This window comes from Canis lupus, chromosome 16 (genome assembly GCF_011100685.1).
Source record: "Canis lupus familiaris isolate Mischka breed German Shepherd chromosome 16, alternate assembly UU_Cfam_GSD_1.0, whole genome shotgun sequence".
Taxonomy (NCBI): domain Eukaryota; kingdom Metazoa; phylum Chordata; class Mammalia; order Carnivora; family Canidae; genus Canis; species Canis lupus.
This window is the reverse complement of record NC_049237.1, coordinates 59,583,428-59,655,516: the sequence shown is the minus strand read 5'-3', so window position 1 is coordinate 59,655,516 and position 72,089 is coordinate 59,583,428.

The following is a 72,089-nucleotide window of genomic DNA, read 5'->3' as shown; positions in this document are numbered from 1 at the left end:
ATAGTGAGGTAAATGGCAATGTAGCCATCACAGTCATAGAAAAATATCTAGAATCCATAAAGGTAAAAATTTATAAGATTACCATCCGGTCAAAGATGTCCAGGCACGTATAGGAGCAAGAAAATATTACTCATAATAAAGAGCAAAATTAATCCATCAAAATGGACCGAAATGACATGGATTTTGTAAACAGCAGAAAAATACACTGAGCCAGTTATTATAACTTTACCACATGTTTTAAAAAAGTAAAATCAAAACAAGGAATATATTGAAAAACCCTAAATTTCTACAGATAAAAAATATAAAGTGCATGAAAAAAATACACTGGATAAGATTAATGGCCATTTAGACAAAATAGAAGAAGATAACTGTGAACTTGAAGGCATAGGAATAGAAATTATCCAAAATGAAACATACAGATTTAAAATAATAATATTTAAATAAAAGATTGGAAAACCAGGGAAATGTAGAAAGACATCACACAGCCAAATTTACTTATGATATGAATCTCTTAGGAGGGCTTGGGGCAGAAAAATAATTGAGGGAGTGATTGCTGAAAATTTTCCAGGTTGAATGAAAACTATAAGCCTATAAGTTCAAGAAACTCCACAAGAAAATATTTAAAAAATATCAGGGCATATCTTAATAAAATTGCTCAAAATTGATAATAGAGAAATTCTTAGAAGTAGAGAAAAAAAGAAAGACATTCCAGACAGAGCAAAAAGCCAAGAATTGCCATAGATGTTTCTACTGAAACAGTGGCATAGTGCAGTCAGAAGACATTGCAGGAGCATCGTTAGCACGCTGAATGGAAGGCTGAATTCCTTCGTGTAAAAAGAAAATTACATTAGAGGAAAAGTAGACGTGCATAAAGGGATGAAAAGCTCTGGAAGTGAAAACGATGAGATTAAAATATAAGGTCATTTATATCATTTAAATCTATTTTAAAGATAATAGCTCAAATAAAATAATTATTGTGAGGATGATAACATATTCAAAATAAAATATATGAAAGAACAAAGATCAGAAGAAAAGAGATAGTCTAAGGGTCCTTTACTCACATGCAAAGTGATATAATAACACTTGAACATAGTGTTGAGTTAAAGACCTATACAATCGGGACTCCCGGGTGGCTCAGTGGTTGAGCGTCTGCCTTCAGCCCAGGTCGTGACCCCGGGGTTCCCAGATCGAGTCCGGCGTCGAGCTCTCCGCATGGAGCCTGCTTCTCCCTCTGCCTGTGTCTCTGACTCTCTCTGTGTGTCTCTGATGAATAAATAGATAAAATCTTAAAAAATAAAGATATATACAATCTACTCTAAAGAAACCACTAAAACGCTCAGCAGTGGGTTATACCTAATAGGCAAAAGGGACATAAAATATAATTGTAAAAAATAGTTTATAGACGACCAAAGAGCAGATGGGGACTATAAAATGTAGGTGGGATATAATAAGTAGAGCAAGATAAATATAACCTAACCATATCAGCAACTACACTAACTGTAAATAGTATACATTTTCCGATTCAAATACAGTTTCCAAAAATTAAGACCCAACTATCTGCTGCCTAAAATACACCCATTTTAGCATAAAGACAAAAATAAGTTAAAAGCAATTTACCAATAAGCAACTCCTTTTTACTGCTGAGTAGTGTTCTGTGATATCATGTACTCATGGTGTGCTCAACCATTCACTTATTGAAAGACGTCTGAATCGTCTCCATTTTGGGGCTGTTACAAATAAAGCTTCTATAAATGTCTGTGCACAGGTCCCCCTGTGGGAGCACAAGTTTTCACTGATACACACAACAAGTTGGATGAATCTCTGACGATCATGATCATACTGAGTGAGAGAAGTCCCTAGAATTTACATAGTCTCTGAGACTATTTATATAAAGTTACTGGAAAGACAAAGTTACAGAAATGGAAAACTCAGTGGTTGCCAGAGGTAAGTCATGAGGTGGAGGCGGAGGAGGCAGGTGAGCCTTAAAGAAACAGCATAAGAGATTCGTGGGATAAAGTAACAAACAGTAAGTTTTGAATTATTTTTTTCTAGATTCATAGAAAAACTCCAATATTTTATTTCTTTAAAGATTTTATTTATTTATTCATGAGAGACATAGAGAGAGAGAGGCAGAGGGAGAAGCTGGCTCCATGCAGGGAGCCCGATGTGGGACTCGATCCAGAGACCCCAGGACCATGTCCCAGGCCGAAGGGAGGCACTAAACCTCTGAGCCACCCAGGGATCCCCCTTTATTTTATTTTTTAAAGATTTTATTTATTTATTTATTTATTTATTTATTTATTTATTTATTTATTATTTTAAGAGAGAATGAGCAGGTGGAGAGACAGGGGGAGAGGGAGAAGCAGACTTCCTGCTCAGCAGGGACCCCATATGAGTCTCGGTCCAGAACCCTGGGATCATGACCTGAGCCAAAGGGAGATGCTTAATCCACTTAGCCACCCAGGTGCCCCAACTTCAATATTTTTATTTTTTTTTTATTTTTTTATTTTTTTTTATTTTTATTTTTTTTTTAACTTCAATATTTTTAAAGTGACATGTCCTGCTACCTAGTTTTAAAGTAAAATACACAAAATGATCTAATTATTAAAGACAAATTTAGAAACTCCATTTGGCATTTCTTTTCTTTGTCAAGGTTGAGATACATCTTCATGTTTCACTCAGTTTTTGAAACACAGAGACAAAGCTGTCATTCAATCCATACTGCTACTGTTTGGTCTTTTCATACAGTTATTCAACAATTCAATAGTTTTCAATTTCTTAACTGAAATTATGTAAAGGTTTACCTAGGGCATCACAGACCTCCATAATTTTGGTCTTTCAAGTCAATTTCCTGTTCCTTTTATCTACTAGCACCGGTTGTAGGAAAAGGCTAAATTCCATATTCTCACAATTCTTCCACTTTTTACCTTATCATCTACTTTATTATGCATGCTTTCTACCTTGCGTGCATTGCCCATCTTCATCTTAACAAACATGGCTTGTTTTTCCAGAAAGAGACTGAGAATAAACCTTCTCTAGAGGTTTGTCCCTTGATCTCAGTCAATAATGATCTCTCTGCATCATTCACACAGCATATGCTGTGTGTCTCAGTATTCGGCTTATTAGTGTACTTGCCTGGAAGTGTCCTGCATATATTAAGAAGTGTCCTGCATATAAAAATGCACCTGTTAAGCGAAAGGCTAAAAAACTGATAGAGGCAAAGAGTAAGAAATCTATTTAAAAAAAAAATATATATATATATATAAAGCTTCTTTTCTGTGAAATCCATGGCCTAAAAAATATATTTAGGCTCAGCAGGTTTGAAATAGAAACATTTCAAAGGATGACAACTTTGAACTAAAGTTTCTGTATATAAAAGTATTGAATTTCCAGATCTTTTTATTCTAGTGAGAAACTGAAAGTACAAAAAAAGATCAAACATGCCTTTTTATCTGAGTTAAAAAGCAAACAATAGGAAAATTGTGACTCTGAGTTTAAACTTTTAATAATGAGAAACACTGTGCTCCGTAATAAGAGCTGAGAATTAATATGTTCCTAACCTTAATAAGTCAAAGCTGTTTTCCAAACTTAGTTTTGATGTTGACATTTCAAAACTATCCTACTTATCAGAAGTAAACATTTATTTTTTATGAAGCAATGCTATATTAAATCAGAATGAATCAGCATCTCTTATAGTAAATATCATCTTCAGATGCATTAAAATTAGAAAAGCAAAAATTTTTGGCTGCTTTTCAAGAGACTGAGTTTAACACTATAAATTGGTTCTAAACTTCTAAGATTATAAGAGTGAGAGAAGTTTATTTAATAAACATTATATCATAAAAAAACATTTCTGGGAGTTCTTGGTCTAGAATAATATAATAGACTTGATAACTTAGATGAATATCTCTGAGAATTTTGCCTTAAAATCCCCCTACAGTATGAGACTGGTTAATCTGATTCTTTGAGGACCTAGGGATGCAAACAGAAGTGCCAACTTCTTGATGTTTCTGCTATAACTCGTTAGTATTTGTTATTTATTGGAAATACCATTTCTTTTCACAAACGAGTCTTCAGAGAGGTCCTCACGCTTATTCTCTAACACACTGCAAAACTCTAGGGCACAGGTACCCTGTTTAAGTCTAGTCGTCAATGGTTTGAACTACATGTGGGAGTCCTGGCACAAGTGTGGGCTTGGGGCAGGCGTTTGGAGATTCAGAGCCGCTCATTGTGGGGTTAGAGACAGAAGGTGCCTGCAAGTAGCACTTATGTGATCAACACTGACAGGTGTTCGGAAGGTTCAGAAGAGACATGAAATGATCCTATACCAGTAAATGCAGGTAAATACATGAGAACATGTGAGAATTTCTCATCCGAGTCCCAGTGCTCTTTCCTAGTGAATTATCTGCTCTTTCCTAGTGAATTATCTGAGGCATAATCAAAGGAAATATATTTACCTAGAATGATTTAAAAAGAGCCAAACTGTATTTCTGCCCTTGGAAATAACAAACCTCCTCCATAGGCAGTGAGTGTGAGCATTGCACGGCTGTTGATTCCTTAAAGACTTAGAAATTCACATATAGAGGCTCTAGAAGAATACGATGGAAGAGAAGCCATATTTAAATTGCATTTAAGAGTGAAGAACAACTTATGCACAGTTAAGTGATCACTCCATGGGCGTTCACATTCCTATTAAAATTCTCTTAGAGTGACCAGAAATGGTCATTATGGGATTGTAAATCATAAATTGGAAGGTATTCAGTTTTGATTCATTCCTAAAATTTGACGCTTTTTGAATGGCAATAACATAGCATTTTCTAAAATGTATTTTTTGTCAGAAGACATCTTTACTAAATACATACATTTGCATGAATCTCACTCTTCAGTAGCTAGAAATGAGGCTAAATAGTTTTATTAATTCTGCTTTCAGAACTTTGATAATGAAAAATACCCCAAACTTGATGGAATTCCACCAAAATTCCATTAGGATTTAGAAAAAAAAAAACTCTCAAAGAACTGAAGAAAGCCTCTGAGAAGGAAAACCAAAGAGGAGATGGTCCTGAACAGATCCGGTGATCTGAGAGGCATTGCAAGAATATTGCAACCTGGAATCATGGCTGTCACGTGCAGAAGCGTCAAGATCCTAAGCTCAGTAAGTAAGGTGCTGAAGGAAACTGGAGATTCTTAGTCTTAAGAAATCTTAAAAGATAAATAATAAGTAAAACAATGTGCTAGGAAAAAAAACAAACCTTTCGTATAAAAATGTTGCGAAGCCATATGTGGCTGTTTCTTTTACGTGGTGCACAACATGAACTACAAGATTTAGTCCTACCCTAAGAAAACGAATTCTCCCTGCAAGAAAATGCCCTCAATAGATAGGAAACAAGATATTCAGTCCCTGTCTGTCTCTGTCTCCCCCTGACTCTTTCTCTCTCTTTCCTTCTCTCTCTCTCTCTCTCACACACACATACACACACTTAATTAGAAAATAAATAAGGCCAAACGTCATCGTGAGCCAGGATCACCAGAAATAACGCTCAGGAGACTTCAACCCCCACCATGTCAGAATTTTCAGATGCAGAAAGTCAAGTAATATGTCTCAAACATGTGCATAAATGAAAGGAGAATTTAAGTGTGTGAACATAGAAAATGAATTTATTAAATAAGAAAAAATTAGAAAAAAATTAATATTATATAAAGACAGAGAAAGATGAATAAATAGTATGTCATAGCTTAAAAAGAATTAATGAGCTAAGAAAACAGATGAGAAGATACTTAAAAAATAAATAAATCTAAAAGGTGAAATATTAAGCTATACATAGTATACATAGTATTAAACCAAAGAAATTAATTTCTTTTTGAGAAATTAAGAAATTAGAATTTCAAAAAAAAATAAAAAAAGAAAGAAATTATAATTTCTAAATAAAAAAGACATTAGAATTTCTAATGTAATTGGTGTGATATATAAATGATAATTTTTGTTTATTGCACTTACATATTTTTTGTCCACCTGAAATGCTATAAAAATTGTCAATATGCCTAACTAAAAAAAAAAGATGCATCACTTATATTAGAGTAGAACTTAGCAGCCACATGAGAGTTCTTGAATCTTCATGAATTTGCCCAACCTAGTAGAACGATATACCATTCTTAGGAAATATCTACTTCTCTCTAGATGACTTGGGCTTTGCATGCAGGGATTTCTCCATGCAAAGAAAAATTTAGTTCAATATTTCACCTCTGTTTTTCACAATTTTGGTTTTTGTTTTTAGGTCCATGATACATTTTAAATTAATTCTTATAAAGGGTATAAGGTTTATGTCTAGATACCTTTTTAAAAAATTTCTTTTTAAGGGCAGCCCTGGTGGCTCAGCGGTTTAGCGCTGCCTTCAGTCCGGATGTGATCCTGGATCGAGTCCTGCGTTGGGCTCCTTGCATGGAGCCTGCTTCTCCCTCTGCCTCTCTCTCTCTGTATCTCTCATGAATGAATAAATAAATAAAATATTTTAAAGAATGTCTTTTTGCATGTGGACATCCAGTTGTTCTAGGACCATTTTTTGAGTAGATGATCTTTGCTCCATTGTGTTGCCTTTGCTCCCTTGTCAAAGATTAGTGACTATATGTATGTAGGTCTATTTTCAGGCTTTCTATTTTTATTCATTGATTTGCCCTTGGTTTCACTAATACCACACGCTCTTGATTACTATAAGTTTACTTGTTTGTTTGTTTGTTTGTTTATATATTGATAGAGAGAAAGGGTGCAAATGAGCAGGGGAAGGGGCAGAAGGAGAGGGAGAGAGAGAATCCCAAGCAGCCTCCATGCCCAGTGGGCAGCCCCAAGCAGGGGCTTGATCTCATGACCCTGAGATCCTGACCTGGGCTGAAATCAAGAGTCTCCCTCTTAATCCCCTGAGCCAGCCGGGCGCCTCAATTACTACAGTTGGTATGTAGATAGCAATCCTGCAACCTTGCTAAAAGGCCTTATTAATTCCAGATTAAGTTTTCTGGTCAATTCCTTCAGATTTGCTACATAGATGATCATGGCACCTGCCAAAGAGACAATTTTATGTCTTCCTCCCCATTCTTTATGCTTTTTATTCCATTTTCTTGCCTTGTTCATCATCAAGGGCTTCCAGTACGATATTGAAAAGGATAGAGATAGAGACTATCACTGCCTTGCTCCTGATCTTAATGGGGAAACTTTGAGTTTTTTGCTAATAAGCATAATGGTGGTTGTAATTTTTTGCTTTTGTTTTTGTAGATAGCCTTAATCAAGTTGAGACTGTTTCCTTCTTTTACTGGCTCACTGAGAGTTTTTATTTTTCAAATGCTTTTTCTGCAACTATTGATATAATCATGAGGTTTTTTCATTTTCAGTCTGTAAAGTGATGAATTACATTAATTAATTTTCAAATGTTGAACCAATCTTGCATAATTGGGATAAATCTCTTGTAGTTTTGGTGTTTCTTTCTTTTTATCCTTTTTTGGATTCATTTGGCTAATATTTTGTTGAAGAGTTTTGAATCTATGTTCATGAGAGATACTGATCTATCTCTATATTTTTTATTCTGGTCATGTCTTTGCCTAGACTTCTTCATAGGGCCTCATAGAATGAGGCCTCATAAAATGAGTTAGGATGTATTCCTTCTGCTTCTGTCTTTTGAAAAAGATTGTAGAGAATTGGTATAATTTGTTCCTTAAATGTTTGATAGAATTTCAAACGAACCAGAGAACACATCTGGGCTCAGTGTTTTTTCTTATAGAAAATCATTAATAAATCATTCAATTCCTTTAAGAGGAATAGGCTGGCTTGTGCAAGTTTTGTTGCTATCGTTGGTTTGTTTCTTTTTTTAAAAAATATTTTATTTGTTTATTAGAGAGAGAGTGTGTGTGGGAGAAAGAGAGAGAGCAGGAGCAGGGGGAGAGGCAGAGGGAGAGGGAGAAGTAGGCTCTCTGCTGAGCAGGGAGCCCCCCGTAGGACTTGGGTCCCAGGACCCTTGGATCATGACTTGAGCCAAAGGCATATACTTCACCGACTGAGCCAACCGGGCGTCCTGTTGGTTTGTTTCTATTTGTGTTTTGTGGTTTTCATGGAGAGAGCTCGTCATCTAGGTGGTTTGAAGTATTGTCCATGAGTTTTTATTCTTGCTACCTAGCTTTCACTTCTGATTTTCTATGGAGAGTCAAGATTAGAAAATTATTACCCTGTTGTCATTTTCTAAGCTTCTTCCTCTCAATAAGCATTTAACTGAGTAGTATTTAACTTTATAAGTCTTTACCGTTTTTATTTAATAATATATTTAATATATTTTAATAATATAAAAAAATTCTTGCTAGGATGTAAAGTTAACATGAATGATACCTTTGGTTTTTTCTCACTACTTCCCTAGCTAGGACTAGAATAGCATCTGACATATATTTTTGAATAAATAAATACATAAATTCTTAATGTCATTATTGCATAGGGTGATAAAATAAATTTTCAGTTTAAAATTAATTTTTTCCTGACGTTAAATTCACAACAGTAGCATTTCATCACAGGAAATGTAAAAATTTAAGATCTTTGTGCCAATAATTAAAGGAATGAACTGAAAGGAACAGAAGGTAACATATGTAAAAAGCTATTAAGCTATTATGGAATCATTCAGGTTGGATCGGTTGGTATTTTGTGCCTGGCAGATTTGGTCAGGTCATATTAAGCCCTAAAAATCAAGGCCCATGCTTGTACTGGGGATAGAGGGAAAATTGGGGGCATCATAGATTAGAGTAATCATAATTGTATGCATTTTATATTTATCTAATAATGCTGTGGAATAATAATAATAATAATAATAATAATAATAGTAAATGAGCTCAATGTCCTTGAATCCAATAGCCTACACTGCATTAGGTTGAAGAAAGCTTTCACTGAATTCAAAGTGGACCTACAGCATCCTTCTTTTTATCCAAATGAAAGACAGAAAATACTTAACTAACAAACAGGATATCAATAAAAAATATTTTATAAAATAAAAAATTAATGCCACTTTTTACATGGTTGGTACCATATTCCCTTGCTCAAAGTTTACTTTTATTGGTAACATAATGATAAAAAATTAAATTTCTTCGTCTTTACTGCTAGGGACATTTTTTTTTTTTTTGCTAGGGACATTTTAATGAAATTAACGTAGCTGCTTCAATTTTCTTTTGATTTGTATCAGTGTGGTATATCTTTCTCATTCCTTTACTTTTTTTTTTACCCAGTCACACTTATTAACTAATCTTTGTTATGTTTTATACGAAATAATACCTAATTTTCTTCTCAAGGGGATGTGCCTTAGCACATCATGTTAATAATAAAAAGCCAGGTAAGACATTCAGAAAGATACAAAATTGTTCTAAGATCTACATCTTCATCTCTATATAACATCATTATGAAGAATTTTTCAGAACGCAGTCTTAGGAGGTGCTTTGCCCAAAGCTACTATTCACTAGACTTAGCATGATCCACCTCCCCAGTCCCTTTTCTTATACCTTCATGTCTGGTGTGAAGTTGGAAAAATTCTCACTCACTGTTGTTTAAAATAGTTCTTGTTCCTTCCTCTTTCTTCTTCTCTTGGTATTTCCATTACACATGTGTCTACATTAGGTAACTGTCCCAGTCTTACACATTCTGTTCTACCATTTTTATTTTATTTTTGCACGTCAGTTTAGAAATTTTTACTGATATAAGTTCAAACTGATTGATTCTTCCCTTGGCCCACCAAAGGCATTCTTCATTTCTATCTTAGTTTTTTAAAAAAATTATTTATTTTTAAAATTTCTAGTGCTTCCTTTAGATTCCTTCTTAAGGTTTCTAGGTTTGTACTTATATTATCCATCTGTTTTTGCATGTCGTCTGCTTTTATCCTTAAAGCCCTTGGCATATTAACCACAGGTGTTCTACATCCCACACTGACAAATCCAACAAATTCATCATACGGGAGTCTGTTTCTGATGCTTGCTTTGTCTCTTTAAACTATGTTTTATTTTAGCGTGCCTTGTAATTTTTATTGCATGGTGTACCGGGTAAGGGAACAGAGTACGCAGACCTTTAACACAAGATCTTATGTTTTATGCAGGAGGTGCACTGTGCTTACTGTTGCTACAGCTGCTGGTGTCAGAGGCTAATGTTTCCTCTGCTGTCTCTGCTTTGTCTCCCCAGTTGTCTTTGGGTTTCCTCAAAGGACTTCTTTTAAATAAGAGCCGGAGTATGGAATTATGTCCTCTGTGTCTGGTTCCAGCCTCTGGGTTTCTGGTTCCTTGACGTAGGGCAATCTCTTTCGATCTGTCTCCGGTTGGGTGGTGGGCAGTGGTTTGCCCTCTGAAGAAGAGCTGTTGATTTTCACTTTGTTGTGCTTTTTTAGTGTGAGGTTGAGAGAGAAAACTTCAAAGCTCCTTCTATGCTGAGCTTGGGGCTGGAAGTTCAAGAATCATTTTCTGTGTCTTACTGAATAAGTTGAGGAGCAGGTAGAAATGAAGAACAGTGAGTCATGCAGGCATTAGGAGCACAGCTCCTTTGGAATCAAGAGTTTTAGAGAAAAAACAACAATACTAACGTTTCAGTTCATCTGCCCCAATTTCTTCATTGTAAGAATGATTAAGGTCTATGGAGATTAACTGACTGGTTCAAATAATTCAGCGTGTTTTCTGTGGCAGCATCAGGAGGTAACTTAAGTTACCCAATTCTTTGTTCTTGACTTTTCAACCTAATAGCATTTTTCAGCACAAGTGTAGGAAAGCTTTTTGCCTGTCCAGGAGAGGTGTAACAATAGTAATTACGTGGTCAGAAAGACAAGGGCAAAAAATGTGAGAAGTAACTTTAGAATACGAAAGTGAGTAATCCTGAAATCTAATTACCTTGAGTATGATTTGGGGAATTAGTTTTCTTTTTATTGTCACAAGCCTGATAAGTAGGTCTTTGAATTTAACTCTATCTCAGTTCCTAAGTAACATGAGGTAATTAGATCTCAAGCTAAAAATCACTAGTGAATAGATATAATCAACAGAGCAAACTCTCTTGACAACGCATGGCTTTGGCTACAGTTTGACACATAGAGCAATGTTATATTCTCAACGATAGTTGTGTTAATTAAAAATAAATAAACCAATTGTGTTCCATCAGTTGCCAACCAGTAGATTTCCACAGCATCAGTTTTTGCCAATGTGCAAATGTTCAAGCATTTAAAGTCATGATCAGATTGGCCAACGAGACTAGAAACCATTTGACTAATGCTCCCTAACATAACAAACACGTCAATTAGTCAGATCATAAGCAATTTTAAATTCATCTGAGAGCAAAGAAAACTCAGTCTGGGCTCTTCAATTGTAATAGAAACAGAGTCAACTTTGTTCTAGCAGCTTTATTTATTAGTTTTTTAAAAGATTTTATTTATTCATGAAATACACAGAGAGAGGCAGAGACCCAGGCAGAGGGAGAAGCAGGCTCCATGCAGGGAGCCTATTGGGTACTAGATCCTGGGACCCCGGGGTCACACCCGGCGCTCAACCACTGAGCCTCCCAGGCGTCCCAAGTTCTAACAGCTTTAGATTTATTTTTATAGTAGTGTCTTGTTATCATCCATATTCTAGAGCCTAACTTATGCTTTTCTACTATAATCTGTTTAATGTCTTTATCTAATACTGCAGTCCCCTATAATCATTTCATGCATTTACCTACTATGGTCTTAATTCTTTTTGGATCGGAGAAATTTGCCTGACTTGACTTTGTATCAATAATTTGTTAGTTTTTATGACCAGCGAGAAAAGTCATCTACTCTGGTGCTAGTCTTTATATAAACCTATCATGGCTCAGTTTGATGAGTAGGAAAAAAGAAACTTATTATTTGCATTATCTCAATTACCACAATTCTACAAAGAGCTTATTATTCCCAAAGCCTCAATGGAACGATTTTGATGCAAATAAACTGCTCAAGAAACAATATTTCCCAACATCCTCTATGAAGATATGACTTGTTTGACGGCAATCTGTTCGCTTTATGTGAAAACAAGGTCCTAATGCGGAATAGCCCTGCTCTATGATGGGTAGACGGACTGCAATCCACCACTGAGTCTCGGTGCGAATATGTGTGGCAGACCAGGAAGCTGAAAGTATGAAATCCCATTTTTGGAATGCCTTTGGGAACTAATATTCCAAAGAACACAGTTTGAAAAACATTTTTGTGGATCAAAGAACAAAAAGCTTTGAATTCAAATCCAGTGGCTGCTTTGCTCTATTGGAAACAGAGCCAATTATTTAACTCCTGCATAGATTGCTATCTTCATCAGAAAAAAAGGGGCACGATGCCATTTTTACTGAGTTGTGATGAGGAGCGATTATAATAAGACAGAAACAACAGATCACAGTGCCAGGCACTCTTTGTTTTATCAGCAAATCGATGGCCAGTGTCACCAGAATGAACCGTACAGCGACACTATTGTAACAAAGTCACAGGGTGACCACCTCCAGGTGCGCAGTGTGTAACGTATACAATTGTTCATAAAATTGCCGAGTCACTATGCCGCAAAGTTTACATTCTTTGCGGTTCCTCCCCACCCCAGACTTAGACCTAATAATGTGCTGTATGAATACGGACCGACATGCTCAATACGTTAATAAGTTTGCCCTCATCCTTTCCTGTGCTCAAATCCATATTTTATTGCAATAAAGGAACAACGAGTTGATGTTAGGGAAGAAATCAGAGCAACCACCTCTGGCTAACACAGACTGGGTCAGATATTGTGGGATTTTTTCCCCCTCTGTGATTCATGTTTTTTAAAAAATAAACACAGCCACTAATCCCCTGAAGACAGCAAATGTGGAAGATAGAGACCCCCTTGTGATTTCTGGCCCAGCTCGGGAGGTGGGCAGGGTTGACGCCACCTGCTCTGCGCCCCACCTGTTTCCCTGCTTTGCTTTTTGTACCAGGGACAGAGCTCAAGGGGGCCGCTGTGGAAGGCTGCCCGGGGCCAGGGGCTTCCCAAACACTAAGGAGGCACGAAGACGCGAGTGTCTTAGACGGGAGTTGGAGCACCTCCTAATACCTAGCTTTATTGTTTTAAATACAAGTAAAACATAGATGATCGGCTTTGACAATTTGCAGTCCTTGTTACCATGGCCCCTCAGAAGCCCGGGCCGAGCCTCCACCCTTGTCCTGGAAGTGGGGGGAGCAGCCAGGTGACTTCCAGGATTGGGACCCCTCGTAGCAAACGGGAGGACAGAGGTCACACCGGGAAAGCCCTCTCCCTTTACTCCGATGACGGTTCTGATTACAAGTCACTTCTCTGAACGGACTTGGGGTTATAACCCCGTGAACACAACCTTCCACACCCAACTCATGGCCTGTTAACACGAGCATCAGAAAGATGGACCCCGACGTCCTCGTCCCAGAGAAGGAATTTGGGAATGGGGACCTTCTCTGTGAGCGCATCAGAGAGCTTTTGCAAGCGCTTGGGAAACCTCTCCTCTCCTCCCAAGGACGCCATCAGTGTGGACCAAGGACTAATAATCCCCACCAAACACTGCCAGGGCCAGAGCCAGGCCAATCCCATTTTCCAACATAAGCAGCCTGTCAAGCCTGTATGTTTGGTGTAGATTCCATTTTACGGATGAAGATGTGCCATGTCTTGGGCATATAACTAAAAAAGTTGCACATTATAACTACTGTCCAATCATAAATTCGAGGAATGACTTAATGATCATGGTTGATTTAGAGTTTGCACTAGTATTTTCCTATATCTGTCCTAGATTCATACTGCTGCTAATCCCAGGAATTATTTTCAGGTCACTCATGGTGACGTGTGGAGGCCTGGCTAACATCTCTGATGGCAAGGGTGGCCCACTCCTCACACGACTGCGCCCCACTCCCGTGGAGATCCTGTCTCCTGAAGAGGTGCAAGGAATCGCGTTGAGAAGGAATGTCCCCGTGTCCAATACAGAAAGCTGTTTGCATATAATTGTGGCCTATAACTGCATTCTTGGGGTCTAACAACCAATAACTTTTTTTATGACTTTATATCTTTCATTGATACTCTGCTTGGTAATAAGCTAATCATTATTTCCACATTTTCAATATATTTTCATTATCATACAAGCTTAGTTCTTTGAAAGGGATATTTGTTCCCTCCAAGACACTAGCGCACAAAGGAAACATAGTAGGAGGGAACCCTGGGTGGCGCAGCGGTTTGGCGCCTGCTTTTGGCCCAGGGCGCGATCCTGGAGACCCGGGATCGAATCCCACATCGGGCTCCCGGTGCATGGAGCCTGCTTCTCCCTCTGCCTGTGTCTCTGCCTCTCTCTCTCTCTCTCTCTGTGACTATCATAAATAAAATAAAAAAAGAAAAAAGAAAAAAAAAAAAGGAAACATAGTAGGATTTTGGAAAATGCTTGATGAATGAAAGAATGAATGAATATATAAACTACATTTACTGTGTGTTCACAGAGCATTTTATCCTAGTTTCTATTACCTCTGTAATAAGGCTTTTAGAATTCAAATCGCACTTTGAGTAGCTACACAGTCTCATTTTACACCAAAGTATTTGTAGTGACATTATACACAGGTTTCTCTGTATTTAGGTATGATTTTTGAAATTATTTAAGAAATAATGGTTTAAATCCTAACCCAGGCAAATAGAAAAGTTTACCAGTTGCAGTTTTATTTTTTTTTTTTTTACTCTGTTATTTATATAACACTTCCCGATTCGTCAGTTTTCATTTATCCCAACTTGGAACATCCTGCAGATCTGACCATCCTACACAGCTAAGGGTGGACTCACCAGCGCCAAGCAGAGGGTTTTATAATCTGAGAGTTCACAGCCTCCCTGGACCAATGCAGAGCCTACCTGGGCTCAGAATTCAGTCTCAGCTGACTGGGAGCCCCACCTGTGGGAAAGCCCCACCTGTGGGAAAGCCCCATCTGTGGGAGATCCCTGCTGCTCGGGGTCTCAGAGCCCGTCACAGGTGGGCTTCACCTTTTCAGCTCCAGCGCTCACTCATCCACACAGCTCCGTGTTCCACACAGATGGCAGGACTGACTCTGCAGAAAAGGTGCCATTCTGTCCAAGCTGGTTTCTCTAATAGCGTTTTGACATGGTGCTGTGTGTTTGCATTTCCCTAAGGGACTGTGATTTTTCCACATTTGCATGGCTTTCCCATTGGCTTTCCCATATGTTTTCTGTTTTGTTTTTGTTTTTGTTTTTGTTTTTTTTTGTAATATGACTCTCCTTTTGCATCATGAAAGACAAAGCTGTCTCTGTGCCTTGTATCATTTGTACCCCGAAAAGCTATCGAAAAGCCACCATTAACATGAGGAGTGTGTAATAAGAGACTACAGAATTGCAAGTCACAAAACGAACCAAAATTGATTGGGGCTGTTGTACTTGATTATACTGCTTAAGAAGTTGTTGTTAAAAAACGAAGGAGTAATATGGTTTTAATTTGAGGCTTACAAACAATTTGTTAAAAATTACTGAAAGAGACAGATAAACCTGATTCTGAAACCAGAGTTGGCCTCTCGAATCATCTCCCTTCTAAGACTCTCCCTTTGGAGATGGAGATAAAAAACTGCAACATTTTTATACTTTTTTTCTACAGCCTATGTGAATATGTCTAACAGAAATAATTTAAGCATCTGGATTCTCAGCTATTCTATGTACTCATTCATTAAGTCATCAAATATTCTCTGAAAACATTCCAGTTGTGAGCTAGGGCCTTGTAGGAATAAAATCAGTTAAGAGAAATTCTTTATTCTTAAGGAACATACAGCTTAATGAAGAGGGTGGTTTTATAATTAGATAATTATAAACAAAATCTGATACCAAAAAATTCTGATATAAAGAAAACAAGTCTACTGGAAGAGGCTGCTCCTCTGGAGATGTGGTTGGGGAGAGACTTTTGAAAATAATTCAAAGGGCATCAGCAGTGATATTTCTTTCCTTTAAAATGATTTTCTTTCTCTTCTTTGCATGACAACAAAATCTAGTGTTGATTTTCTTTCTTTGACTTCCCCATAAATCATAAATCTTCAGATACGGATAAAGTACAGATGTTATTATGCTCCGGTTTGCCAATTTGTACACACATACAAATCTCTTAGCCTCTTACAAGACACCTAAGATTAATGTGTTGTCCTTTTATTTATGTGTCTTATGCCCAAAATATCAAGCATATAACTGAAAAATAGGAGTTTTTATATGTTGGGTTTCCATATAGAAAGACTAGAAAAGAAAGGAATGGAACCAAAAAATAAAAGATAAACCCACACATTTCTAGATTTAAAGCCAGATTTCATAAACAATGTTCCAATGTATTAGGGGAAAAGATCACAGTAAAATTTAATATGAATTTTTTCTTTAAAGGAAGATCAGAGATGAGACCATCTTAATGAAATTCTCGCAAGGCCTACTGCAGAAAATGAAATATTTTATTACCAGGCATTGCGTTTTGTTGTTGTTTCTTTCTTCTTTTGCAATGGAGTTTTAGAAAGCTTATAAAACCTTGAGTGAGCGATATTATGTAGCAAAAAACATCAAGGTTGAAGGTCACACTCTCCACGTTCAGCAGAGGTTGCCCCAGGTGTTCCCCACGTCAAAGACCGGGCGCAAGGGGGAGGTCTATGCCTGAGAAGTACAGTCTTGATATGATGCAAATGAGCACGCTGTGGTTAACCAGACAGCTTGAGGATTAAGTACCCTCTTGAGCTTCAATCATTTACTTGGATCATATTCACATAAATTAAGCAAGAGCTTTGTCAGTTTGCTGCTTCTTCAGCTCCAGAACACTAGGGTGTTTGTTGCTGTTGTTGCTGTTGTTGCTAATTAACAAACATGAGGACTTCACTGCAGCACTGACTGTCGTCCTCCATAAAATGAGATAAAACAAGGAAAGCGGAATTGGAATTTGAAGCCACACATAAACCCCAAGGCCCTGTTCCAAGTCATGGCTCTGCCTTTCAAGAGGGGTGTGCTGTGGGAAACACAGCCCGTCGAATATCAGTTTTATTATCTTCAACAATAACATACCTCAGTATGTGTGCAGGTAATACCTACATATCAGTTTCTCACAACGAACCATGCAGACAGAGAAAACACAACCAATTTCCAGTGATTTTGCTGATCATAAATGATCCTCTCTTTCTCCTCTTTTATAGATTTTTAGTTTGAATTTAATGAAACTTCCTTTAGGCCAATATGATAAATATTCAAGTTTATCTGTTCCACGACACATGAGGCACTTAAGGTTTCTTAAGAGATTGGTTGAATCAATCAATACATTTATGTTATTATGAATATCAATTTTGTTTTATTGCTTGTTAGGTTCCGTAAATAAATGACTCAACTAATCTACTAAAATTATCCATTGACACTTTCAATAGTCCTAACATTCTCTTCCTTCTCCTGCGTCTGCAACAAACTGAAGAAAATTACGTGATCCTCTTCTAAGATGGTTCTGATATTCAAGAGACAGTGCAGAAAGAGCCCAAGTTGGTGACAACTGATACACTATCAACTGGCAGAGGATGATTCTATATTTGGGATTAGGGAACTGAAAGTGTAAATTTATCTCACTGGTTGTCAAGAAGTGCGGCCGGTCTGAGATTCTTCGTCCCTTGCTAATAGTGGGCACTGTAGCTCCTTCGTGGAGGCTGGAGGCTGGCGGCCGGCAGAAGACACAAGACTCCCGGTTCAGAGACAGACTTGATATCATTGACGGCACACGGCAGTCAACAAGGCTTCATGTTTGCAGAGGTTCCTCTTGGTTCCCAAGTGCCATGGGGTGAAGTGAAGGTGGGCTCAGATGATGCTGTGTGCATAGTGGGTTATATCACAAAGGAAGGAGCCCACATTTAGGAAACTTTAATATTTTTTTAAAGATTTTATTTATTTATTCATGAGAGACACGGGGGGGGGGGTGGGCAGAGACACAGGCAGAGGGAGAAGAAGGCTCCATGCAGGGAGCCCAACGTGGTACTAGATTCTGGGTCTCCAGGATCACGCCCTGGGCTGAAGGTGGTGCTAAACCGCTGAGGCCCCCGGGTTGCCCAGAAACTTTAATATGTTAAGAGACTGCTAATATGTCTGCCTACCTGTTACAGACATTATCCTTATTATCTAGTCGGCAAATACCTCTGCCCTCTTCCTGGAATGCAGATGCTATTGCCTTCTCCCAGGGAGGTTTGCTGTACTATCACCCTTAAAACGATAGTCTGAAACAACACCTGTTATCCACAGAAAAGTGAAAATCCATGAAAAAGAACAGAAAATAATTAAAAAACCATGAATAAGTGTGTAAAGTAGTTAAATCTGCTTCCTTCAGAAGAACTTCCTTCACTAAGAGAATTAATGGAAGGCCATTCATTGCGCAGTGTTTTCTAAAATAACCTACCGAAAAACAAAAACAAAAACAAAAAAATAAATAAAATAAAATAAAATAAAATAATCTCCCGATGCAGAGCAACTCTGTTGTGATGCAAGAGAATGTAATTAAGAGCTGAAATTCTCCTTTGAGAAACTGAAAAGGACGAAAAGAAAAGGAGTAAGAGAGAAAGCCATGTTCATGTTACTAAGAAATCTGATACAAAGTACTAGTCCCACCTTACGCATTGCCCCACTGCTGTCAGTTGCAAGTGAACTAGTAAATGTGAAAAAACCCCAAACACCTGGCTTCACAGGGTTTCATGAAAGGGCGACGAAGTTAACGTTCATCTTTGATACAAGATCTATAAAAAGGAAAATATTTATGCATTGGGTTCCTACACGTGTTGAACATGAAGTGTCTTATTTGCTTGTGTTTCCCAAGGATGAACACGATTCAAAGTGATTCCAGGTACTTACCGGAATCTCAAGTTTAAATTGAGGGTAACAGCGATGCTGTGCCTTGTATTTCACTGAATATATATTTTATGTTTTCAATTTGATGAATAAGCTAACTAAGTGGGTGAGGATTAGATCCCTTTTTGTCAGTTCAAGGGCCTAATGACATCTAGATTTTTGCCAAGAAGATGCTAGTATATCAGCTGTGGTTCTCTCCATTAAGCAGATTAACTATCTAGTAGGAGACTTATGTAATGAAATGAGTTCTTTCTGAAACAATAAAATTTAACTTTCTTAGTGAAATCTGTGAACAACACTTGCTAACTTCCTGAACACCTTTTCCACCCTCATAAAATACATGCTCAACCTGCATTCTGGGTAAATGGTCAAGCCAATTGGTTTTGAAAATTCAAAAAAAAAATATATATATATATAACAACGGGGGGCTCAGTACAGTTTTTAAGCAAAGTATTACTATTGTTCCTCTTTCTTTTTCAAATTTTTTCAGTTATAATTTAAGCATTTAGCTGTTACTTTCTAGTATTCCAAAAATACACGAAAACTCCTTCTAATTAGGTGAATGCATGCATAATAGCTCTATCCTGGAGATGAGTTTTCCTTCTCCCTATGTCAATTACAAGTTCTTCCACAAAGATATTGTAGAGAATATCCTGCATACTTGAAATACAACTCCCCTCCTTTTACTCCCTCAGATACAAACACACAGGACATTTTTTCTGAAGTTTAATTTATTTATTGAAAATTATTTATTGAAAAACTTTATATCAAGTGAACAAAGCATCAAATAAGATGCAAGAAAAAAATCCTATTACTCTCCAGCAAATTCTAGGCCTTTGCTAAAATGAAAATAAGGACAAAAGCACCCACACTTTCTTGCATTACCTGGGTAATTAAGGAAAAGTCATATGTAACAATATGTAGTGACAATAGTCTTGTATCTTAATACTCATAGTTTAATTCAGCATATTACCCTTTAAAATATCTTTTTTGTCTATTTGCTATGATCTATCAATCCATCATTTATATCCATCAGATCTACCTATAGATCTATTTATACATCTATCATCTCTCTATATGTTTATAATCCATCTATTGTTTACCTCTAATCTATCATCTATCTATCATCTATCTATCTATCTATCATCTATCTATCTATCTATCTATCTATTATCTATCTATCTATCTATCTATTATCTATCTATCTATCTATCTATCTATCTATTATCTATCTATCTATCTATCTATCTATCATCTATCTACCATTTATCTATCCAAGACTTTTTTCTTAAAGCCTTAAAAGGCAGGAAAATGATTTTAAAGCCATTCATTGACCTACAAGAACAGATATAACAGATTTTTAAAAATTTTTATTTATTTATGACAGTCACAGAGAGAGAGAGAGAGGCAGAGACACAGGCAGAGGGAGAAGCAGGCTCCATGCACCGGGAGCCCGATGCGGGATTCGATCCCAGGTCTCCAGGATTGCACCCTGGGCCAAAGGCAGGCACTAAACCACTGCGCCACCCAGGATCCCAGATATAACAGATTTAAATGACATTTTCAGGAATTAATGACTGCCAGATTTGATAGTGTCCAGGCTAAATGAAACCTGTGGGGTTTTTTTTGTTATTCACTATCTCTAAAAGTTTCTTTTATGTGAATCTATATTTGCCTTCTATCTTTGTTGAAATTTTATTAATAAGAAAATATTCATATATATTCTGAGAACATTTGAAACTGTGTTGTCCAACGTCCACTCTTACTTATTTGATGGTGTGATTCGAATTACCCTAGTGCAATCTCCCTACCCCGCCCCCCGCCGACTCCCAGCCCTTGGGGTTTCTGTTGAGCTGAGAAGAAATACCCTAAGTCCTCTAGAGGACAGCACAAGGGCATGGCAACCAACTCTCCTCACATCCCCTGCTTATCACATAATCGTATGATCCATTCAGAACAGCTAGGACCAAGGATATTCAAATAATTTTCTCTCGGCCTTTGGAGCTGCTCACACAGCCTTCTTCCTACTTGTAGCTCTTGCTACAATCTAGACCAATCATAGCTTCTAAGGCTGCACCCAGCCATCACCCAAACCACCCATGACATTGGAATTTTTTTTTTAAGAAGCATAAATCTTCATTTTAAAAATAAATACTAGTAGATGCCTGGAAAGTTAGGTCGTAAAACACTTATCATAGATGTTTACACATATATGAACTCAAGCTCAAACATTACCAATAAATCTAAAGGTCCCCTCAAGTACCAAATTCACAATAAATTAGTTACAACAAACTGTGTGGTGTATTTTGAAAAAGATTTTTTCCAGTATTCTTAGAACACATTTCAGCATTAACACCTTTATGAGGAATTGTCTTAAACACTGATCATACGGCAATTACTCCCAATCTTTGTAAAAGTGTTATCCTTTTTTGACATGTTCACTCTTCTCCTAAAAAATGTCATCACTTACAGTGTTAATTGGTAGATATTTTACAGTTACTATGAAGATTTTCATTTTGGTCTTCTAGATATTTCAATGCGGGGTACATCAAAATGACATACTAATTCTCAACATCTAAATACGTCTATTCATGAGAGTTAGACATTGTGGGACGCCATTATGTCTTGCATTCCACGTCACTGTCACTGGGCAACACCCAGTTTACACATTACTAGGTACAGCCCAGTCCTTGGTGCACATAGTCACTTAGGAAACACTGCTCTGATATTTTCTAGGTGCCAAATACTGGCCCATGCACTTTGCGATCTGAATTCATTTTTAAAAAATTAAGTAGAGGGGTGTCTGTCTGGCTGGCTCAGTCGGTACAGCATGCAACTGTTAATCTCAGGGTTGTGAGTTCAAGCTGCACACTGAGCACAGAGTTTACTTTCAAAAATTAGACAGGTATAAATATGTGCATATAATACAAAATACGGATTCATTAAAATCATCGTGCATCCATCGTGCTTTGGGTTCCTGGTAGGCTGTGATGATCTCAAATGACATTCTTCAAAGGACTGGTTTAAATCTGTCTGTTTAGCCAGCCAGCAACCATTCTTTCTTCTCTATCAGCCACTTTAATAAGGACTGGTATCATCATTCCATACAACCACCTTCTCGTCTGTGAAGCATCCAATTTCTGTACTCAGTGATCATCCAAACATATCTTTCTCAATTCAGCTCCGCATAGTAAAGCTCAATAGACAAAACAACAGCTTTTAATCCCCTAATATAAGAACACGGATTAACATCAATATTTGAAACTCTTATTACTGTTCAAATCATAAATAATCTTAGAAATAGAACACTAGTTCTCCCAAATGCTTTGGGTGAAGCTTAGATTTAGAACACCCATGAAATTCCATGTATTTATGGAATAAAGGAGTAGAGCTAAGGGTAGGTTATGCTATGACATGGGATCTATCTTCATTACTATATTATTGAATATAGTGGAAGTATATAGGAGTGACACAAAAATCATTTCTTTAGATTAACTCTTCCTGAATATTTGTGTGTATACTTTTATTTTCCTACTTAGATACTCAGAGAATTATGACAAAACCCGTGTGTATGCTAAAATCAACTACAACTTTAATCCATAGTTTACTTTCCTCATGGGCAAATCTCAACTAACTTTAAGATGCTTATGAAATATAAAGTCACAGTAGGCAAGCCGGAAGACAATGAAGGTCTATGTCTTTCCCTCGTATAGGGAGGGTAAACGTGAGGATAGACTGGGCATCAAAACCATTGATATAGATGGATGATCGTCAGCTTTGGGGCTGAAACAAAGAGAATGTGTCTCCTTTGTCAAAAATATGAAGACACTTCCACAGCATAGTGATGGCAGGACCAGATTACTTTCAGCACCAACTACTTTCTCTGAGTTCTTGCTCTGGGAAAGCACCCAGAGTAAGCTAACGGTCATACTCTGCAAGTCCCCCTGCTAGCGGGTAGTCACAGAAAATCACAAAGAGGCACTGGGTGCCTTAAGGGCGAGAACCTTAGCCGGGACTTCTGTGTCTCTCGGAGATGCCAACATCACTCTCTGTGCGTGAGTTTTGTTTGTATGTTTACCACTTGCTTACATTGCAGCACAGTGAGAAACCCTGGGCTCATCTTGCATATTTTCTGCCACTGTCCTAGAATCGACTTTTTCTCCAGAAATCCTTGGTCCCTCTTTCTAGAGAAGAGTGTTAGACACCAAGATATGGGTATTAGTGCTACGGTGCTCCCTACACTGGTATTTCATTGCTTGTGAGACCTCTCAGCCGACAGAGCAAACTGTGTGTGCTCTGTATTTGCACGTAGCTGTGAATCCTCTGTAGCCCTATTAAGTTAAACATAAATATCTACTGAGGATCCCAACTCTAATCCATGACCACATGGATCATTGACATTGCTCCCTGGGCTTATCATGAACTCCCACTCCAAAAGTGATGAACTCGGCTCTCTGCACCCACAAACCATGTACATAATTATTCATTTCCAGATACACATTTACCCCCAAGTGTACACATGTTTCCAGTATACATATACCCAGCATATTGGCTCTACAATCGTTCATCTGTAACCCCGTGAGATGCGACTTTATCAAGTAGAGGACAGTCACGATTCCCGGACTTTTGAAATTACTTTTTTTTTAATCCTTTCACATACATCAAGGCTAGTCTTCTCCCTTAAAGTTGTGTGTTATATAAGTTCTGATAAATGCTTAATATTTTAGATCATAATTACACTATCACACAGAAAATTCCACCATCACAAAATATTTCCCTGTGTCTCACCTAAGCCACCCTGCTTGCTTCATCAAACCAAGAGTAAGCATCGAGGCTTTCCATCTCTATGGCTGCGTGTTCTCTGGAGTGTTCTACAAGCTTATAGTATATATCATCACACAGTTTGTGTAACCATAGAGTAAATGATGTGTAATCATACAGCAAACACTTTTTGACCAGTTTCTTTCACCTACTATGCATTCAAGATTCATCAAGGTCTTTTCATGGATTGTTAATTCATTTATTTTCATTGCAGTGTAATATCCTGGTATAAATATATGACAGTTATTTATCCATAAACCTATTGAAGGACAGCTCACTTGCTTCGACTTTGGGGCAAATATGAATAAAGCTAATATGCACATCTTTGTGTAGGTTTTTTATGGACAAGGCTTAAATCAGTTGATTAACTATCTAAAGCCATGATTGTTGGATTGTATAAGACAGTGTTTAGGTTTTGTTTGTTTGGTTGGTGTTTTGTTTTTAGATTTATTTATTATTTTGAGAGAAGAGAGAGAAAGAGAGGGAGAGAGAGAGAGAGAATGCACAAGTGGGGAGTGGGCAGAGGGAGAGAATCCTCAAGCAGACTCCCAGCTGAGCACAGAGCCCAAAGCAGGGCTTGATCCCACAGCCCATGAGATTGTGCCCTGAGCCGAAACCAACAGTTGGACGACACTTAAACTGATGAGCCATCCAGGCTCCTCAAGACAGTCTTTAGTTTTGAAAAAAATTGCCCAACTGGCTTTCAAATTGTTTTTATCAATTGGTCTTCCCACTAGGTGAGGCATGAGAATTGCTGCTGTTCCATGTCCTTGTTAGTATTAAAAAAGGAAAATAAGGACCCTGGTGGCTCAGCAATCGAGCATCTGCCTTTGGTTCAGGTTGTGATCCTGCAGTCCTGGGATCGAGTCCCTCGTCAGGGAGCCTGCTTCTCCTTCTGCCTCTCTCTGTGTCTCTCATGAATAAATAAATAGATAGATAGATAGATAAATAAACAAATAAATAAATAAGAAAATCTTTTAAAAAAGAAAATTGCCATTCTAGTGGGTACATAATTATATATAATCATTGTTTTAATTAGCAATTCTATAATAACAAATGATATTGAGCATCTTTTCAGATATATCTGTATGTATATCTTTTTTGGCGAATGGTTTCCTTAGATCTTTTGCCCATTTTGTAAACTGGGTTTTTTATTTTCTTGTTCTTGAGATTAAGAGCTCATGAAATTTTAGACATGATTCTTTTTTAAGATACATATTTTTAAAATAAATTCTTGTCTGTGGCTTATCTTTTGATTCTCATCAACATTTTTTGCAGAGCAGATGTTCTTAATTTTAATGAAGCACAAATTATCAATATTTTATTTGTGGATTTTGTTTATGGTATTTTTTTTGACATCTCATCACCAAAACCAAGGTCATGTAGGTTTTTTCCTAGGCTTTCTTCAAATTCTATAGCATTGCATGACATTGAGATCTATGTTCCATCCTGAATTAATATTTTTGCAGAGTGACGGATCAGCGTCTAGGTCAATGTTTTGCTCGTATACATCCAATTGTTCTAGTGCCATTTGTAGCAAACACCATCCTTTCTCCTTTGCTCCTTAGACTATATTTGTATGATTCATTTCTTTCTCCGTTCTGTTCTGTTGTTGATCTTCACGTGGATTCTTTAACCAGTGCCCTGCTGTCTTGATCATGGTAGCTTTCTACTAAATCTTAAAGTGGGGATATTGCCAGCCTTCCAATTTTCTTCTTCGGCATTGAACAGGCTATTCTGGATCCTTCTCTTTCCGTATAAACTTTAGAATCAGTTTGTTGATATTCACAACATAGCTTGCTGGGGTTTTGATCAGGAATGCTTTGAGCCTATAGATCAAATTGGGGAGAAATATTATCTTAACAATACTGATTCTTCCAAGACATGAACACAAAATAATCTCTCCATTTATTTAGATCTTCTTGATTTCTTTCTTCAGAGTTTTGCATTTTTTTGCATATATATTACTGACCACATTTGGATTAACATATACCTAAGTATTTATTTGTTATGCTAATGTAAACGTCATTGTATTTTAATTTCAATTGACTGTAAATCAATTGACTTTTATACGTTAATCTGGTATTTTATCTGCTCCATTGCTTTAATTTCTTCCTATTTCCAGGATTTCGTTGTTTGTTACTGTTTCTTTGGGATTTTCCACAAACACAGTATCATGTCACCTGCAAAGAAAATTTGATTTTTTTCTTCACAATCTATATCTTACATTTGACTTTCTTGTCTCATTGCACTAGCTAGTTCTTCCTGTACAGTGTTGAAAAGGAAGAGCTAGAAACAGTAACATTGCTCTTGATCTTAGGTGGATAATATCCAGGCTCTTACCATCAAGTATATGCTAGCTGTCAGGTTCTTTTAAGACTATTTTCTTTTTTTAGACAACTTTCAGGTTCACAACAAATTGAGGTAAAGGTATAGAGATTTCTCATATATTCCAGCCCCCCTCAAACAGTTTCTCCCACTATCAACATCCCTGCCAGATGGTGCACTTGCTACGAGTGATGAACCTACATGGATTCAAACATCATGTCCATAGTTTCCACTACAAGTCATTCTTGATGCTGTAAATTCTATGGCTTGGAGGAATGGGTAACGCCACGTGGCCATCTTCATGGTATCATACACAATATTTTTGGTTGTCAAAATCCTTAGTGCTCCACCTATTCATTACTTCCTCCCCCCACAGCCCTTGGCAACCACTGATTTTTTACTATCTTCATGGCTTTGACTTTTCCAGAATATTATATAGTTAAAAAATCATTCAGCCTGTTAACTTTTTCAAATTGGTTGCTTTCATTTAGCAATATTCATTTCAAGTTCCTCCATGTCTTTTCATGACTTGGTAGCTCATTTACTTTTAATGTTGAGTAATATTCCATTGTCTGGATAGACTCCAGTTTATTAATCCATTCACCTACTCAAATATACCTTAATTACTCCCAAGTTTGGGCAATTATGAATAAAGTTGCCATAAAAACACATGTATAGGTTTTGTTTGGCCATAAATTTTCAATTCCTTTGGGTGAAATCCAAAGGACGGGACTGCTGGACTATATATTAAGGGTGTGTTTAGTTTTGTAGAAAACTGACAAACTGTCCTCCAAGGTGCCTGCGCCATTTTGCATTCCTACCAGCAATAGTAGGATTTCCTGTCGCTCTACATCCTCACTAGCATTCGGTGCTGTCAGTGTTCTGGATTTTGGCCACTCTGATACGTGTGTAATGATATATGATTGTTGTTTTAATTTGCATTTCTCTGATGACGTACGATGTGAAGCACCTTTTCACAGGCTTGTTTGCCATCTGTGTATCTTCCTTGGTGTGGTGTCTTTTCAGGTCTTTGGCCTGGGTTGTTTGTTTTCTTATTGTTGAGTTTTAAAAGCTCTTTTCTATTTTGGAAAACAATCCTTCATCAGATGGTTTTCTGCAAATGTTTTCTCCTAGTCTGTGGCTTGCCTTCTCATTCTCTTGACAATTTTTTTTTTCACAGTTTAGAAGTTTTTAATTTTAATGAAGTCCACCTTATCAATTATTTCTTTCAAGATTATGTTTTTGCCTTTGCATCTAAAATATCATGACTAAACCAGAGGTCATCGAGGTTTTCTCCTGTGCTGTTTCCTAAGAGTTTTATACTTTTGTTTTTGGAGTTAAATCTATGATCCACTTTAAGTACACTTTTGTGAAGGGTTTGAGGTCTATGTTTAGATTTATTTTATTTTGTTTTTCCATGTGGATACATGCCAGCACCAATTATTTGAAAGATTACCTTTGTTTCTTGGTCAAAGATGAATTAACAATATTTATGTGGGTCTATTTCTAGGCTCTCTATTCTGTTCCATTGATCTATTTGTTTTTTTCTTTTCCCATACCATTCTGTCTTATTTACTGTAGTTTTATATTAAGTTATATGTATATTGTTTAGGATTTATATCTACCTACATATTTCAATTTTGGTTGTGGTAATATAAATGGCATTATGTTTTTAATTAAAAAAAAATTTGAGTTCTACTTGTTTGTTGCTGGTATGTAAGGAAACAATTGACCTCTATATATTAACTTTGTGCCTTGAAACTTTGCTATAATCACTTATTAGTTCTAAGAGGATGTGGGTGTTTTTGTAGATGTGTTTTATTAAATTGAGGATCTAGTCCTAATTTGCTGAGGTTTAATAGCTCTATCTTTTAAGAATACCTTACAGACAGTTTTTTAAAAGATAGTGTCTGATTTCCATGTATATATCTTATTTTAAAAACCACTTTAGTAACACTAGTAACAATATTATAGCACAATCTAAACATTTATTGAGTGTTAGCCCAAATATTGTGCTATTTTTGCAAGGAAAATCTGTTAATTCCTAAAACAGCCCCATGAGACAGAAGATATAATAAAGGTATCACATGGAAATAGTTTTTCAGATTAAACAGGAAATGAATGATATTCACAGAAGTGCCTGGGACATATGTAATACCCAGTAAATATTAGCTGTGATTCATAATGAATTGGATGGCTGTGTGGCTAGTTTTGCTTTAGGTGACTGACATGTTAACAGTCAGATTTAGAGTTCCGGTGTGATTGTGGGAACGGAGGTTAAGGTGCTCTTTCAACTATAAGTACAAAGACAGCAGCGTTCAGTGGGTTATACACTTCTGCCACTTTCACCTTGACCACTAATAAAATGTGGGATCTCAAGTGCAGTAACAGCACTTCCTAGTGTGCAAAAGGGCTCAAATCTTATCTGCCCGACTGGCATCAATGCCACTGGACATAAAGTGGTTTTACTCTAACAATTCTGAGTTCTCCATTGCTGAACTGTCGGTATGTGTTATGGTTTTGTAGAGACCGTGAATGTATTTTCTCTGTCTTAACCCAGAGACTTTTCCAAATGCTGAGCCCCACAGGAATGACCAGAAGAGTTTTAGGAGGTTGAGAAGACAGGAAGTTGCAAGGATCCACAGATTCAGAGAGCATTTCCCATCAGGAAGAAAGACAGTGTTTCCATAGAAATGAATTACCTAGTGTCTCCTAAACTATTTACGGAAGGCATAGCAGGGACTGGAATCAGGACCCTGAACCTGAAAACATAGGTTTGCACAGGCCCGATGAAATGAGAAGGGCGTGGTGATGCACACCATAGAAAGCCCTACCGGGATCACGATAGCGTGCCCTCCTCCAGTGAGGCTGAAGCATCCTTCATCCTTCAGTGATGCTGACAAAGAGACAAGGCCTGGTCCGTGAAGAAGGAAATCTGGAAATAGCTACTTTTGTCCTACTACAGGGATTAGATAGACTACACTCTTTTGTTGTTTTGCACACATTCAAGGAGAATAAACCATATATGATCCTAATTACACAAAAGATGTAAGTTCAATCTTTTCCAACAGCCTCTTTTCCCTGCATGACTCCCAGATCCCCACAGTCAGGTGCCAGGTGCCCGTGCAAGGCAGAAAGCTCCGCTAAATCCCACTTCCACCGCACTCAAGCTCCTGGGTAGCAAAACTAGCTTAAAATGAAAGGCTGAAGGGCACTTCCTTTATTCTCCTTATTGTGCATCCAAACAATGTCTTGGGAGAACTCTGACACTCAAAATCTGTGCCCTGCCTGTTGCAAATCCCAAGCTAGTGCCATCCTACTCGTAGAGACACACAATTCCCACGGGGGCGCATCGGTGTGGCCACTGTGACGAGCCCCTTCGACGCCGCTTAACTTCCAGGACGGTGGCAGAAGGCAATCTCAGAAGTTGCCCCAGACCGTGAGTTCCCATTAGGAAAGATAATGTGCAGCATTTTCACATAAATAGGAGAAGAATTTGCTTCCAGAGCCAGAGATGGAGGGAAAGCACTGCCTGCTCTGGCTGTGCCGGCCCCGCAGACAGAAGCGAAGGCCCCGGGAGTGGGGACCCTGGGGACCTGCCTCCACCTGGGGGGGATGGCTGGAGGCCCAGCGCCGTCTCTGCTGTGCCGAGGACTCCGGCAGCCGCCTCCTGCGGCCCAAGGCCATGGGCTCGTTCGCGGGGTCACCTCCCCGGGGGACAGCACGTCCAGCCTTAGTCTCCCTCTCTGGGATTCATCTCTGTGCTTTTATTAGAGGCATAAGGTAGGAACGAGTGAGGTCAGGAGCAAAGGTGGGGGAGACGCAGGTGCTCAGAGTGTGGCGGTGAAGGAAGCTTCGAGGGAGCCTCCGACGTCACACTGTCCAGAACAGCCCAGGCTGGCCCGTTGTCGCCGTGGCCCCCCAGAGGCGTCTGTGGGCCAGCAGTGCTCGAGCCGCCGTCCCCGTAAGGGCTGCGCGGCTGCCACACACGCGAGCAGACACAGCCCGGCTCCTTGGACGGCGGGGGGCCCAGAACGAGGGAGTCCGTGGTCCACGATCCATCCCGTGTGCATGACTTGCGTGGACTGTCCCAGCAGCGTCCGGCGGCGGTGCGGCCCCATGTCCTGCAGCAGCGCGTCTCCTACGATGGAAGACTCCGTGCGGACAGTTTTCAGTTTTTGACAAATACAAACGTTTTTTCATGGGCTGTGTTTGCCTTGGGATACATTATTTAAATTATGCCGCATTAGCATTTTATCCCGAATTACAAGCAGCGCCGTGAATATATCACTGGTCTTAAATTAAAGCCATCTCGGGCTGGGCTTCCGTTTGCTCATCGGCTAATAAAAAGCAAAGACATGTAGCCGATGTCTTTATAAGGTCATCGTAGCTAGAAACAGGCCTAGAGCTGTGGGAGCTTTTCCAACCTGCATTAGCAGAAAGTCCTGTGCAGCCCAGGGGGCCGGCACCCAACTCACTCTTGCCGCCGTGTTAGGGAGTCGCTGGGTGCAGCAGGCCTGAGGCCTCCCGCGCTAACGGGCCGCAGCTCGGGCAGCCGGGGCAGCCGGGGCCCTGCGCACCTGTAGCCTCGGGTACAGAAGTGCTGCTCCCAGCCTATTCCTTGCTATTTATGTAATTATCTCACAGAAAATCAAATATAAATATTTATGTGTGTCATGTTGGATAATGTCTAACAACACCCGCGTGATCGCATTATTATTCGGTAGTTTTTAGCTGTCATCGAGCAAGACGCATGAGATGAAATCGTAAAGCAGCTTTATTTTTCTTTCTTACTGTCTCCCTAAGATGGTTCTGGGAAATTTGATTCTGTGATGGTTCTGATCATTTCCGGGTAGTTAGTCAATATCTGCTCAGGTCTCTAATGTGCCCGGGGCAGCGTGAGGATGGAGAATCAGTGCTGGGCAGCGGGCCCGCTGGTACCCATCCCGCCCTCGGGGCTGCGGGGACAGGTGAGGCAGCGGGGCTGGTGGCCCCACTGGGGTCTCTGCGGTCTCCCTTCCCGGGCAGCCTTCTCTCCGCAGACGCGGTGCAAGGCTCACACTGTCCCTCCGGCTCTCCTTCCTGCCCCACCAGGCCCTGGGCCATCAGGGGGCTCCCAGGTAGCAGAGCATCTTCAGGGCCTCATCGGAGCGCCCAGCCCACACCCCTCAGCGGCCTGGCTGTCGCCGACTGGCCCCCGCGGGGGGTCGCTCTCCGAGACAGGTGAGGCCGCTCCTCTCCGGGAGGGGACATGAGACCGTCATTTTGCATCAGTGCTAATTCATGGTCTCATCCCCCCGATGCTGCGGGGCCTTCAACACGGGCGAGAGGGGAGGCCGGAGAGCAGTTCACATCCCCACAGACAGTGCATGGGGGTCTCGGCACATCGAAGCTAAAACACTCACCTCTAACATCCTGTTATATATAATGAAGGCGAGTGATTTTTGAGCATAGAGGGACAAAGTAGCTCAGTTCCCTGAATTACGATAAAGATCTCTTAACTATAGATAGTTGAGTTGGGAAGAAAAAAGACAAGACTTATGGTCCATTGAGCTGTTTCTGAGAGATGTTTAATAACTAAATGCAAGAAATAAAATTAATATTTACCCACACTGCCTTGTTATGATGGAATAGAACTCAGAATCACTGATTCTTTCTCTAAAATATCAACTGTCAAAAAAAAATAAAATAAAATCTCAATTGTCAAGTTTTTAAATCTCCTAATACTGAAGTAAGCTTGAGAGATACAGAAATTTATCTATATATCTGGATGTAAATACGTGTGTAGGGATCCCTGGGTGGCGCAGCGGTTTGGCGCCTGCCTTTGGCCCAGGGCTCGATCCTGGAGACCCGGGATCGAATCCCACATCGGGCTCCCGGTGCATGGAGCCTGCTTCTCCCTCTGCCTATGTCTCTGCCTCTCTCTCTCTCTCTCTCTGTGACTATCATAAATAAATTAAAAAAATTTAAAAAAAATACGTGTGTATATGCCTACTAGATCTGCAAAAAATATGTATCTGTATATATATGTCTGTATTATGTATATCTCAGTACACATAACTCCATTTCTGTCTGCACGCATTTATATGTACATATATCAGGTATCTATTTATCTACACAGCTATCTCTCAGGTATCTATGATGGATAGGTTGCTAAGCTATAGGTTGAGAACCACAGACAAATCAAAATATCAGTTGAGAAGGGAGGTACGTGTTCACGTAGAGGAACCTACGACATGCCCGTGGACGTGTCGGCATGAGACACCTGGAGAAAATCTTGCTACCGTGGTCTTGGCACCTGATCATGTCTGCAGCCCCTTGAACTCTGAGCTGCCATCCAGATGGAGGTGACAGGAAGTAGACAGTTCTCCACCTACATTTAAAAACAGAGCTACTGCCATCCTTGAGCAAAAATGTATAATTGTATTTCCAGTAGGTCACACTGACGTCGGCAATATGGTGGAAACGCATTCTTATGAATTAGTACAAGTCACAAATAGGCCAATAGGAACAGAGGCAAACAAAACCAACGGGAAACACCGTAAAGAGAAGCCCAAGTGACAAATGAGTAAACACACGCTTGAGGCAAAATTAGGGAAAGAGCCTATCGAGGTGGAAAAATGGTGTCTGAAAGGTTCAAGTTTTGAAAAAGAATGAAAGCACCCAGAAGAAATATTATATATTGCAGTAGGAGAATAAATAAATATAATTGCATTTGTGATTTTGGTGTGACTCAGGAATTCTATGCTTTTGTGCCAAGGAGTATTAAATGTGTAATAAAACATATTTTTCAGGCATAAACACACATTGTAATTATCATATAAAAACATGCATGAGGTTGATAAATACCAAATCCAGAAAACAATTAGCTTTGAGAAAGGGTGATATATAAGTAATAAAAGAATCACAAAGAGCTGCAATAGTTTTCTAGATTCCGGATCTTCCTTCTTCATTGCTTAAGGAGTAGACATGAGGCAGAAAGGAAGGCCAGGAAGGGAAGGAAGGACGGAGGAGAGGAGACCAGGAGGGTTTGTGGGGAGTGTGAGGGGGTCTTGAGGTGTCGTTCTGTAGTTCTTTCTTTCTTTCTTTCTTTCTTTCTTTCTTTATTTCTTCTTTCTTGTCTTTCTTTCTTTTTGTGGGTTTTCTTTCTGTTCTTTTCTTTTTTCTTTTTTTTCTTCTTTTTTCTAGTCTTTCTTCTTTCTTTTTCTTTCTTTTTTTTTTTAGATTTTATTTATTTATTCACGAGGGACATAGAGAGAGAGAGAGGGAGAGAGAGAGGCAGAGACCCAGGCAGAGGGAGAAACAGGTTCCATGCAGGGAGCCCTATGAAGGACTCAATCCCAGGACCCCGGGATCACACCCTGGGCAGAAGACAGATGCTCAACCCCTGAGCCCCCCAGGTGCCCCTGGATCCTTTCTAAATGAAAAGGACGCAGAAGAAGGACGTGGAGGAAGTCTCAGCGGAGCAAGAGACAGAGAACAAAGGCATTACAGGATATTTCGTTAGAATATATCCCATATTAAATTATTTTAAATTACATGTGATAAAGACATACGGCAATACATATGTGTTCATTGTAATTTCTGGGGATTTTATTTTTTTATTTTTTATATTTTTAGATGTATTTATTTATTTATGAGAGAGAGAGAGAGAGAGAGAGAGAGAGGCAGAGACACACGGAGAGGGAGAAGCAGACTCTTTGCCGGGAGCCCGACATGGGACTCGATCCCGGGACTCCAGGATCGTGCCCTGGGCCAAAGGCAGGTGCTAAACTGCTGAGCCACCCAGGGATCCCCTATTTCTGGGGATTTTAAATTTTAAAATTCCACAATATTTTTTTTAAAAGCTTTAATTTGTGTTGGATAGATTTATGGTTACACGCGTAAATAAGACCCTCTGCCTTTGGCTTCAAACTACAGATATTGCACACGTCCAATATGTTAATCCTGCAAAGAGAAGGTGGTCTTTTGCCGTTACTGGTCAACCTCAAGGACACTGGCTTCACTAATTCTTTGTCATGCATCTTATACTCCCTTTTTTGTTAATAAAATATAAAAGGGAATTCCCTTTCCATAAATACCTGTCTCTAATTTTTCTAACATATAACCTGCTCTAAATCAAGAGTGTATGCCTGTTTTCTGTGGTCTGGAATTACGTACAAAGAGAACAATCACCCTGCTCCTTACCCATTCTTCTATCAATGGGCATTTACGTTGCTTCCATTTGAAATAATGCTGCAGTAACCTAGGACTGTGGACATCTTTTTGAAATAGTTTTTTCATTTTCTTTTAAAAAAAGTTTCCATTTTAATTCCAGTGAGCACATAGCGTTACATTAGTTCCAGGTGTACGATGTCGTTCTTCAACAAGTGTTTTCATTTTCTTTGGGTGTTTTCATTTTCTTTGGGTAATTGCCCAATGGTGGGATTACTAGATTTAAGGTCATCCTTTTTTTAACTTCTTGAGGAAACTCCACACTGTTCTCCACACCAACCTGCATTCCCACCAACAGTGCACGAGGGCAACCCTTCCTCCAAATCCTTGCCAATACCTGCTATTTCTTGTCTTTTTGATGATGGCCATTCTGACAGGTGTAACGTGATCTTTCATTGTGTTTTGATTTGCATTTCCCTGAAGATGAGTGATTTTGAATATCTTTTCATGTGTCTGTTGGCCATCTATAATCTCCTTTGAAGAAATACCTACTTCAAATCTTTAACCAAAAAACCCTCAAAATGAGCAGCACAACATAAAATCATAACTGAACTGAAAGAAAGGTTGACATGAACAAAGTAAGAATGTAAGATCTATGAGGATTTAACTCCTCTGTAGAAAAAAAGAAGCTAATTTGTCCCCTTAGGTACCTTTGAACTTTGTGGTTTTACTATATAACTGATGGCGTGAGGCCCCCAAATAAATAAGTACAACGCCGTTCCTCGCCCACCTGTTCTTCCTCCCAACTGCACAGTTTCTGTAAGTCGCAGTCTGACCACCCTCCTAACCACCTGTAACTTCCTTCGGCCCCCACTCCACCCACGGACACCACATCATGCAGCCAAGCCAGTCTTCCCTCCCCCTCCTGTGACTACAGCCCAGATCGAGGCCACTGAAGACCCAGAAGAGCTCAGTAATCTTCGAATGGCTTTTCTCCAGGCTCTGAGGACTCAACTATGTCAGCCTATTTCACCTCAATTTTCCTAAAACACATTATTATAACTGTCTGTCCTGTGACACATTATAGCCGCAAATCCATGAATGGTTCTCTATAAGCTCTACCATAAGAATGCCCTGCGCGGTATTGTCCAATTCTTTTTTTTTTTTTTATTAAATTTTAATTTCAGTACAGTTAACATGCAGAGTAGTGTTAGTTTCAGGTGTACAGTTTAGTGACTCAACACTTCCATACACGATCCTCTGCTCATCACAACAAGTGCGCTCCTTCATCCCCATCATCTATTTCCCCCATCCGCTCACTCTCCTCCCCTCTGGTGAGCATCAGTGTGTCCTCTATAGTAGAGTCTGTTTCTTCTTTTGCTGTTCTCTCTCTCTCTCTTTTTTCTTTGGTCGGTTCTTTTATTTCTTAAATTCTACATGAATGAAATCATATGGTATCTGTCTTTCTCGTATCGTATTATTTCACTTAGCATAGCACTCTCTAGCTCCATCCACATCCTTGCAAATGGGAAAATTTCATTCTTTATTGTGGCCTAATATTTCGTTGTGTGTGTGTCTGTGTGTGTGTGTATCACATCTTCTTTGTCCACTTATCCATTCATCAATAGATGGACTCTTGGGATCCTTCCATATTTTGGCTATTGTAAATAATGCTGCTATAAGCATAATGGTGCATGTATCTCTTTGAACCAGTGTTTTTGTATTTCGAGGATAAATACCTAGTAACGCAATTGCTGGATCATAGGGTAGTTCCCTTTTCTTTTCTTTCTTTCTTTCTTTTTTTTTTTTTTTTTGGTAGTTCCCTTTTCAACCTTTTGAGAAACCTCCATACTGTTTTCCAGAGTGGTTGCACCAGTTTGCATTCCCACCAACAGTGCAACAGAGTTTCTATGTCTCCACATCCCCAGAAATACTTGTCTTTTGAGTTGATTTTAGCCATTCTGACAGATGTGAGGGGATATCTCACTGTAGTTTTGATTTGCTTTCTCCTGATGATGAATGGTGTTGAGCGTCTTCTCATGTGTCTATTGGCCAGCTGTATGACTTCTTTGGAAAAACATCTATTTATGTCTTCCACCCATTTTTAAATTGGATTATTTGTTTTCTGAGTGTTGAGCTTTATTAATTCTTTATATATTGTGGCCACTAAGCCTATATTAGATATGTCATTTGCAAATATCTTCTCCCATCCAGTAGATTCCCTTTTAGTGTCGCTGATTGTTTTCTTTGTTCTCCAGGAGGTTTTACCTTGATGTAGTTCCAGTCTTCCTCCAATTCCTGTTTCCAAGTTATCTTTCTCTTCCTCAGCAGATCACTCGCATCAAGACAAAGCATATGCTGTTTGCCTTCTCCCCAATATCATCTTGATTTAGCCAATCAGGACACACACACATACACACAAAATAATTGACTGTGCCTTTGGCCTGTAATTCCCCCACATGAGAAATATCTGGGGGTGATTTCTATCTGTATTCAAAACCTACTGAATCCATCTGCAAGGTCAGAATTCAAATATTGTCTCTTCGTGAAGCATTCATTGATCCACACATTTCTTAGTCAGAATTAACTATTCAGTCATGTGTGGTCCCATGAGGATGTTCTTGCTATCTTGTTCAAACTTGGTAGTAAGTAATTTGTGTATCTGTTTTCTTGTTTACTAGATAAAGTATTGAGCAATAGCTCCTAGGTAAATATTATTGGATCAAATGACCTATTTATATGTAATAAAAGCTATTGTCCCAAGTACAAAAGCACATTTTGTGATATATTTGTAATTGTTTTGAAAAAAAAAACACAAAAAACAAAATAAAGCAGCTTTCTTTAATAATCTGCTTCTAGAGGAAGCTGGCTTTATACCCCCAAACCTACTGATTTCTGATTTTAATCAAATAGTAAAAAGAGATTTTTTTTCAAATATTTAATACCTCGAAATGAGATAAAATTATAACTTGTATTCATTTAGTAGTGGCTGAATTTCTCAGCCTGCGGGCTTCTTTTCCAAACGCACCTTCTGTTTTGCCTAATTCATATTGTATAAGCACACAGTGATGAATATGCATTGTTTTTTAATGAGCACAGGATGGTCCCACAGAGTAACACTCATTCTTGCACTCCAAATGCTGGCATGCTTTTAAGACAGAGCACTTAATACATTCCAAACTTTGGTTCTACTCTCTTCCAAAAATAGCTTTAAAAATACCTTTGCTGAAAGCATATCACATTGTCTATACGGGAGCATAAAAGCTGAGCGCCAGTGGTACGCTGCCACATTGTTAGTGGAATGTTGGAGAACATTCATGGTGAGGGGATGCTTGCATCTGGGCTCTTTGCCTTGGCTACTGGGTAAACGATCTTTGCAATAAATCAATCTATGACCAGAAGATATGAATGCACGTTTTTTCCTCACTTCAAGAAGCAACATCCACTGATGGTCTGCAGCATCAGTGGGGACATTGGAGGACAGAAAATTCAGAGAAGGCAAGCCTGAAGCCCAGAGAAATAGCTACCAGAGGGGGCAGTTTAGACAAGAGAGTTCTCTCCCTTGTGAAGTAAGGATGTGCTTTGTCTTGCAGGCAAAGTCCCCTGGCGAAAAGGATTTTGTAGGGGAGTAGTGCTGTCATCAGATTTCCAGACCCTACATGGGGAATGGTAATTTTGCGGCAAATTCTCCTACAGGTTTTTGCTTCTGGTGTTGTTTTTTAGGTGGGTTTTCCATGGGTTTCAGGCTCCTTCCATCCTGGTGAAGGGATGGCAACTTGTTTTGGGAGCATTTCAAGTTAGAATTTAAACATGTCGGACTATTTCTTCAGGAGTCTGGGTTCACTATGGCTCCTACACTCTCTGTAGGTTGCATGCAGCATGAGTAAAGACTGATTTTTAGGTTCACAAACTGTGTTCAGCTGATGTATTTCCAAGGAACTTCTTTCAAAATAAAACACTTCTCAGGGTTAAAAATACATTTTTGCACAGCAGCGAAGAATAAGCAACAGATCTTCCTAAATTTCATTGCTGCTGCTGGCTTTAAAATTTGGACACATTTTTCTTTAGTTTATCATTCTGTCTTTTGAATATGACAATATTTTGGTCTTCAAGGTTTTCCTTTTTTGCTACTTGGGAAGTATGTAAAGTGCTGCCATAAGTTTTTTTTTTTTTTTTTAAGTATCTTTAAAATGTTAAATGCAGTTTTTACCTAAGGATCTTACACTGTGGGCCTTATCAAAAAATAACTAAAGCATAATTCAATATTCTTTTCATGGTTGGCTGATATTTCAATTAGTTAGAGTTGATGTCTTCCTTCGTACAAGGCTTTTTGGTTTTTTGTTTGTTTTTGTTTTGCAGTTGTCAGTTGTAACATTAAGAATGAGCATACAAATGTGGAAGATAACCTTTTCCTAAGTTTAGTCTGAGCACCCAAGTCCCAGTTGTGGCTGTTTGTACTGTGTGCCCTTATCAGTCTCCAGGCCTGACACTGGAGATACTGATACTCTAATGATGGAATTTAAAAAATGGGATGTTTGGTATTGATGAGATGTTCAATATTAACACAACTAAAAGCAGCGAAGACAAATAAGTCACACACAGTTACAGGGTACAACGTGATGATGTGATATAGGTATATATTGTGACGTGATTACCACCATGAAGCTAATTAGCACGTGCCCATCACCTCACATCCTTAAGATGTTTTATGTGTGATGAGAATATTAACAATCGACTCTCTTAGCAAGTGTCAAGTGTGCAACGCAATACTGTTGGCTAGAGCTTCCGCGCTGTGTATTAGGTCTGATTAGACAGACAGATGTGTCAGCATCAGCCCACGCAGGCCACAGAACACGGGGTATTAACAGAGATGAGGAGAACACAGTCCACGATGAAGAGGTAAATGCATCAAGAAGACATAACAAGCCATCCTTTCTTTGAATATTTTTCAACCCCACCCTCTTTCTCCTCTCCTCCTGAGATGCTGATGAGAGATTTTGTTAAAATCCCACAGGTGCCAGGTCCCTGTTTATTTGTTGTTGTTTTTTCATCCTCTTTTCTATTCCTCACTACGGGCAATTTCTATTATTCTATCTCAAGCTCTTGGCATGAACCTCTCAAGGCTGCTGTGGCTTCTGTTCTGTGGAGTTTCGATTATTATAATTCGCCTTTTAGGAATTTCGTTTGTTTTTCCTTTGTATCGTCTTGTTCGTGGCTGAGGCTTTCTACTTTTTCACTGAGGCTTTCTGGTGTTTTGTTCCCACATCCTTGTCGTGAGTGTTCAGGGAAGAAATGTCATGACGGCGGACTTGAAATCCTTGTCAAGCACTTCTAACACCTGTCTTCCCAGTGTCAGCATCTGTTGCTTGGTTTTAGATTCTACGACTTGCGTCTGATACCAGGCCATTATGGGCACTGTGTTATGGGACTTTGAATCTTGTCTGTACGTTCTGCTTTGGCTGATCTACTCTGATGCTGCCTCGTTCCGGCGAGGTGGGTGTCAGGTCCAGGTTCCACTCAGCCTCCAGGTACACCCAGGGTGAAGGCAGCGCTCACTATTGCAAAGCATAGGTGGATTTCAAGAAATGGAGAGCTTTCTGACAACTTTTCTTTTTAATGATATAATTTATAGTTAAAAACTCTCTCACCAAAAAAATTTTAAAAACTCTGCAGTAACATGTGATTTTATTAATGCCTAGTCAATTATGAAGTAATACCAATTTAAAAAAACTAGAAGGAGAAGCTAATAAAAACTCTTTGTAAAACTAGGATTTCACTGCTAAACATCCAGATAAAGTATTAGATGAAAACACTGCAATAGACCAATATTCTCATGAAAGTGGATTTGCCCATCTTTAAGAAAATATCAGTAAATTGGATCCTTAAATATAGGACAATGATAATGCATCATGTTTACCCCAATAATATAAGCTTTGACATTTCAGTAATGACATTTACCACTCACCGGTAGATTCTACAAACTTATTGAAGTAAAATATTATACTAGTTCTCTGCAAATGGTTCCAAACAATAGAAACACAAGGAATAATTCCAAATTCATTCTATGAGGTCAGTATTACTCAAATACAGAAAGCAGACAAGGATGTTACAAGAAAAGAAAAGACAAATATATCACATGAACATAGATATAAAAAAATCTCAAGAAGATATTAACAAATTGAATTAAATGAAGAAGAATAATAATTATAGATTAAAAAATATTCATCAAACCCAAGTGGGATTTATCCAAAATATGTAAGGTTGGTACAATATTTGAAAATCAACTTATGCAATCTATCACATCAACAGGCTAAAGAAAAAAAAAATCATATGATTATATTAATAAATACAGAAAAAGCCTTTGAAAAAAATCCAGCACCCATTCATTATACCAAATACCTCTCAGCAACTCAGAATGAGAGAGACTTCCTTATTTGATAAAGAACACCTACATAAAACCTGAAACTAGCCTCACACTTAATGGTGAGAAATTCGATTCTTTCCTGCTAAGGCCAGGAACAAGGCAAGATACCTGTCATTGCAATTCTTATTCCACATCTTACTGTGAAGCTTAGCTAATGCAAAGAGACAAAAAAAAAAAAAAAAAAAAAGAAAGAAAAAGGAAGTAAATATACATGCATAAGAAGAAATAAAGGAAGTAAATATACATGCATAAGAAGAAATAAAAGTGCTTTTGTTTACGTATAATAAGATTGTCTATGTAGAAAGTTCCAAAGAATCAACAACAACAGCAACACCTGAAATTGGTAAGAAATTAAAGCAAGGTTAAAAGACAAAGGTAATAGACAAAGTCATTTGATTTCTTACATGAGAGCAATGAAAAATTGGAATATGAAACAAACATAACACAGTTTACATTGGCACCAAAAAATGAGACAGGTAGGTATAAATCTAATAAAAAATATGTACAATCTGAGGAAAACACTAAAAAATACTGATAAGAAGAAATCAAAGAAGATCTAACTAAATGGAGACATATTCCATGCATGTGGATAGAAGACTAACCATGACCAAGATGTCAATTATTCCTAAATTCATCTACAGATTTGGTGCAATTCCAATGAAAATCTGAGCAAATTATTTTGTGAATATTGACATACTGATTCTAAAACTTATAGGGAGAGCAAAAGACAAAGGATAGCTAATACGATATTGCATTGTAGAAGAGTAAAGTCAGAAGACTGACATTACCCGGCTTCAAGAACTCCTATAAAGCTGCAGTATCACGACTGTGTGAAGTTGAAGAGTCGACCAGTAGATCAGTGGAACAGGATAGAGAGCCCATAAGGAGACCCACACGATATAGTTAACTGATCTGATCTTGGACAAATGGCAAAGGCAGTTCAATGGAGGACAATTGTTCAAGGAAAGCTGATTAGAAACTGGGCATTCACAGACCCCCCTCCTCCCGCCCAAAAAAAAGGATCTAGTCTAACTTTCAAAAAACTACATCAAGATGAATCATAGGCTTATATGTAAAACATGAAACTATAAAATTCCAGGGAGAAACCATAGAAAAAAAATCTAGGTGATGTTGGGGTTTGGTGACGACTTTTCAGATAGAACACCAACAGCCACAATCCATGAGTGAAAAGTTGATGAGCTCGACTTCTTTGAAAGTAAAATTTTCTGCTCTGTGGATGATACTGGTAGGAAAAGAAGGAGACAAGCAATCTGTTTGGAGAAAATCTTTGCAAAATGCATGTTTGATAATTAACTGATATTCAAAACATCCAGAGAACTTTCGAAATTCACGTAAAAGAGAACAAATATCCAACCCCCACAAGTAGGGAAGATATCTGAACATGTACCTCACCCAAGAAGATACACAGATAGCAAATAAGTCTATGAAAAGATGCTCAACATCGTAAGTCATTAGGGAATTGCAAATTAAAGCAAAAAGGAGACACCACTTCATACCCATTAAAATGGCTAAAATGCAAGGCGCTCACAGCACCAAATGCTTGGTGGGACTGTCCAAAAAGAACAAAAAATTTTATTTTGTTGCTGATGGGAATGCAAAAATGGTCCAGCTACTTTGAAAGGATGACGGTGTCTTACAGAACTAAACATATTCTTAATATATGATCCAGCGATCACTCTCCTCAGTGTCACCCAAATGAGAAAAAAATCTTTATGTTCACAGAAAATCCTGCACATGAATATTTATAGCAGCTTTTTCATGATTACCAAAACTTGAAAGTGAGAGGACGTTTTTCTATAGTTGAATGGATATGCAAACTGTGGTCCATCCAGACCATGGAATATTATTCCATAATAAAGAGAAATGAACTATAAAGAGACACACAAGACACTTAAAATGCGTATCAGTGAGTGAAAGAAACCAATCGGAAAAGGCTACAATCTGTTTTATTCCGATTCTCTGACATTCTGGGAAAGGGAGGACTATGGGGACAGTATAAAGATCAGCGGTTGCCGGGGCTTGGTGGGAGGGGACTGATCGCTAGGCAGAGCGGATACAATTTTTAGGTTAAAACTATACTGTCTGTTACTGTCATGGTGGATACGTGAGTTTTTAAATTTGTCAAAACCTATAGAATGTGCAACACAGACAGCGAGCTCTCATGCAAGTAATGGTCTTGAGTTAATGATAAGGTATCACTATCAGCTGATATTTGACAGGTGTACCGCACTAGTGGAGGAGGCTGGGAATAGGGGCAGTGGAGGCAGAGCTTTCAGAAGGCACGTGGGACGCTGGACTGTGTGCCCAGCTGCTTTGTAAATCTAAAACTGCTCAACAATAGCCTATTAATTATTTAAAAATTCCAGACAGCTAGAAGGGCCACGCGCCACGTTACTGTAAGGAAGGGCATCAACGTAGAGGCACAATCATTCGTAATAGTGAAGACCCGGTTCCTCCACTTACATCGCGAATGAGGCAGGGAGACGTGACCAACCCACCTCAACCGTATTTCACCTCCTAACCACCGTAGTAATGAGGGATGAAAAATAAGTAAAAGACATACACTTTGCAAAGAAGGAGAAAAGTCTCTCTTTGCAGAAGACATGATCGTGTGTGGAGGAAATCCCCAAAGATCCATGAATATGGAATTGGGGAAGAAGTTTGATAATTTGGTACCTACAGTGTAACATACAAAAACTAAGTGTATTTATTTTATTTGGTTGTGACAGTTGAGAGGAGACAGACACCAGGAAAGTGAAAGCGCATCTAAGACAGGGCGAAGAAACACTTGGGGAGAACAGAAAAATGCCTCAAGGTGGAAATAGGTACGTGTGTCTCAAGAAAGTAGAGGTGAGTCCCTTGGGGGGGTGTGTGCGTCCGTGTGAGACAGACACAGAGAGGGAGGCGGGCGAGGGGAGGAATAGCAGGGGTAGAAGCTGGAGGTTTGGGGACAGGAAGGGTGGCACTGTGCCACAGGAGCAAGGAAAAGTCACCTGTAACATCTTTTTAAAATATGCAGTGGGAAACCACTTGGAAATTTTAAGCAGAGGAGTGAAATCTTAACTGTTGTGAACGCGTCACTGGGTAGTTGTGTTTCTCCATCATATGTCGGGGTAGCTGGCGACACCGTATCCCACCAAAATCGACGGTAAAGTCAGGCAGACAGCCGCCGCAGCCGTCGGGGGACACTTGAGGGCGACCCGCCAGCCTCGCCATCTCCAGGAGGGGAGGAAGCGCGGGCAGGAGCTCTGCGTCGCCCTCCGGCGTTGCCTCACACGGGCTTCAACCCTCAGTGCAGGGAAGTTGGTCCCAAACAGAACCTGTACATCTTGCAGTGGGGAAGCGACGAGATACTGCGCTCGGAGCCTGCCAAACCCCCGGCCCGGTGGGCGACAGGGACCGAGACGGTGCGAGATCGCGGGGAGAGGGCCCGCGGCCCGGACAGCAATTGCCTGCTTCCACGTGTCCTACCAACCCGGGATGTGCAGAAGGCCGTGCCCCCCGGAGGGTGAGAACTGAACAGGAACCTTCCAGAACACACGATTCTGGGCCACTGGACCACCAGGGTGGAGGCATTGGTGGATAGGATGCGCCCTCAGCCAACTTCCCAGAAAGACCGTATTTGAGGATTAGGAACCACAAGCTTAGATTAAGATGAAAGCTTAAGTCGCCCCATCCTGAAAAAAAGCCTCAAACCAATTCTTAAAAGAATCCAGATGATTTTCTATTTATTTAATTCCCTTCCGTAAGAAAACGTACCTCTCCTTCCAAAGATATAATGTGATCTAGGGTGTCTACGACGTACCACAGTTTCTGATGTAGAAGAAGACAACAGATATTTAGAGAAGCAGGTCATAATAATAGGTCAGCGTATCAGTAAGAGTAACACTCATAAATAATCCAGATTCTAATCCCGGGCTTTGAAATAATTACAACTAGTAGGGTAAAACACGCGTAAGAAAATATAGATGAAATAGCCAAAAAATGAAAATTTTCAAGAGAATAGATCTGTGAATATAAATAATCAAATAAATCTAAATATTAAGACATGATATTTCGAAATTGGAAGTACTTCAACTGAAAAGATGCCTAAATGTTAAAGAAAAACATCGAAAACACAACTAAAGCACTTCAAGGCCATACAGCCCGCTGTGCCTTTCAGACCGAGCACGTATATTTTTAAGCCACGTAGCAGAGTATGCGACACTTCAACTCCGTCCGTCTACAGCTATTTATGCTTTTTTTTTCTACAGGACTTATTTCTGCCCGATTAGTGGACGCTGTTTAGTCAATAAGATAAACATATGTTACCAGTTTTCGGCACATCACTTTCAATACCCACAAATCTTTGCACCTGTCCACAGCATCATCCTACAGTCAACGTTAGGCCTTGTGTCTCTGCGGCAGACGTCCCAGGAGGCCTGCATCCAGTCTCAATGGCCCTTGGGCACGGCATCCTCCTTCCAGCTCCTCGCCTGCCTCCCAAGAGAGGGCCCTGACCCCACCTGCTGCACCTCCCGTCCCTAAGCAGGTGTGGGGAGGGCCCGGAGCCCACCTGCTGCCCCTCCCGCCCCTCAGCAGGTGAGGGGAGCATCGTAGGCTCTTTCCCAAGACATCCCCTGAGGCTCCTGCCCTGTCAGGGCCATGGCATTTCTGAGCTTCATATTTCCTGGGCACGTCCTGGGAAAGAGTCTCTTCTGCTCTTGGTTCCCTCTGAGATCCCCAATATCCCAGGAGGGTTTGGCGCTTCTGACCTGGTGGCGATGCCCCCCTCTGTCTAGCTCACCTGAAGACAGTGCCTGGTCCATGGCAAGTCCTCAGGGTGCGGCCTTTTGACATTCAAAACACAGGACCCGGGAAGATTCAAAGCCCTGTTCAAGTCCATCGTCCTACCTACAAGTTTTAAGAGTCTATATTTCAGCTCAAAAGACAAGAGAGTGCTGTTTTCTGCAGTGAACTCAGTTTATAATATCTTCTTCAAAGCATTTTTATAAAGATTAGATAATTTATGCTCAGCACTTAGCATATAGTTCTTGGCACATAATAAACTAAAACTATCATTACAATTAGTAATGTTCAGTTGCCATTGGTATTAGATTTTTCATTTATAAGAATAAAGGAAGACTAGGGACACCGTTTTGTTTCTTTAGGTAGAAAATAATAGCAGAAATGTATCAGATCTCTTAAAATACAGTTTTAGGAAAAAAACCAAAATATTAGTTTTTAAAATTTCTGATTAACAAAGCAACATAAAGTGATGACATATTGCTCGAATTCAAGCAAAAGCATATACTTTATGTGTATTTCCTATAGTTGTTCAGAAAAGTGCAAGAGAATAAACAGTGAATATAGCTTTAAAGCAGAAATTTGACTAAAAAATAGCACTTTAGACAAAAGTCTAAATGAAAAGTAATACCTTTTTCTTTCTACTTCAGGCAAGCTGTTTTAGCTGTTATAGCTCAATCGTTTTGAAGTGTTTTATGGATCACAGCCTTAAAATTCTGTCATTATTTATAGTCCACTATTATTCCATTGTCTTCTGTCTTGGAATTCTTAGAACCATTCTTTTAAGAGAATATGTTTCCTGAAAAATAGCGAAGAGCAATGTATAATATACTGTGTGTCATTGCTCATTGCATTGCAGAAGGAATAATAGGATTACACGAACAATTCCTTGGAGAGACAATGCATGGAACTTAAACGAGACCAGTTTCGCAGTGTTAATAAAAGCAACATGCAGGTTATTTGCTACATATTTTTAATAATCCGCACTTCAATGATTTTGGCCAGATTGCAGATGCATATATACGCCTCTGTTTTATGTATTTGTGTGTGCATGTGCACTTAACACTGGCAAGCCGCTGAATATTTAAGTGGCTCATCTGTGATTTTCTGTTATCAATATGAAAACTTAAAATCTCTACATGGTGGCCAAAATAGTCATTCGTTCTTCTCAAAAAATGTGCAAATTATTTCCTAACATAAATTGCCCTGATTACTAATTTACAGAGACATAGAATTTATTTAAGATCCCAAAGTAGCATTGCCCACCTTGCCCCTCACTCTGCACGCATCTATCATGAAAAACAGGTTGGGAGGACGGCCACGTAGAGCACAACCGGGAGTTCCCAGAATCCAGGCACACTGCTGCGGGGTGATTTGTGTCCCATAAAAACAGGTGGAAGCTCTAAACACAGGTAACTGTGGATGTGACCTCATCTGGAAACGGGGTCTTGGCAGAGGAGGTCATCCTGGAGGAGAGGAACCTTGAATCCCATCCCTGGTGTTCCAAGAAAAGAAGAAGCCACAGGGGCACACGGGGAAAACAGGCTGTCCTGGTGCAGAGCGGGGGGATGCATCGACAGGCCAGGAGCGCCAAGATGCTCAGCAAGGACCAGGATGGTGATTTAGGACTTCGTGCCTCCAGATCCGTGACATAGTAAATCTTTGCTTTAAGCCACCCGGCTTACGTACTTTAGAGAAGCAAAAAGTTGTCGATACACACCTAGAATCTGAAGGTCAGAGTTCCCAGAGATTTGCTGGCCAAAGAGAACGGTAGCAGTGCTGGCTTCAGAAGCAGCCAGAGACCTGTGATGGGCTTCCGGCCTTGTGTGCGTCACTGAGGCTAAACTCAACAGAGGTTTCATTCACAAGACGAGAAAAGGGCCGACGGCAATTGCCACCAGCTGAGCAAAACCAGAGGAACAGCATTGTCCCTGACAACTTTGGCAGGATGCGTCCAGGGAGAACGTGGAACGAGGTCTCGGTCACTCCATTCATCACCGCAGCTGCAGACAGGAGTGGGGATCTGCCTCACAAAGTTCTTGATGCTGAAAATGGCCAAGCACGTCTATGAAAACCAGTGGTGGTGAAGAAAGGAGGCACCTTTCAAAACTGTAATTTGGCATCAGGTCATGGGGTCATTTCAATGGCACTCAACAACCGCACCAAATTTTTCCACACACTTGAACACACATTATCATGTTTGCTTCTCCTGACAGCTTGATGAAAGAGACAAATTATTATCCTCCCTATTTCACGATGAAGTTAAGTCATAGGAAGATGCCCATATGGTGCACACAGCTAATGCAGTGGCCATTAGGACTTTTAATGTCTAGTTCAATTTAACTCATGCAACAGCTTGCTGAATATAAAAATTGAGCATTTTCCCAAAACCTGCTGTAACCTTTAAACATTTAACCAACTTACCTGAATTATTCTCTCATATAAAATTCATGTGTGTGTGTGCACGCACCTGCAGTTCTGAAGGAACTGTGTAGAGCGTACTCAGTTTGGTTATCATCTGTATTTATTTTAACTCTCAGCTTCAAAGCAAAGTCTAGCTGGATATGCTATTGCTGACATTGTTCCCTACTGTCATGTCTCTGGGGACTACACACCATTTCCCCTTGGATGCTATTTATATACCTGACATGTAGTAATGCGTTCATGTATTCAAGCATCTGACCGGCAATTTCATTTTCATCCTTACTTTGCTGGTATTGGAGATTAACAGTCTCCTTTGGCACCTGGTCTAGGAAGGAGCACACGCTGAAGTCTGGAACGTTTTCAGCACGGAGTGACTTCCTCCGGTAGGTCTGCTCAGCATCCTTCATTTGTTTTGAATTTACAGCTGGCAGTTGGCTGATATCTTATTCATGCTGCCTTGATCACTGCTCCAGACCTACTGTTCGTGGTCGGCGCGGCTCAGTACTCACCGTAGGACTTTAGGTTACTTTCAAATAATTGCAGATGCCTTTCAGATAGTATGTTTCCAGAAAGTTTTCTTTTAATCCCACACATTTCCATCTTCAATTATTAATGATTTGCTTACAACCAAGTCTGGATGATGCTAGATGCTTGATGTTACATTTGGTAAATTATTTATAAAGGACTCTTAGAAATTTAAGTAGGATATCCAAAGTTTCTGAAAATATCAGAAAAATATATTGGTATTTTTTGTATATACAAATATATATGACATACATATAAATATATATAAATTCTACCATATATATAAAAAAGAATTAATGTTAATCTTTCTCCAACTATTCCAAAAATATGGAATAGGAAAGAGCTATTTTATAAGGCCAGAATTACCGTGATGCCAAAGCCAGACAAAGACACTACAAAAGAACTACAGGCCAATATCCTTGATGAACATAGATGAAAAAATTCTCAACAAAATCTTAGCAATCCAAATTCAATAGCACAATCAAAAGGATCGTACCCCATGACCAAGTGGATCAGCCCTGGGTTGCAAGGATGTTTCTATCTAATGAAAATCAATTAATGTAATACATTAACAGGATGGGAGATAAAAGCCTGAGACCATCTCAATAGATGCAGAAAAGCATTTGATAAAATTCAACACCCTTTCATGATAAAAACACCCAGAAAAGTAGGAATAGGAGGTAATGACCTCAACATAATAAAGGCCTTGCATGAAAAGCCTACAGCTAATATCATATTCCACAATAAAGAGTGGAAAGCTTTCTACTAAGATCAGGAAAAAGACAAAGATGCCTACTCTCGTTATTTCTATTGAACATAGCACAGGAAGTTCTAGCCGGAGTAATTAGGGAAGCAAGAGAAATAAAAAGCATTCAAATGAGAAAGGGAGAAGTCATTGTTTGCAGATGACATGACATTATATATAGAAAACCCAAAAGACTCACCAAAAAAACTTTTAGGACTAATAAACTAATTCAGTAAAGTTACAGGATACAAAATCATTGTGCAAAAATGACTTCCATTTCTATGTCCTAATAGCAAAATGTCTGAAAAGAAAATAGGGAAAACATTCCATTTACAATAGCACCAAAAAGAATAAAATACTTGGACATTAAAAAAAAATTTTAAAAATACTTAGACACAAACTTAACTAAGAAAGTAGATTTGTACACTGTAAACTACAAAGAGTGATGAAAAAATTAAAGACACAATCAAAAGGAAAGACATCCTTTGGTTCATGGCTTGGAAGACTTAGTATTATTAATATGTCCATGCCCTAAGTGATCAACAGATTCAATGTGATCCCTATCAAAATCCTGGCAGCGTTTCTTATTGTAATACAAAAAAAAAAAAAAAAAGATAGAAAATTCACATGGAATCACAAAAGGCCCTTAATAGCCAAAACAATGTTGAGAAAGAAAAATGAAGCTGGAGGCATCATCCCTGTTGTTTTCAAAATGTATCACAAAGCTGAAGTAATTAAAACGGTGTCACGCATAAAGACAGACACACAGACCAGTGGGGCACAACAGAGGGCACAGAAATACACCCCCACATATGTGCTCAATGAAGAAGATCAAGAACACACAATGGGAAAAGGGCAGATGTTCAATAAATGGTGTTGGGAAAATCGGACGTCCATGTGTGAAAGAATGAACGTGGACCATACACAAAAATCAACACATAATGGCTTAACCATTCAAACATAAGACATGTAGAAGAAGCTGTAAAACTTCTAGAATAAAAGTTCTTGCGACGTGGGTCTTGGCAATGACTTCATGGATAGGACCAACAGAAGCAACCACAGCAAATTTAAACGGGAAGACAGCAACCTAAAAGGCTTCAGAACAGTGAGGAAAAAAAAATCAACATTGTAAAATGGAATGGAAAAAAAAGGCAAGTCGTGTATCTAATAAGTGGCTTATTTCCAAAATACGGAAGGCACTTTTGAGACTCTCTCGCAAAAAATTTATAACCCAACTAAAAAGGGTTTAAGGACTTGAATGATTTTTTTTCCAAATAATACACACAAATGACTAACAAGCTACATGAAATGTGCTCAATGTCAGTAATTATCAGGGAAGTGTGTATCAAAACCACAAAGAAGAGCACCTCTCACCTATTGGGATGCCCAGTATAAAAAATAAAATGCAGGCAATAAATGTTGGCAAAGATGTAGAATACAGATGCCTCTTGAACAACGTGGGGATTGGGGCACTGACCACCCCACCCCCTGCAGTCAAACATCTGCATATAACCTTTGATTCCCTTAAAACCTAATTACTAATAGCCTACTGGTCAACAGAAGCCTTATCAATAACATAGCCAATTAACACATATTTTGTACATTATATGGATTGTGTACCGTATCTCACTATAAAGTAAGCCAGAGAAAGCACAATGTTAAGAAAATCATTAAGAAAGAGAATGCATTTACCATACTATGCTGTATTTATCAACAAGAATCCACGTATAAGTGGACCTACAAAGTTTGAACCCACGTTGTGGAGTCAGTTGTAATTGAAATCATTGTATGCTGTTAAAGGGAATATGCAAAATGGTGCAGACCCTATGGAAGTCACTGTGGAGTTTCCTCAACAAATTAAGAGTAAAGCCACCATATGATGCAGCAATCCCACTTCTGGGTACTTATTCAGAGGAAATTACAATCAAGATCTTAAAGAGAAATTAGCTCTCCCATGTTCATGGCGGCAATATTTACAATAGCCAAGGTATGGTAACCACCTAAGTGCTTCTTGGCCAATAAATGGATGAGAAAGGGTGATAGACACATACCACGGAACGCCGTTCAGTCTTGGGCCTTGAAGAAGAAGGGAATCGTGGAATGTGCAGCAACATGGATGGAGCTGGAGAACGTGACCCGGAGTGAAATGCGTCCATCCCAGGAGACCGGATCCTGTAGGACTCCATCTGTAGGAAGGATCTAAAACAGTCAACTCGGGTGAAGCTGGGAACAGAGTGGTGGTAGCCAGGGGCCGGGAAGGAGATATGGGAGTTGCTAATCCAGGGCGTACATATTTACTTATGCAGGACGGAGGAGTCCAGAGGGCTCTGGACAACGTGTGTCTATAGATAACAAAGCTGAACTGTACATTTAAAAATCTACTAAGACGGGCACCTGGGGGGCTCAGAGGATGAGGGTCTACCTTGGACTCAGGGCAGGACCCCGGGGTCCCGGGATCAAGTCTCGCATTGGGCCTCCCACAGGGAGCCTGCATCTCCCTCTGCTTCTCTCTCTGGGTCTCTCATGAATAAATAAAGAAAATCTTAAAAAAAAAAAGATCTACTATGAAAGCAGACCTCATGCTAAGTATTCTTACCACAATAAAAACATTTTCAAATATAAGAAATTATAACATTTTATTTTCCGTCATTATTGCTTTCCAGAAAACACTTTTACTGCTTATCAAAATAGAACAAGGAAAGGAAAAGACTTTGAAGTGGCACTCTTCCGAGATATTTTTTCCCCTTTGTGTGGACTATCAGTGGAAATTGATGACAGGATGTCAAAAACTCGACCAAGCTTCAAGGATATTTTTTAATTCACCAGAGCAATAAAGCATTTATGGCTCCGGTGTTAAAGAGCACGAGTCTGAACAATGGAAAATTTAGAAATGGCCGGATTTGATACTTGGCATCAGTGTCACGGTACAGACTTTACAAGAGGAACGGTAGGTTGAAAGTCTAAGCCATAAATACACAGCCAGATTCCCAAAAAGCAAAACAAGGGGAAAAAAGAAAAAGAAAAAAAAAAAAAAGACAGAAAAAATTGTACACATCCATTTCCCCAGCTACCAAAAAATAAAAGTAAAAAAAAGAACTCAAGCTACGTGAAACCCCAGTGTAGATAAAAGCAGAGCTGCTCGCAGTAACAGCATAGTTTTACTTGAAAGGTCAATGCCAGGGTCCCAAGGAGATCATCTCATTTTAGAGCGGACATAAAGCTTCGGTCACCTGTTGGCATTATTTTACTGTGTGCCGTGCGAGAAGTCTATTCAGAGACCCTCGCGTCCTGTTTACCAGCGTCTGGTTCCGAGTCCTGGGTTCCCAGGGTCAGCGCCGCGGTCCTGGGTGCTCTGCAGCCTCTGGGTGGGAGGCCCCCTGGCTTGGGCCAGCTGCCCTCCGGGGGCCTGGGGCCCCTTGCAGTCCTGCCCGCCGGCATTTGTGCTCTTCCTTAGGCTCACAGAAGTATTGCTCCTCAACATGCCACCGCCCTCCGTAGACGCCCTTGGTCTCACACTGCACCTGCTGTCAGCCGCTCCCCTCCCCAGGCACTTGCTCCTCAAGGACAGGAGTGGGGACAGAGCCCGCGGCCTGAGGCCCGTATGAACACAGAAGCGCACAGAACTCCCTTACTGACCGTGGCTTAGCCACTTCTGTCAGAGGGATGGCCGAGCCAACGCCGAGCAGCAAAGCCTGCAAATCTCTCACCACGTAGAGCACCTCTGGGTCATGACAAGCTGCCCCCAAAGGCCTGCAGCTCTCCGTGTGCGACAGCTCGGGGCCATGGACGAGAACATTCGCTTTCTGGGGACGAGTCTGTTCCCGATGGAGGGAGGAGGAAGCTGAGCTGCACCTGCCCAGCGATTCCTACCAAAAGCACCCATCACTTATCTCCACATTGGGAGGACAGAAAGGGGCCAACGTGTGCTTTAGGGACACACACACGTGCACAAACACGCATGCTGTTCTATGTTGGCTTATGAACCACTGCCCCAAGGTGACACCCAGCACCCACACCCCGCCTCTACGCTCAGGCTGTGTTTGCTGTTAAGTGTGAGCAGAAAGGCGGGCAGGGGTGAGGGTGGGGGGGTCACAGCTGAACTAATTTCAGAACAAGGGACCCTGTACAAAGCCGGTGTTACGCCCTCCATCTGCATCTCAAATCCATACATCTGGTAATGAAGGTCATCGGTCTGTCGTTTCCTTGGACCGTCTCTTTTCACATTTTAGTACAGATTAGGTGAAGGTCTTTAGGTGTGGTTAGAAGTGCTTCCTTCTCTTCTCTTTTCCTGAAGAATCTCTGGAGAATCGGTATTCTTATTCCATTCTTAAAATGTTAGATATAATTTAATATCGTAGCTACGCTCTGGTACTGTTTCTCTGGGAAGGTGTTTAGCTTCATAATCCGTGTCGTCAATAGACAAAGAGTGATTCAGGTCATCTTTGTTTTTCTTGCTCGATTTGGGTATGTTTGCAAGATTATTCTTCTATTTTATCTAAACTAAACATTTGTTTAATATATTTTTCAAGATCTGTAGAATTATTAGTGATAGAGTAGAGTTCATTTGGGTTATTGGTGATGTGTCTTCTCTCTTTTACTCTGATTAGAAGTTTATCATTTTTATTGATCTTTTCAGAAAATTAGATTTTGGTGTTATTGATCTTCTCTAGTGACCTTGTTTTCATTTTCATCAGTTTCTGATATTATCTTTATCCTTTACCCTCTCGGGCTAGGTTTTGATTCAGTGTGCCGTTCTCTCTCCAGTTTCTCCTAGAGGATGCCTAGCTCACTGATGTGAGGACTACTTTCTGATAAAAGAAAATTAAAGCTATCCATTTCCTTCTCAACACTGCCTTAAAAGTATCCTGCAAATTTTGCTATGTAGCTATTCATTTCTGTTCAATTCAGAATATATTTTAATTCCTCTTGTGATTTCTTTTGACCCAGGTATTGTGTGGCCCAAAATATGTTCTACCTTTAGCGAATCTTCCAGGTGCACTTGGAAAATATGTTCTCTGTTGGTTGGAGCGTTCCACGGTATAAGACCTACTTCCCTTCACAAAGCAACATCTAGATAGGAAAGTGACATGTCAGAAAAACAGCAACTAAAGATAGTAAAAACCCACAGAGAAAGAGAATATATTTGGAGTATCAAATCACGAACACACACTTTCAAGGACAAAAAGAAGGACCAAGTATGAGGTGGAAGGAATCTTTCCAAGCAGTTTGGAGCAGCTGTGGGGTGTGGGGCACCCCAGGGAGACACGAGGGCTACTTGGCCGACAGTCTAAGCAGAGAGGGCTACTCACAAAGCTTTATAAAAAAACTAAAGTCAAAGTGGATTCTCATATTTTATTAACCTATGTAATGAGAAATAGTAGCTTTTTCTTATTTTTCTCCTTCCCCCACCAACTTCTCCATTTGGAACCTCTAACAGAGGAAGCTCTACCAGAAATCTGTTGCACGGAATACCAAGAGCGAACCAAGAAGGCTGCTATGGAAATAATAATAATAATAATAGACTTTTTGGTTTCCCAGGTTGGGGCAGGAGAGAAACTCAACAGTTTTGACTTTTCAACAAAGCAGACATAGATCTGAGCATATACTGGCCTTTGAAATAGGCTTAGTGGTGTAACTGTTGTGTATCCTGAGAGAGTCGTCAGAATCCATGTTAATGATGTGAAACTCTAGGGCATCCTGGTGGATGCCGCCCTTGGCCCTGCAGACAGTATCGCACCCCGAGGGAAGCGGGGCACCTGTGGACAAGTCAGAGCTCAGGAAGGGAGAAAGAGGAGAGGACGGCAGAAAGAGAAAGACAGGCAGGCTGACCAGAGTGGGGTGAACCCGATCCCCTAAGTAACGTGAATAGGAATAGGGACACACTAATTGTTCCTTCCTCTAATCTCTAGTATTTTAATCATATTCTCATAGTTTTCTGGACTAAAATGTATGAGACCTTCCAAAGTCATGCATCACAAAATCCAAACATGAATTATATAAAAGAGTCTCAAATGGTCACAGCACCCCAAAAGTCAGTATTGTCTAACACTGTTAATATTTCTTTAGTTTTCCTTCTATGCTTATGGAAGAGTCCCGTTCTATTTTTTTTATAAAAAACAAATTATGCTTCATATACAAAACATCACTTTATTTTAAGTCTGTCTGAAATGTGTGTGGCAAAATGTCATTGTCTTCTGGTTATTTTGCTTGCTCACCATTCCCTTTACTGTCCAACATCCTTTTAAAGCAGAGATTGTGTTTTCTTATAAGAATATGCTGCAATTTATCATATTTGAGTTATTCCTAACACGCACTAATATAAAAATGCTGCCTTCTTGTATGTGTGTGTATATATATGTGGAGAGAGAGAGAGAGATACCTGAGGAATTGTTTCTAAAAGATACATTATCAGGAAAAAATATAAGTAGAACATTTTACTGTTTTTTACTAGACATTATCAAAATATTTTCTAAAATGTAGTATCATTTTGTACTTCTATTAAGAAGGTAGAAGAGTGACCATTTCTCCACAACTTTCCAGTAAGGATATTATTTTTTTCATATTTAAAAAATTAATAGTCCAGAGATGATATTTTATTGTTGTTTAATTGTCAATTATACAGATTTTTAATAGGACTGAACAGACAATTTGTTAATTAGGTCACATTATTTTTCACTGAGTTTGTCCTTTCATATCTTTAGAAACTTATTAGAATATTCCTGACAAAATTGTATATGCAGTTTATGAGGATTCCATGGGCAGTAGAATGAACCTTCTGTGTGTCCCCAAAATACATACACACAATGTGACCTGCAAAATCTACATACAGTAATTTTGGTAGATTTAATAGTAATGGGACACAAATATTTTTCTGATGTTCCTTCTAAATTCTCCATATGAACCATATTTTAAAAAAAGCATTAACTATGAGAATTTTGCCACTACTTATTCTCATTTATGGAAACTCATTTGTTGTTAGAATTGTTCTCCTGGGGATCCCTGGGTGGCTCAGCGGTTTAGCGCCTGCCTATGGCTCGGCGTGATCCTGGAGTCTCGGGATCGAGTACCGTGTCGGGCTCCCGGCATGGAGCCTGCTTCTCCCTCTGCCGTGTCTCTGCCTCTCTCTGTGTCTTTCATGAATAAATAAATAAAATCTTTTTTTTTAAAAAAGAACTGTTCTCCTATATTTGTAGTGTCTCCCAATACAGACTACAAATACACACATATATACACCAGCCAACGATGCGTGAAAGCTAGTCATTGTTTTCACCTGATACAACTGCCTGAAGTTTGCAGAGTGCAACACAGTTATGTTCTTATAATCTGCAAATTGTTCCAAAGGTGAGTCAAAGTTAGGGTCACCTACCACAATCCTCACTCTCATGCCAAGAAAAACACTCCCAAAGCATGAAGTCTAGAGCAATTCCAGTCCCTGGTCCTATTTCCTTCTGGGCACCCTTGTAAGGTGCCCAGAATAAGTCTGTTCTTTGTTTCTTTGCATGCTTCCCTGATATATTTTCATTACTCCTAAAGTGTGTGTTTGACACACAAAAAATTATCTTTAAAAGCTGATTCTCGGGATCCCTGGGTGGCGCAGCGGTTTGGTGTCTGCCTTTGGCCCAGGGCGCAATCCTGGAGACCCGGGATCGAATCCCACGTCGGGCTCCCGGTGCATGGAGCCTGCTTCTCCTTCTGCCTGTGTCTCTGCCTCTCTCTCTCTCTCTCTCTGTGTGTGACTATCATGAATAAATAAATAAAATCTTGGGGGATCCCTGGGTGGCGCAGCGGTTTGGCGCCTGCCTTTGGCCCAGGGCGCGATCCTGGAGACCCAGGATCGAATCCCACGTCGGGCTCCGGGTGCATGGAGCCTGCTTCTCCCTCTGCCTGTGTCTCAGCCTCTCTCCTCTCTCTGTGTGACTATCATAAATAAATAAAAAATTAAAAAATAAATAAATAAATAAATAAAATCTTAAAAAAAAAAAGCTGATTCTCTTACAGTATGTGCAAAAGTATCGCAACCAAACACTTACTAACCGAGAGTTCCCATGTCCCACCATACGTGTCATCCGTGATCTGTCAATTCTCAGTTCCAAGGGTCCAGCATCTGCCACTTCATGTCTAGGCACATGTTTAAAGATTGGGCCACACTCTGGAGATACTGTACGATGAAAACATTAGTAGCCAGGAATCCAACAGAGTTGGGGATTGTCATTCCTATCACACAAGGCTCAGGCTCTGTAAGCACAAAAAAATTTAAGATTAAAATTTTTCTGCTATATATGAGCTATAGAGTTTTTTTTAAATTACTTTTATTTTACTTATTGAAATAATGAACATAGGGGACTATATTAGTTTCAGGGGCACAATATAGTGATTCATCAATTCTATATATCACTCAGTGCTCACGAAGATAAACGGGCTCTTGACCCCCTGTATCTGTTTCACCCGTTCCTCCCACCGACCTCCCCTCTGGCAACCATTTGTTTGTTCTCTGTATTTAGGAGTGGGTTTTTTTTGTCCCTTTTTAAAATTCATGTGTCCATTTTTTAAAAAATTCCATATATGGTGTTTGTCTTTCTCTGGCTTATTTCACTTAGCTTAATACCCCTAGGTTCATCCATATTGCTGCAAATGGCAAGATCTTTTTTAAGATCGAGTAACATTCCATTGTGTAAATAAATCACATCTTTTTTTTTAATCCATTCGTCTATGGATGGACACCTGGGTGACTTCTATGTCTTGGCTATTCTAAATAATGATGCAATAAACAGAGGAGTCCATATATCTTTTCAAATTAGTGTTTTTGTTTTCTTTTTTTTTTTTTTTAAAGATTTTATTTATTTATTCATGATAGTCACACACACAGAGAGAGAGAGGCAGAGACACAGGCAGAGGGAGAAGCAGGCTCCATGCACCGGGAGCCTGACGTGGGATTCAATCCCGGGTCTCCAGGATCGCGCCCTGGGCCAAAGGCAGGCGCCAAACCGCTGCGCCACCCAGGGATCCCGTGTTTTTGTTTTCTTAGGGTGGATACTCAGTATGCAATTACAAAATCATATATTAATTATATTTTTAATTTTTTGAAGATAGGGTTTGACAATTTTTCTATTAGCTTCTAAACCTTGAAAGAAATATTAGATCTTTCTAGAAATCAACATTTCTGTTGCTTACAGATATTTTTTAAAGCCACGGTTCCTCCATTTCTAGGGCTTCTGTTCTGCGTAGGGTTTATAGGGAGAAATCATAGTTCTGTGTAGATTGCTTGACCCTGAAGGGTCAGGCATCTGAATTTCACGATGATCATCATAGAAGCTGAGGGGACCAACAACAGCAAAATCAGCACACTGACAGAAGAGCAGAGTGGAATCAAGTTGTGTGACAGTGTGTATTTGTAAGATATACAAAACTGAAGATAAGTTAACCCCAGAAGATAAGATGGACGTGTTCAAATATGTGAAGAGTGGTTATGTTGGACAGGGATGTCCGGTGTTCTGAGTTATTCAGGTGCAACCAGAAATGAGACGTGCTGAAGGTGACTTCAGCTTGGTATCAAGAATTTGACGGCAGCCATCTCAAAGGCAGACTTGGTTGCTTCGGGAGGTTCTACGTTCCAGGTCTCTGCAGATTTCAAGATGAATGATCCCTAGGACACCACGCTGTGGGGGAAGGCTGAGTGTCATAGGAGGTGGATTCAATGAATGGCTTAGTAAGCAAGTGATAATGGATGAAGGATCATATCTGCACTGCCTACTTTTATGCACCAACCTGACCGGTCGCAGGGTGCCCAGATCACACATTATTCCTAGGTACATCCACGGGTATTTCCAGATGAGCTTTGTCCATTTTGTGGCCCAGCAAAGCCTTGGGTCTGCAAACCAATCACCAGCGACCCTGTACAATCAGACCCTTAACACCCTATCCTGCTACAGAGATGATCTCATTTTTTTTTCCCCTTCGATGAAACATATTAGAAGAGTTTCTTTGGTCTATTTTCCCTCCTAACTCCATATTTTCTCCTCAACACAGCCAAATCTGGCCTCGTCTCTCACTATTTCAGTGAGACCAAACCTCTCAGGTCCTAGGCACCCCTTCTAATCTTCAAACCAGACAACAGGCCCATGCTTCTACCCAGGAGGCAGGGCGCCATTCCACAGGGTAGGCACTTTGCTTTTTACATGTTTTTCTTTCATCCACTTTCCTTCTTCCTTCTCCATCTGCCTGTAGAGCCCCGCCTGATAGCTCAACAATGAAATGTTAGAGAATCACTGGGGCGTCTTTAGGGTGTCCTTCCATTCTAATTTACATATTGTCTGCAATTTAATCTGCACAAATTAATCACTTTAAATATCACACATGTGTCAATGACTCCCTTATGTTCAGATGTGACATCACGTCACACTCTTCTAGTGGGAATGTTAACAATGACAAGCTCAGAACAGAGTCTAATTCCCACCTAACTTGAATCCTCAACCATTTCTATTCTTCTCCAGATCTGTAAATGTCACTACATTAGCGATTCAATGGCTTAAGCCAAAAATTTAGGAATTAGTTGTGATTTTTCTATTTCCTCGCTCAATCCATTGAGTCCTGTCCATTCTACCTACAACATGCATCTAGATATGCCTCCTTTCTTGAACTCCACGCTGCTTCAAATCCTTATAATCCTTGAATTAATCCAACAGTCACACAAATCCTCTTCTTACATCCACTACATCCTCTTTAAAATTCTTTCTCCACACCAGGAGCCCCAGTGATCTCTCAAAAAGCATTTAAAAGTGAAAGTGGCACTACCCTAAAATACTCCAAAGACTTAAGATGAAAAATGAACTTCTTGACCAGGATTACAAAAGCAAAAACAAAAATAAATGAATAAATAAAATGTCACCCCTCTTAAATACTCTCCTCTTTTACTGACTGCACTCCCAGACAAGTAGCTGATTTATCTTCTGTGAATGTAAAGTTTTATACTTACGCCAACTTCTCCCTTACTTTGTCCCCATCCCCGACCACCTTCTTCCCATCTCCCAGGTACTTCTGAATATTTTCCAATTCTCCAAACTAGTGGAACCACTCAGTCATTCTTTATTATATCCCCTTCCTCATCTATTTTAATCCTTGGTATAAAAGGAGTTTCCTGCTTAGGTTATAACTGAAAAGCTCTCTCCAGAAGGGTCTTCTTTAAACACTAACGGCAATGAATAACTCGAAAAGAAAACTGTTCTATATTCACAGAAAAAAAAATTTAATCTACTCAGAAGAGAAAGGATTCAATATATTTTCTTTCCAATGCATGCCTCAGGGATAGTCACTCTAGAAGATCAAATATTCCATTCACTTTCCAGGTGAAAGCCTTCATTCATTCAAATCTTTCAAAATAAATTGATTGCATATTTATTATGTACCAGGCACTGTTTAAGCAAACAAAACAGATAAGGGTCACAGCCTCATGGATCTCACATACTAGTCAGAGAGTCAGATAATAAGCAAATAAAATAAAGTTCAATTTTTACACCATAAAAAAATGCCCTGAAGGGTCTCTCATTTTCCGATACACACAATCATTATAATTGACAAGCTGACTGCAGGATATGTTTAATCTAACTGGGTAAGATAAGGAAATCATTATTCTCAGTATGAAACTAAGAAGATCTACTTTTTTTTTTATTACCATGGTGTGAATCAGTGACCCAATTAAACATCTAACTCCCAAAGCACACCTGTCTTCATCAGTGCATTAAATAACAAGGACAAGAATCCATTTTCAGTGCAATTTCTTCCATGTCTGGAGCACTTTTTAGAATGCTTTCATAAAGCAGTGTCTTATTCTTCTGAAATAATTACATTCTCTCAGGCATTGGATTGATAATCTACTCGTAGCCTAAAAATCCACATTTGAATTTGATCATGGTTTTTTTTGAAGAAATTAAAAGACTTAGGTACTGCAGAGAATTTTACTTTAAGCAAACCAGGGGTTGGGTACCCTGACGTTGGCCACAGAACCTGACACAGGAGGAATACAAATGTATTTTTGTGCCCATCTCCCCACATGCGCCAAGTACTGTGCAATTTACAGGCATGATTGCATGAAATCTCACAACAATGCTGTAAAGCAAGTGGTGATATCTCAATTTAGTAGATGAAGAGAAAGAGTCTACATGGCTTTCTCAAGACTGTGTTGCTAGTAAGTGATGTGGCTCAGGGCGCTTGAGGCAGAAATTCATGCTCCCTCTCTATATCCCTTTTTTTTTTGAGCATATCACATCCTGGGATTGGTATCTGTATCCCATGTGAGCACGGATTATCAACTTTAGTATGTTCTTTTAAAAATACGGTAGTGTGTTAAATGAATTGGTATTTGTTGAACCCAGGGAATGTTGTGCAGAACTACATGATTTACTGATAAAAAAAAAAATTTCAACTTGATCTTTTCAGGCAAAGGGTAGAAGACTGACAAATTTGTGTCATTGACTTGATTGTATCTTCTGACATTCTTTTTTTTTTTTTTTTTAAGAAAGGAAGGGACAGGGATGTGTGCAGAGGGAGAGAAGGAGAAAGAATCTCAAGCAGATTCTGCACTGAATGCAACATGAAGCTCAATCCCATGACCCTGAGATCATGACCTGAGTCAAAATCAAGAATCCGACATTCAATCGGCTGAGCCACCTGGGTGCCCATCTTCTGACATTCTTAATTGCCTTTTGGAAAGTCAGATTGCATGTTATTGAGATAATGTAAATTTTTATTCAGAATGTTGTAAAATTTGGAGTTCAGAAGTAAATCTCTCTTAATAGAAGACAAATATTATTTGTGCTCAATATAAAGACAAGTTAAATTTTTTAGAAATAAAGTAAAAAGTGGAAGCTTCCATCCATCTGTAATCTGCTTTATCACCTTCTGTCCACTAATTGCTTAGAATTCAATCTCGACACACATATCCTACTTTTTTGTGTCCATGTTTCTTTGTTGTGTACTTAGAGGGGCATGAAGATCTTTTACTCTTTCCAGGTGACTGGAGTCTCAGTCATTCTGATGAAGTATGTTGTTAGACATGAAAACTGGGAAATAATTTAAGATGTTTGAGCCAAGGGTTAAAAATGGCAAAAAAAAAAAAAAAAAAACCTAGAAACTTATAACTTGATGCAGGGCATGGAACTTGGAATTTAAAACCATATGACATATATTCCACATATAGAAGAGTGCATACACATGGAGCATAATGAATAATTATAAACACTTGTGTATTCACAAAAAATAATGTGAATAACCTAAATTCTTCTCCTTTGAGATTCCTGAAAAGTGCCTGTTATGCTGAATTTTAAATCCATTCTTTGTTAATAAAAGGTACTTTTTTGTTTAATAAAGAAACTTTTACCACCTCTATGGTTATCCCTAAAATCTACAGCTTTATTGTGTCTGTTTTAGATCCTCATGTAAAGTGAACACCGCAAGAAGTATGACACTCCATTTTTCCTCAAAATTTTGTGTGACACCTTTTCATCCCGTTACGTGTAGCTGTGTTTCTTCTGTTTGTCTTGCTGTGTGCGATTCGTTTGCGTGAATATAGCACAGCACATTCTTGTGATCATCCTCTCTAGGGATTTGGGTCATTTTTAGCATAGTTATCCCGTAAGTCAGCCCGTGCACTCCTCACTCTGCCCTCAGAGTGAAACACACATGTGCACCCGTGTGCCCCAGTGTGCACGGCACCATCACTCACAGCCCAACGCTGAGAGCAGCCCCAGAGTCTATGAACCGATGAACGGTGCAGCCACAGAGCGGAGCACGTTTGCTGTAGGCACAGAGGGGCTCCTGGGGTGTGGACAGTGTGCAGTCCCCGTGCATAGGACACCGAGGGGACAGAGGCGCGGGAGCACATACTGTGGGACCCCGGGTGCAACACCACTACAGGGGGAGCGGGGACTATGCTTGGCAGGCCCAAGAGGGAGGGCGGGACAGGCCCTGAGGGGGACGTGGGGATTGGTGCTGCAGGTGCTGCTCTGCGCAGTCTACACGGGCTGGCGGGTGTGGCAGAGGCCGGTGGAGACCACAGCCCCCACGCGGGCACCGCCTTCCTTGCCCCACGGTGTGTCCCAGGCTGATCTGGCCAGCCACCGGTTCAGGAAAGGGGCACAATGCAAGCCTGGCAAAAACTATCACTACGTAATACAGAATTTCATGATATTTGTATTTTCAGTAAGTGTAGATTACTTTTACAAACATTCAAAACTAGACAGATTGTCATGATAGACACCAGACAGTTATTCTCTACGGTTTTGACTATTGCACTGGTTTTATTAATGTTTTATTAAAGTGTATTCCTTGGGTATAAAACTGAAGTAGCCTCTATAATTGACACCTACCCATGGGAGAAAGTTGGACGGTGAAGAAAAAAATCAGGTCTCTGTTTCCTACTTACAGATTTTCCTGAGTTGCAGCAAAGCACACTGTGTTGCAGTAAAAATTGATCATATTTGCTTCCCTCTCTTTGATTACCTTAATTTTTTCTCATTCACTTAATTTGTTATTTTTCCCTTCATGGCTGAAAATCTTTTAAAAGACTCGAGAATCCTCCCCCCCGGTTTGTCCATTGTTACTACAACATGTAGTTATCTTAACCAGACAATAATTTTAAGTTCAGCAGAATATATGGGATTCAATGAGTAGAGGCTCCAGATATTGACTTGTTAACACAATATAGTTTATAACAATTATCCCAAGTATTTGAAAAGAAGTTACTGTATAGAATCACCCATTCCGTTTATAACATGGATTTTTTGGCATTCATAGCTTCATTTGGAAGTTAAAAACAGAAACAAAAAGCCTAGTCTAAATGTTTTGATCTCTCATTTTTACAACAATAAATAAAACGTTGAAATTTAATCAACTTTATCAATTATAATAGTGATCAATAATAATACACATGTGAATTAAAACTCTTTCTTTTCTAATTGACTCTAAGGCTGTTATATTATGTGTTTTTTCTAGACTTTTCTAAGGGAATGATAATGTATTTGCATATCAAAAAGTGTATTTCCCTTATTATAGTTACTATACTAGGTGATTAGATTAAATGAATAAACATGAATGAGCAAGCCAGTGTGATCTAATTTGTTTTAAAAATTAAAATAGGGGCGCCCGGGTGGCTCAGCGGTTGAGCATCTGCCTCAGCTCAGGGTGTGACCCCAGGGTCCCGGGATGCAGTTCCGCATCGGGCTCCCTGCATGGAGCCTGCGTCTCCCTCTGCCTGTGTCTCTGCCTCTCTCTGTCTCTCATGAATAAATAAATAAATCTTAAAAAATAAAATAAAATAAATGTGTTGCTCAACAATTCGTTTTGGATGCAGAAGTCAACAGAAACACAATATGCTAACTACAGGGGTTTTAAAGGGTTGAAAGGGCAACCAAAGAGGTACCCTCCTTGCTACTTCTGCAGTGGAGAATCAAATTTCTCTTCCTTTGAAACCAGTCTTGTTTTCTGTTCTGAGCTACTGGACCAAGTACAGTGGTATTCTGAGTTTTCCAAAGCTACACGATACAAAATCCTACGTCATTTGTCCGTGGGCCTTTAGGAAGCCTCTCTTGTAAGCGCTTCCAGGTGAGCGCAGGTGCCCGTCCATTTGAACCAAGGCATCAGAAGCAAGTGAAGTCATCGGGCCCTACGGATCCCCTGTGCTGTCGGATCGCCACTGCGAGGTTTCACTCAGTGCCAAGGGCTACAGAGGCCCCTGCTGAGCTCTGCCCAAACTGGTCACCCACAAAATTGTGAGGCATCGAAGAAATGGTTGTTGTTTTAATCTCCAAAATTTAAGAAGCACTAGATGTGCACGTTATGCATCTCCTCTTTAACCTTCTCCTAAATCACGTATTAACATCTGATAGATGACATAAGCTGTATTTTGCAGAAAGTGCAATTTTTCATCTTCTTCCTCACCAGTCTGCTATGACCCCACCGGCTATCCTAACTGTTCATCCCAATGACTTCTTGCTAATCCCATGTCATATGGATGCCTTCCAAATTTCAGCCCTACTCTGCTGTATTCAGGTTTTCAGCATGTTATGTTGTCCTAATGGTCCATGACAACCCTACCATAAATGTACATAGAAGCACACACAGGCACAGGTAGGAAATGTGGTCATGGACTTTCACTAGTTACGGCCAATGCTTATTATTCGCAGATTCCCTATTTGTGAATTGGCCTAATCTGAAATGGATTTGTAATCCTAAATCCAACACTGCAGCACCTTTGCAGCCATCCCTGGACACGTGCTGAGTGAGGAAAAACTTGAGTCCCCAGATGTACATGTTTCCAGCTGAGGTTAAAAAGGCGACAATGCTTTGCCTTCTTGTTTCGGCTCTTATACTGTAAACAAGTGTTTTTGGTGGTCTATGTGGTCTCATTTTTTTTCCTTTTTTTTTTTTTTTTTTTTGTTTAAAATGTCCCCCAAGCAGCGCACCTGCGGGGCTCAGTTGGTTCGGTTCAGATTGCAATCTTGGGGCCTGGGATGGAGCCCCACATCAGCGTCCTGCTCAGCAGGCAGTTTGCTTATCCCTCTGCTCCCACCCCCCACCCCACTCATGTTCTTTCTCTCTCTCAAATAAATAAATAAAATCATTTAAAAAAATGTCCTCCAAGCAGAGTGCAGTAGCCTATTTTCCCTAAGCTCAAGAGGGCTGCAGTGAACCTCAAGGAGAAAATAAACCTGTTAGGTATGTTCCATTCAGGCACTAGCTATAGTCTGGGAGGTATAGAGTCCAACGTTAGGGAGTCAGCAGCGTAAACTAAGTAAGTTGTTGATAAACAGAAACACTCATAAGACAAGAGTGTGGACTGGTCCATCGGTGAAAACTGTGGCAGGGAGTGTGAGGAGGCAGCCTCGATCTACCGTCGGAGTCCAGGGTTTGCTAATCCGACATTGGCCGGGGCTTCACAGAACATGACCACCACCACCAATGACCCTCAACCGTACATCACAATGTACTAGAATTGCATATTTTGTTAGGAGGACAAAAGACAAAGACCAAGAAGACATTATACGTGTGCAGATTCCTTGAGAACCCAAGCAACCTCAGAAATCCAGCCATGGGTGTCCCTTTGCTGACTTCCATCTTGGAAACAGAAAAGACTAACACATTCTGTTTTTGCTCCTGCCAATTGGCTGCACACGGCTTAGGGAAGAGCAATTCGGAACAGATTTGGCAATTTTATATGCGTTTCCTGCTGACACCAATCACTGCACCTTTTTATGTTTAGTTGCAAATAGATCTTCAGATAAATAATTGGTACATAGTCATGCTAATGAAATTGTATTTATCTTCAAGCATTATTCACCCTACTTATTGGCTCTCAATATTCAACTCTGTGACCTGAATTGTATACCACACTTTTTCAGACTGAGACTTGGAATATTTTTTAAAAGAATGTATCTATCAGATCGCCACGGCTATCTGCTAGAGCTAAGTCACTTTTGATGGCTAATATGAAGACTGCTTTCTGGAAATCCGAGGTTCACTGAGCAGGTGGCCTGGAAGGGCAGATAACTAGTTACCGAGACCAAGTGCCCAAGGACCACAGACTCCTAGGAAAACACCGATAGAGGGTTATCTGACATGGACTTCACGGCTTAGTACTCTAAAAAGGTTGACCGCATTTCCTTATGGATGTTTGCCTGTATATCTAGCCTGTGTGGAGATTATTTAAGAATTTGGGAGCTGGAGAGACAGAAGAAGTCTTGGTTTAAAAAACCTTGGGCACTAGAACTAACGTAGAAGTTTCTCAAACTTGAAGAGAAAGGATGAGCTCTGAGATCATGAAGGCTTCTAGGAGGCCTTAGAGCAGGGTGTGGGGGGCAGAGGGAGGATCCACAGAAGGTCCACGGTTTGGTTCTTGAATCCAATACGTTTTAAATCTAGTTGGAAAGGGCCTTGGATGAATGCCAGCAAGGACGAGCTTCACCCTGTGGGCTATGAGTGCTGATCGGAGTCCAGAGTTTAAAAAGGAGAGGGGGCGGGTATGAGCGTCCCCGAGATCGGTCTTGAACTCCTACAGGAACCTAATGATCTCTCTTGAAGGCGTTAAGGTCTTACAACCAACTCTTACTTTTTCCAGTTGGCAGACGGCCTATCCTCCTGCCCTTCACCTACTTACCTCTTGGTCAGTGAAATTCCCCCAAAGACTGTTCCCAAATATAAGCAGGGATCCCTCCTTTTGTGACTCTTCAGAAGATAGAGGCCGATCCACTTACCCGGAAATTTTCAACCACCTTTAGTTTCAGAGGGAGAAACTGGCTCAGAACTCAAAAGGAAGTGTTTGTCCGTAATGGGTGCAGAATGTTTAGCATAAATAAGAAACACTTGCAACCTCGATCCTCAGATTTGCTTCCCCAATACAGCCCACAGTAGAGGGGAGACCCTGCACACAACACAACGAGGGAGCATCTCATCAATACCCTCAGGAAAGCAGGACAAGGATTATCCAGGTGGTAATCAGACTCAGGGTTTGTAGTGCACATTTGTACCGTGTAGTTTTGAATTACTGAGAAATCAAATGATCCTCGGGATAGCCCACGTGAACAACTGCCGTCCCAATTTTACCCCCCCACCCCGTGAAAATATCCTAAGTATTATGAGAAACTGTAATGTTTCCTTTTCCATGTGTCTTCCAGGTAAAACACCGCTGCCACCTTAGTAAGCGGAACCGTGTGTGGCACGAAGTTTAGGATATCAAGTTACTACTTACTTAGTAGCGTAGCATAATGGTATTAGGAAGCAGCTAGTTTAACCACAGGCGAGTGCCCTGCACAGGCACCCACGCCCGAATCCCTGCAACTGCGAATACAGCACGTTACATGGGAAAAGGGAATTTGCAGATTGATTAAGTCAAGGCTCTTGAGGCAGCAGGGTGTCCTGGGTTGTTCAGGTGGACCAACCATCTTCACAAGGGTCCTTCTAGGCGGGAGGAGATCTCCCTACAGGAGGGCCAGAGGGAGAGAGTGTGGGAAGCTCCCCCCAGCCACTGGTCTGGGAAGGTGGAGGAAGAAACCACGAGGGAAGGGTCACAGGGATTTGGACAAAAATGCAAAGAAACAGCTCCTCCCTGCAGCTTTGGGGGAACCAGGCCCTACCCACACCTTGATTTCAGGCTTCTGACCTCGGAAACCCCAAGATAGTAAACTCGTGTTTTAAGCCACTAAGTTTGCAGGAATTTGTTACAGATACCGGACATGAGTGCACAACGTGAAGGAAAGGGCAACGACTCTTCAGAAGCATTAAACACGAAATTATAAAGGCTTTCAAGTGTCTTTCGATCATTCATTCACTGTTTGCCCATAAGCTTTGGACTGAATCGTGTCCCTAAAATGCCCACGCTGGAGCGCTCACGCGCAAAGCAACCGTTTTTGGAAAATCATGGAGGTTACCTGAAGCCACGAGGTGGGTGCTCATCTGATAGAGGATCGGTGACCCTCCTGGAAGAGGGTGTCTCGTGTCTCTCCCCACATCGGGGCCCACGACGAGGTCTGCAGGCCAGCAAGAGGACTGTCAACGAGAGCCACAGCGCAGGCACCTTGCTTTGCCGCTGCAGCCCCCAGACCCGAGGAGCTAGGTCCCGAGCTGCCCTGGGAGCCCCCCTGGGAGCTCAGCCTGGCGCGCCGTCCACCCGCGGCAGGTGCACATCGGGGCCGGCAGGGTCCAAGGAAGTCACCCACTGGTAGAGCTCTGGGCTCCCAGGGCCCTGCCCCTACAGCCCAGAAGGACAACCTCGCGTCCACGGATGGAGGAAAGGATAGAGGACTGGGTGTGTGCGTATATATGTGTGCTTATGTATGTGTGTGTATGTAGCGGCACACGTGTGAACGCGTAGACGCACGTGTGTGTATATGGAAGATTGCTTAGACATAGGAGAGGGTGTCCGCCACTTGCAACGACTGAGGTGGATCTTAAGGGTGAAGGGCTGAGCGAGCAAAGTCAGGCAGACACCACGTGGCCTCACTCCTATGTGGAATCTGAGAAGCAGAAAAACAAGCGAGGAGATAGGAGAAGCGATCGGTGGTTGCCAGAGGCAGGAGCGGTGACGGGGTGACTTGTCTGAAGGGAGTCCAAAGATTCAGACTTCCAGGCTGCAGAATAAATAACCCACGGGGATGGAAGGGTATAACGACTATAATAATAATAATACTGTGCTGCATAATTGAAAGTTGCTAAGAGCAGATCTTAAAAGTTCTCATCACATGAGAAAGTACGGGGACGGGGGATGGATGTGAACTAGACTCGCAGTGTGATGACTTGCAGTTGGTACAAATATTGAGTTCATGACGTCGTACCCAGGAAGCTAATGTAATGTTATATGTCAATACCCCGACAGCAAAAGAAAAGGAATAATTTCCACTGTACAGGGAATCTGTGATTATAAACACAAACTATATTATATCTAAGGATTTAGAACAATATCTGGTTCCTGTTATGATAACATTTTTATTTCATTAAAACACTTTGATGAGCATATTTTTGAGCAAAATATCATGGCACGATTGAAATAGTAAAGGACCAATCGACAGAAAACTAGAAATCAAATGGCTTCTTGGTGGCTCTTTAGTAAGTCACCGCCTCTCTGTAAGGGTTGTCTCTTTCCTTGTGATTTATTTTTTTTTTATTTTTTTTCCCTTGTGATTTAAATATCGTAAGTTCATTGTGAGGGTAAAATGAAATGACACATGAGAATGAGCTTAGAGCTGAGACACACAGAAGTATAATTTATTAGGCTAATTTACTATTCGTATTTTTAATATCATGATTACATCTCAGGAAACAGAAAGTACCAACCTACGGGATTTGTCACCTTTGTTATATCATTTAGGAAAAACCTAATGACCTTCTAAAGATCTCCCCATGGGAGTTTTAAACTGAGTTTTCTTCTACTTTGTGCTGAGCTCTCCTGGGTGGCTGACGCCTGGCAGCTGTCCCCCTGAAGCCGACTGAGAGAAGAAGGAGCCCCATTTCTCTCTGGCCCTCCCAGGAAAGCCCTGAAGGAGACGAGAGGAGAGAGGAACTGAAGGTGTGCAGGCCATTGCACAGAGGGCTCTGGAGGACGGGCCGGGGGCAGCTCCGAGCAGAGGCCCCAGAGCCTTGCCCCTGCTTCCGCACTGTCAGAAGCTAGCGACTAATACCTGTCCCCAAATTCCTATTTACTGTCCTTGGTTTTCAAACGGGGACAGCATGGTTGAGGCTGGGAGGCATTGGGGTCCCGTGGGGAGGATGTGCTAAGCTGGACCGTGAATCTCAAGCTGTCGACTTGTTTCTGTTGTATTTTATGACCATTTGCTAGTTCTTGCCAATAGTTCTAATGTGGCTGAACTTAAGTCTACACCAAATCTACACTCAACAACCTGGCGGGATGTGAGATGGCTCAGAATAAGCCAGGGTTTGGAGAGTCTGCATGTAAAATGAACGGTGTATTTTTTTTTTTTAAGATTTTATTTATTTATTCATGAGAGACACACAGAGAGAGGCAGAGACACAGGCAGAGGGAGAAGCAGGCTCCTTGTAGGGAACCCGATGTGGGACTCGATCCTGGGACCCCAGGGTCATGCCCTGGGCCGAAGGCAGGCGCTAAACTGCTGAGCCACCCAGGGATCCCCTGAAGGGTGTATTTTATGTCTTTATAGATACTTGTGCATTGGTGGTAATTTATCTTGTTCTTGCACAAAACAGAACAACAACAAGAGAAAACAAAAAAAACCCACCCGGTAATTAAATAAATAATGTTTCAAGCAATGTTTAAAAAAACTGAAAATTAATGCAAAATATATGATGAGCAGGATATTAAGATTTTAAAGACCTAATTAGTTTTATATCAGATAAATGGAGAGACACATAAATCCACACCCATCAAGCCGTACAATTTTGCCCTAAATATCCAGGAAAGCAAGCAAGTACTTAGTACGGTGAAAGCAGCAACTCTTCAGGGACATAAAAACTACTTAATAACTCTTAGACTGCAGCATTTGTGACTTTAATTTATTAGCTTTGAACGTTTTTTTGCAACATGAACTATGAGTTTCTGGGTTTGAACCAACAAATTTGTTGATGATTAAATTTCTCAAGAAAAAAAAAATAGAGTGGTTATGTTGCAGCGGCTCCGGGAACCTCTCATTACTACCAAACAGCAAGTATCTTGCCTTCCCAGAAGGGCTCCAGGTCCTCCAGGAAGAGAGCAGCCATCCTCATAAGATTGATGTCTACAGGGATTTGGGGGTGGTGAAGATCAGAGCAGAAATCTCACGGCTCTTCCGACATATACGTGAGCTGTGTGTGCGAGAGAGACAAGGAGATGGAGAGAGAGGGAGGAGGAAGCGGGGGACAAGAAAGATAGGTAAATGGGTAGATGGGAAGAAAGGCAACGAGATAACGAGATTCAAAAATGTTAGGACACGTTATAAAGCACTGAGTAGGCTTAGAGTATTTCCTTAAATTGGGAACCAGTTTCCCAACTTCAACTAACATTCAGTGGGGGAGGAAAATGTGAGGAGACAGGCGGGCGGCAGGACGCAGCACTGTCGGAGGCAGAGCGGGGCAGCTCTGGGTGTCAGGGGAACAGGTGTATTTCACTATGGTAACAACCCGAATTGGAAAACCGTCTCCCCGAAGTAGCAGAATGTGACCGTGTGGCCACCCCGAGTCCTCACTCGGAAGCTCTGGGTGGGGGGTGAGCCCCCGACGCTGCCGGAGACACCGGCCCTGGAGGACCGAGGGAAGCTCCCCAAGATCCTCAGGATTTCAGGCCCATTATCGTTTAAGGGACGAGCAGGTCTAGAGAAAGGTGCGTCCAAGTCTGACCGAAGAACATTCCTGCAGAGAAGAGACTGAGCCGAGCAGACGAGCGGCACCACTTTTATCCCCATTAGTCTTTAAATGATTTGATTAAAAATGATAAAACTCTTAATTGGACTTTCAGAATAATAATTAAGTAAAGCTGTTTTCCACGAATAGAATGGAACAAGAATAAGAAATTAAGGAAGAATG